This window comes from Salvia miltiorrhiza, chromosome 5 (assembly GCF_028751815.1).
Source record: "Salvia miltiorrhiza cultivar Shanhuang (shh) chromosome 5, IMPLAD_Smil_shh, whole genome shotgun sequence".
In the NCBI taxonomy this organism is placed as follows: Eukaryota; Viridiplantae; Streptophyta; class Magnoliopsida; order Lamiales; family Lamiaceae; genus Salvia; species Salvia miltiorrhiza.
In genome coordinates this window covers 12,820,619-12,890,222 of record NC_080391.1, presented here as the reverse complement: position 1 = coordinate 12,890,222, position 69,604 = coordinate 12,820,619, and the positions used below count along the sequence as shown (strand labels likewise).

The following is a 69,604-nucleotide window of genomic DNA, read 5'->3' as shown; positions in this document are numbered from 1 at the left end:
TCAAAGTCTCTAATGAATTGAAGCTAAACGCTGCATCTAATCTTTCTTGTTCTGCAAAAGATGTGCCACGTACTCCGACTTCGCCTCTTCCGGTAGGCCTATAAAGATCTCAAGGCGTTGAACTTTGTCCGCCAAGATTTCGCATATGTTGAACTTGTCAGTCATGGAGAGTCCAGCGATCGTGCCCAACCTCTCAAACACGGACTGTCTAGCTTTGCCAAGGTCAAACTCGTATCCAACGCGAGTAGCAAGATTGTCAATTCGTGCGCCAGTGTCATGACTGATCTTGCCAAGTACGGCACAGACACGATCAAGTTCGCTACTGCGTGCTTTTCGTTTCTTGTTAGAAACCTTTGCGACAGTCTCATCCCTCTCACTTTGACAAACATTGTCTTCAAGGTCGTTATTTGCCACTTCTTCATGGAGAGGAACCTGACTAGAACCACCAACACCATCCGAAGCAAGGTTGTCAGCTTGATACATTTCGTGCATAGCTTCCATTACATCTTCCGCATGATTTCCTATCGGCTGTCGCCCTATCCTTTCCGAAGATTTCTTTCCATGCTTCCAGCAAGTGCCAGCTCTTGAAGCGCATTGTGTGAGCACTATAGTCCTTCTACAAGCAAAATACAATCCTTGAGCATAATTCAATCCAAAACCATGTTATCATCACAATGTATAACTATTTACCTTCACGATTTGCTCCCACTGCTCGTTATTACATTCGATCATAAAGGTCCCCTTCGAATTGAATCCTATACCGCTATTTTCCAACATTGCCGATAGCAAATAGTAACTTTTCTTCCACGTGCTTATCTTGGAATTAATGTGTGGCATCCCCTTTAGGTCCGTATCAGGAAACTCTTCCAGCTTGGTTAAGTACCCTGCCCTGAAGCCATTGTCTGCTTTCCAGCCAAGAACGACTAGCTCCTTCAGTGAAGCTAGTCAAATTTCTTCTTTCCTTGTCGACCAGCTTCGTTGTGTCTTCTCCGACTTGCTGCCCTTGCCTCGACTAGGTACATTGTTGTCGCATGTAGTGAAACATTAAAATGAACAAACATTAGTGGATATTCAACCCCAAAAAGCATCAAAATCCTAAGCAACATTACATGGAAAAAAAATCGACAAGAAAAATGGAAGAAATATAGTCGGGAATTTATAGATGTATGTGAGTTGAGGTAACCTTGCGTCAAGTTCTTCTTGAGTGTGTTGCTGTCTTTTGTTTGAGATTTTCTGTAACAAGGAAAAGATCGCTTGGTTGTTCATATGAAAAAGACAAAAGAGAGAGTGAATGAAGTTACTGAATTTGGTAGGAGTCTTGAGCTTTTGTAAGCAACAATGAAGTATTGACAGATGTTGTTGGTATTCATTTCATCCGGTAAAATCAAGCTCATAAAATTTCTGCAATTGAAAAGTAATTGAATGGGAGAGAAGAAATTACCTTCAGAAATTAGAGTGTGTGAATGGGGAATGTTTGTGGGTGTGGCGAATCTTAAAGAAACAAGAAGGTGATGTGGCTGAAAGAAAGCCAAAGCTTTTGGGGGGGGGGAAAAATCGACACTGTAGAATTCTTGGGGAAAAAGGAAAATGTATCAATTCTCACTCGACTCAGCTTCTCACACTGACATCTTAATTTTGGGCCACTATTGATCTGACAATTCTTGGGCTGAAAGCCCATAAGAATTATTCTCTTAAATAGAGATTGTTGGGCTTGAGGTCCATCAAAACAAATAAATAAATAAACAAATACGAATGAAAAATACTAGTAAGAACCTTTCTCATGTATTTTAGTATTGGGCTCAAGACCTTTGATTGATAAAAATTAATAGTAATGAACTTTAATTTTTTTTTTAAAATCTCGTTGAAATAATATGACTTATTGATGTGTGTGTTTTAGTCGTTTAGATTCGTGTCGTTTGCCGTTGATTTTAGTTGATGTTGTCCGAGTTTGTTGGCGTTTTGGCGCAGGAATTTCATGGATGGAAAGTAGAAGCTCGTGGATGCCAGGAGATGATGGAAGTCGAGAATTTTAGATGAAGTTGGCGTTGAATTGAAGAGATTAGATGATTGGAGATTTGGGCATGGAGTTATTTGTTCTAGATTTAATTAGGCATAAAACTCTTATTTTTATTTAGTTTTTTGGGCTTTATTATTCTGTAAGGGCCGATTAGTAGGGGTGAGCAAAATATCCGAAATCCGAATATCCGATCCGAACCAAATCGAAATTTAAAATTTGGTTCGGATTTTTCGGATTTTTGGATCGGATCGGATTGAATTTGAAGCAAATTTTGGATTTTCGGATCGGATCGGATTGGCACCTTAAAAATCCAAAAAAAATCCGAAATCCGAATTATATTTATAATATAATTAATATTATAATATTATAAATAAATATATATAATTATTAGTTTTTAAATAGTTAAATATTTCTAAATTCTAACCCTATACTCTCATTTTGGTTGATTATAATTAATGGCTTGTTAATTATGACCTTAATTTGATTGTAATTATCTAATATGTAAGGTTGACATCTATTTCGGATTTTTTGGATTTTTTCGGTTTTCGAATTTTTTTTTACGTTTCGAATTTTTTTTCACATTTCGGGTTTTTCGGTTCGGATCGGATTTTATCCGAAATTTTTTGGATTTTCGGATAATACGGTTCGGATCGGATTGAATTTTAGAAAAATTTCGGATTTCCGGATCGGATCGGATCAGGCAAAAATCCGATCCGGAATCCGAATGCTCACCCCTACCGATTAGCCATGTTTTGGGCTAAGACACGATATTTCGGGATTTAATCTCTTGGTCCTTAGGTTTGGAGGAGCCGCATATATAGGATATGATTTGAGTTTTGTTAATAATCACTTTTTTTCCTTGCACTACACGTTTTAGCTTAGGATTACTTTTGGTTTATTTTGACTTTTGCTCTTGGAAACCTTGCGGTTCGATTATCAAGAATTGGCAGAAGACTTGTTTTGATTTGTGGTTACATTTATTTTAATTTCAATTTAATTGCTTCGTATAATTTCCGTTAGTTCTTTAATTGCAATTTATTCGTTTAATTTGTGTTTGATTATTTCATGTTTACTTTTATTTATTTGATTGTTCTTAGTTTAATTATGAGTAGCTAAATCTTTCATTCGGCGAGAATAATGAAGTACTGATTTAATATATTTGAGACCTAATTGAGCATATAATTGATTCCTGTGATTTCGATTTGTTCCTTGTGTTTACAGATAGTTCTGATTTAATTTAAGACTGATCAACTTAGGTTAAATTGGATTACAGTCAATTGGTTCCCCCAATCCGTAATTGTTGAAATATGGCTGATTAGTGTTAAAGCTACCATGTTCGTAGTAGGAATAAATTGGTGCATGAATTATTACTAGCGTCTCTAGGATAATTTATCTAAACTGGGTTCCTTCATCTTAATGCTATTAGAATATTAAATCTAGGTCTGGCGTCTACAGCTAGGTTATATTTTAATAAGGGAAATAAGCAGGTCTGGCGTCTCCAGCTGTTTATCGACACAGTAAGTAGGAATTGGGGTGGTACGTCCGTTGCGTTCACGGTATCCTATAACCAGTTGGTTGATAGAGATTAATTTATCTTTGCGTCGACGAACAAAGTTATTAAATTGGTATGGATTTATTCGAGCCGAGTTACCTTTTATTGATTATTTTCTAGAGTTATTTTATTTGATTTAATTTGCTTTCTCAGGTTAATTAATTATTTTCTCAAAATTAAGGCGTGGTGGCTACACCAAATTAGGTCTTTAGGGAATTTGATGATTTTACCTGCTCTCTGTGGTTCGACCCTGCTTATCATTATACTCAATTCTTGATAGTATTGCAGGACTTATTTGGTGGATACGACGTCCACCACTTATTAAAAATTGGGCGTGTATCAATTTTGACTGAAGAAGACTTCCGGCTTTAGTTCAGTTAGTTCGTCTGATCCTCCAGCTTTCTTAGTTTCTCGATTTCTCTGGATATCAAATTCATTTGCTACGAGATCTGAGAAAAGTTTGTTGGTTGGAAACATGTTGAATCCAAGTTTGTTCTGATGAGCAACTGCATAAATTTACCATTCGCCTCGCGGAAGTGCTCGTAGAATCTTTAGGTTGATTTCTCGTTGGGTGTACTTGTCCTTAGAGATGGATTGAACCTCGTTCAATATTTGGTTGAATCTGTACTCCATCTCTTCGACTAATTCATTTTTTAGCATCAGGAATGTGTCGAACTTTTGACAAGCTATAGATAGCTTATTCTTTTTTATTTTCTCTGATCCGATGCACATTCTTTTAAGAATATTCCACGTCTCCATTGTTGTCTTGCACTTGATGATCTTGGTGACATGTTTGTCTGGAACAGTTCCGGAGATGATACTCTTGGCAAGATTATCTAGCTCATCTTGCTTTCTTTCTTCGGTGGTGAAGTCGGCCTTCGGTTTAATCTGTACTTCATCAGATGGGTTCGTGTGGTGTCCAGTGGTATCTTCTTGACCACTTCTGTGATGACGATTGGTCCTTTGGTGATGACTTCCCACATTCGACAGTGATGAGCCGTGAGGAAGCTTTCCAGTCGAAACTTCCATATATCATATCTTTAAATACTGAACGTCGAGAGTGATGAGGCTCTGCTGTAGTTAGTTTCCATTGAACACAGAAAAGAGATATAACAGATAAAGAACACAAGTAAGACAAGGAAAGAGAAAACGATTTAATTCTTTTAGAAAATGATCTAGTTTAGTAGAACCGGGTCAAAGCAAATTGTTCTTGCGAACAACCTGCTCTGATACCAATTGTTAGGTCCCGGAAGGTCAGGATAGGTGCATGGAGGGGGGAAAAATACACCTATAGGCTATTTTTCAAAAACAACAAACACAACCTTTTGACTGATGAAAGAGTTAAAGGAAACTTTAGTTGCAAAGGTTGAAGACTGATACTGAATCTCTCTTCAGTAAAGAGATATCAGTTAAGCGCAAAGCTTTAACTGATATGCGTGATGCTTCAGTCTTGTTGTAAAACACTGGAGTGTTATGAATCTTACTAACTATCCGAAGATTGATTAGTTAGACTAATAACATTGGCAGCGGAAAATTTTTCTTTTGAAATTAGCCTTTGTGATTAACACGTTGTCAAGATTTTAGTTTCACTTTGTAATTAATCAGTTTCAGTTAACTAAAAGTTTGTGCACAGATAAGAAAGTAAAGACTGAAAGCAATAAACGACAAAAGGATTTTTACGTGGTTCGGAATCCAATTCCTACGTCCACGGTCAGTTGATCACACTAACAAACACTATGGGCTTGTGCTTACGGGTGCACAGCAAACCTTACAACTGAAAATCAAATTTTCAGTACCAACACACTGGGTTGGATTTCTCAAACACTCTTAGCACGCTAAGACACCACAATGCCTTGGCTAGCGCTGGCTAAGATCTCTTGGAGTCAGAACACTGGTCTAAACTCCTCTCGGCTAAAACTATCTTTTCGGTTAGTTAAATGGAGGTTCGAAAACTACCAACTAGATCACAGAGAACAAGCTCTCTGTAATCGGTAACTTTGGCTTAGGATAAACAAGTATTTGACTAAGGTTATAAAAGAATGTATGTAATCAGCAATGCACTGATTTTGGCTTTAGGATTCTCTTCTTCGATTCAAACTTGGGAAGACTTTGATTGGCTGAGTTGCGATTTCGGCAGCGTTTCAGCTTGTGTATTTGAATCAGTTTTGATTGAAGTCATCCTCGAGCTCTATTTATAGGAAAGGTCTTGAATAGATCCGTTGGCGGAGATGGTCATCAAGAATTCATCCGTTGGAGAGTAATTCGAATTTGGCTGGGGCTTCAATCTTCGAGGTTCCTTGTTTGGTGAGAAACGGCTACTCAGGTACAGGAGGTAAGACGCCTCTGAAAAGGTAATCACCAAAAAGAAATGCTCTGCAGAGAAAGGACGATCCTTAAAATCTCTGCATTTAATGCGGTTGTACTTGACGTGCGTGGCTTTCCTTTAAGCTTCTGGAGTATCAGTCCGAGGAAGAATGTTAACTGATACTTGACTTTAATATCAGTCCGCTAAATCCACGTGGCCTGCATTAATGAATCAGTCATAACTGATTCTTAGTTGAGAAACTCGTTTAGTCAAACATCAGTATTTTACTCTGCCTTTAATCGCGAACATCAGTCGAGTTCTTCAGTCTTCAGAACACTAGCTAAACTAGAAAAAGAACTCCAACACTTGAGTTCGAAAAGTTCTAGTCTATTACAAATAAAACTATAGGATTTTGGTATCATCAAAACTAGGGTTAGCATATTTCGTTAAGTTCCCAACAAAAGAAAAATGATAAAAAAAGATGTATAGCTTATAAATAAACCTTCAATTTTATTATAATTATAAAATTGCCACTCAATTTTGAAATTGATTTGAAATCAATTTGAAATTGATTTGAAATCAATTTGAAATTGAAAACTCCCTTTTTAATATAGTATAGATATTATTAAGTTTCGATCCCATTAATATTTGAGAATATGCACTCATATAGCCATATTGGGGATTGAAACTCAATATTTGGTCCTCCATCTTAAAAACACAAAATTTGACAATTGTTTTACAATTTCGGACTGTATTGCCCTCAATTTGGAGGGCGCGGGGTATGGATGGTACTTTTAACACTAATCTTATAATCTGTGCCAAAAGTACCAAATTACTTTAAACAAAAAAAATACCAAGTGATTTGGTACTTTTGGCACTAATGTTGTCATTTGTGCCAAAAGTATCAAATTACTTGTTTTTTTTTAAAAATTGTGTTGATACATTTGGCACTAATATTCTCATTTGTTTTAAGTAATTTGATACTTTTAGCACAAATTATAACATTAGTGCCAAAGGTACTGAATTACTTGTTGCCACTTGCCAACCAAAAAGTTGATCACTAATTTATTAGCAAAAAAAAAAAAAATACCACAACTAACACAGTGTAATTGTAGCAACTAATCAGTAACCTAGTATCGTATCCACATGGACTGATAAACGAAAGTACTCTAAGTAATCATATCAAGACTCTATCAATATCCAGGCAAAACACTGATATGAATGAATGAATATTAAAACAGAATAAATAAAAATCAAATATAAAATCAGATAATAAAACGACTGATCCTAGGGATGTAAATTCATTAATTAAATTCACATAATCAATCTATTAATCCTAATTACCAGTTTAATCCAGCTATGATGATAGATCACACATATAATCAATTACTTTCGCTAGAGCAACAATAACAATAGATTAATAAATTATCTATCTCCGTTAGGTCTCATGAAAAAATCTACTAACTCTCTATAGCTCCTAAGAATAGCTCCTTCTGATCCATCTATCACCGTTAGGTCTCAAGGTTAAAATCATATCATACATTTCTGAATCCGCTAAACAGTTATCTCTGATAGGTCTCAAATCGAATAGCTACATAAGCAAATTATTGGCCAGATAATCCACAAGAATTCAAGCACCAGAAATTATGAATTATAAATTGGAAGGCAAAATGTATTAACAAGTTAATCACATGAATCTAATTGACTATTTACAAACCCTATAATCAGATAAAAAATTTAGCCAGACATAACAAAAGAAATCATAAACATAATAAAAAAGACAGCAATTGTAAAAACTGAATTATATAAAATCCTAAATGAATGTTAAAGGACAACTGAAATCTTGCAGGAAAAATAAAGCTAATCTAAAACTTAGAAAGCAATGAAAATTTAAAGTTATGAAACTGAATAATAATGTTTGGACCCCTAAATAGGTCAAGAATGAGCCCTATTTATAATCTCAGGGAAAAACCCAGCTTAAAACTTGAAAATACAAGAAAAAACTAAAAAACGCGGACGAAACGACAACCCGAACAACACACACCGTTTCAGTCATCGTTTTCCTTCATAAAAAAAGTCCAAAAATGGCGGGCGTCGTATTTCAGCTTCCAAGCACAAAATCCGGACAACAGGATCAGCGATCTAAACGGTGGACACCGTTTTTCCTCATCAAAAAGCCCGAAATCAGTGACCTCTTCCGATGGTCGCCGTTTTGCCTCTGAACTCGGTTCTTCCTTTTTTTCTTCATCTTTTCTCGATAACTTGGATTGTTTCTCATCCATCTCCTCCCTTAGACACATATTCTCATCATCAATGCTCCAATAACACTCATTCCTGCAACAAATTGGCCAAAATTATACCCAAACGTGAAATCATGAAATGATATGAAATAAACTCAAAATGATAACACAACGGGCACAACGTTGACACAATTCACATAATATAAGTCATAAAAACCATGCAAAATGAGTGTTTATCAACTTAGTGCTTTTTTTGTTTTACTTTTTGTTGGTACTTTTGGCACAAATTATAATATTAGTGCCAAAAATATCATCCGAACCCGCACACTCAAATTAAGGACAATACAGTTTAAAATTATAAAAACAGCTAAAAATTGTGTTTTTAAGATGGATGACCAAATATTGATTTCCATTCATCAACATGGCTATCTCAAAAATTAACTCTTAATATTCTATAAATCAAGCTCGTGGCACTAAATTTTGTTGGTGCAATTTATCTTTTTAGCACAATTTGCATATTGCATATGAATAAAGTTTATCTAGTAAACATTTTTGAATAAATCTTGAGGGTTATCATGACATACAAAATACTCTCAATTCCCGAATAACTTTCTAACTTTCGTTTTTGATCAATCTCAGAAAAAGTTATTTTTCTAGTTTTGGACATTATGATCATAATTAATTTCCCATCTACTCATACTTTTCACTTTTTCACCACTTTACAATATATTTTCACTATTTATAATACAATCAACAATTTTATCTTAAAATTTGTATCTCTCCCTTCTCGATAATATAATTCCAATTTTCCAATTTTTTAACATATACCACTTCACATTTCCTTTTCACAATGCACATCATTATTTCATGCTAATAACTATTTCTTGATTAAATGCAAATTCTTTTTTGACTTATATTGAAACAAACAAAAAAGTTCATCATTATTTATAGCAATCAATATGACAAAGTATTGATGGTAAAATGAAAGGGTGGAATCCCTAATGCAAATGAAGACAAGGTTCGTATCTCACTAATTTTCAAATATACCAGCATATATATATATATATATATGTTACTAGTTCATTATGAAAAAATAGACCCATAAATATATAAGTAGCAGTAGTAATTATTAAACCCTAGCATGAGGCCTAGTCATAAATTCAAAATTCCAATCATTCAAAGGACCAAAGTAACATGACCCGAAAACGCAAGGGCTTTACCGGGAAATAGGTACATTTGATGACGCCATGAATTTATTTTCTTTTCCGATCAAATCAAAGTGTCGAGTGAAAAAACAATAATATTTGTGAATCCATCTTCTTAATTTGGTCGCTAAAAAGTCTCTCCTCACTACCACTCCACCCCACCCCACCCCCATACCCCTCCCTCGCGCATCGGCGCTGCTCCCAATTCCTTCATCGGATCTCTCCCGATTTCTCACTATTTTAATCCACTCCTCAATCAATCTATACGTACACGATAGATATAGATGAACGCTGCTCTCAATCGACCGGAAAATCGTTTAGATCGTTCCCCCTCAGATTCCGGCTGCAGCAGTAGACGCACGCTGATTGCTTTGCTTGGTTGATTGATAGATACATACGTACAGATGGCTTCCCCTGGCAATCCCAACGCACCAGGCGGAGGTCCCTTCGATATGCACAAATTGTTCAAGCCCTCTACACCGCCGCCGCAGCAGCAGCCCACCTCCATCCCCACTTCCAACCCTAATCCTCAGAGCTTCCCCAATAACGTTAGCAATACTAATACTAACCCTAATTTGGTTTCCGCCCCTTTCCCGGTCCCGTCGGCCTCGTATCCGCCGCCCACCGGCACCGGAAGTGGGCCCTACTCCTATTCCCCCCAGACGTCGCCGTACCATTACCACCCGGTCTACACCCCCTACTCCAACCCCCCTCCGCCGCCGCATCAGGAGTTTGCTAATGTGCACCCTCAGAGGTCGATGTCTTATCCCACCCCGCCGCTCCAACCCCAACTGCAGGCACCTAATTCGCCGCACCATAATAATTTTCAAAACCCCCCAAATCCCCAAAACCCTAATAACCCAGGTGCTCGTTTGATGGCGTTGCTGAGTGCGCCGCCTTCTACCCTGGAGGTTCCGCAGCAGCTCACAATGCCAATGGCTCAAATCCACCCCACTTCCTCCACAGGCTCCGATTTTTCTATGCCACAGAATGTGAACGTCTTGCCCTCTGGCCAGGGTATTGCTGTTTCACATCAGGGCCCTGTAATGCGGATGCCGAGTAGTAAGCTGCCCAAAGGGCGTCATTTGATCGGGAATCATCTGGTTTACGACATAGATGTTAGATTGCCTGGAGAAGTGCAACCTCAACTTGAGGTTACACCCATCACAAAATATGGGTCAGATCCTGGACTTGTTTTAGGAAGGCAAATCGCAGTTAATAAGACTTATATCTGTTATGGGCTGAAGTTGGGGGCCATCCGGGTGCTCAATATTAACACTGCTTTGAGATCCTTGCTTAAGGGTCTAGCGCAGGTTGCTACCACTATGCTTATTAGATTCTGTTCTTTTCACTTAATTGTAATATTATATCGAAGTTGTTATTTTTGTTTCCATTACCTGATGTATTTGATTATCAGTCTAACTGTTGGTCAAACCTAATGTAGTTTCTAACTGCTTATGGTTGTGTTTTATATTGCTTGCTTCTTTAAATTTGTTTTTGGTTGGTTGGTGGTGTGATGCAATTAAAAGTATTCTTTGTCTTGAAAGTTCTAATCAAAATGTGAGTGTTTCTGCTGTGGAAATATACTTTTACTAACTGCACAATCTTTCGGGATGCCGGGGTTTGTGATCCTGGTGGAATTTGATAGTTACCATGACTACTGTATGTTAAGGCTGGTCATTAGGTCCTTGCAGATATTACTATATGTTCATTGCCTTGTTAGCTAGATTTAGTGCATTAATTTGTATGATATCCCATGGCATGATCTGTTGTAAAATCACCCTATTGAAATTTTATGTGGTAATTTTGAAGTGACATGTTTCATTTTCTTAGCATGGCTCTTCATTTCCATAACCTGTCTTGATTTATGTCTTGAACGGTGAGCTTTCTTGCAGAGGGTCACAGACATGGCTTTCTTTGCTGAGGATGTTCACCTTTTGGCTAGGTATACTCTTTGCCTGCTTTTTTGTAATTTGCAGCATCTAATATCTCGTTAACAAGCTCATTTGCTCCCACACAGTGCAAGTGTGGATGGACGGGTTTACGTGTGGAAAATAACTGAAGGTTCAGACGAAGAAGATAAGCCTCAAATTACTGGAAAGATAGTTATTGCCTTGCAAATTACTGGAGAGGGGGAATCTCTCCATCCTAGAGTTTGTTGGCACTGTCATAAACAAGTACGCAACACTTTTATTATATTCTGTAGTTGTGTTTTTTCACCTCCCTGTCACAATAATAGTTAACCAAGTAAATTTGTCCTATTCAGGAAGTTCTTGTAGTGGGAATTGGTAGACGTGTTCTGAAGATTGATACTACAAAAGTTGGAAAAGGTGAAAAGTATTCGGCGGAGGAACCCCTTAAATGTCCCATTGAAAAGTTGGTTGATGGCGTCCAACTTGTTGGCTGCCATGATGGAGAAGTGACTGATTTGTCTATGTGCCAGTGGATGACCACCCGCTTAGTATCGGCTTCAGTGGATGGAACGGTTTGTATTTAAACTCCCCTCTTTCCTTCAGGCATTTTATTTAGTGCCTTCTTTGAGTACCAGCCTGGAGTGAAATGAATAATAACATCTCAATCTTAGCTACTATTACTTTTCATGCTATAACACGGATAGAGTGGATATTCTCCTATGGATCAAATATATTAGTATTATCCGATTCATCTCTTTTTCTCTTTTACAACTACGCTCCATTTTCTTTATAATGTGATTATGTTATCAAGAAAGCAAAATAGGTTAAGGTCAGCACTGGAAGTTACTTAGAGTTTGTGAGTAATGACTGCTGTTATGGATTTATAAACATTACGTATGAATTTAATGAGTATAAGTCAGTCGACCCCAAAAATAAATGTCATATGCAAAAAGCTATCTGAACAGTATGAAATGAATGTAATGTTCCAAAAAGGAAAGATGATGGAATATCAGGGATTCAGCTATCTGTACCACTCATGTGGACTATGGATAATAATACTTGGTTGAAGACTTATTATCATTCTTTGCAAGCTTAAGAGTAATCATGGGATAGAGTAGCACGCTCATTTTCTAAATGAAAACAATGCAGATGGACATAATTTTGGGGAAATAAAGAAGTTAGTCAAACCACGACTTTTGCGCGTTTGACAATAATCTTTACCTATTTTATTAATGAAGTAATCTGCGCAAATGCCTGAAACTTGAACACTAATTTATATAACTTCAATAGATAATATAGGGGTGAAATGTAACACCTATGTAAGATATTCCAAGAAGCAAGAAAACTAAAATTTGAGATAAAACCAAGGAAGATTTGAACAGATGGCGAACAAAAAAAGGAGCTGAAAATGTGAGGAAAGAAGGTAAGACATATAGATGATTGAAGGGAAAAGTGAAAAAGGAACATACCTGAATGACAGAGAACTTTTAAGATTGAATGCTAACTGCTGAAGCTTGAACTTGGAAATTCTTTGAAGAAACCCAACCTACAATGGAATAATTTGCAGAGGGCTGGTGCATTGAGGTTCATGCACCTTATTATGATAATCACTGACTGAAAAATACAACTGGGAGTGCTCCTGCTGTTTTGCCCCACAGATGATTGCGCCTGTGGCCTTCTCATACCCAGTCAACACACATTTCATATCTTATTTGAAGTTCTTGCATTTGGCTGCTGCTTGTAGATTGCTTGATCAGCTGGATATCTTTATCCTGCATATATGTTAGTAGACAAGGAATTGTGATTCACTGCCTTCTATCATTTGCATACTTATTGCAACTTAAGTCTTAACGAGCCTCCTTGGATTTGTGTATAGTTTACTCATACTATCAAAATATCAGTTTATGATTGATTTTCAGTACATCGAGACATGGAATCCACTTTATTTGGTAACTTGGTACTTGTTCAATCAAGCAACATCTTTAATTAATTGTATTGAAGTCTTACACTAAAATTCTTTAATACTTTAAGCTACTATACAAACAGGATAAAAATTTATGCACATTTACTTGGAGTTTGTGATGATGTGAGACACATACTCTGTATCTGTAATTTCCTATTTCTGATGATGAGGTTTGCTACAAATATTTGAATCACTCGATAACTAAGTGGTACTTGCACAGTTAGGTTGTCCTGCTTCTGGTAGTTCTGGTGATTCTTACACCTGATCTGTTTGTAACTGCAGATAAAGATTTGGGAGGATCGGAAGTCGTCTCCAATTGCAGTTCTCAGGCCACATGACGGACAACCTGTCAATTCTGTGACCTTTGTGGCTGCTCCTCATCGCCCAGATCATATCATCCTTATCACTGGGGTACATGCACGGGGAAATTTTCTATAATTCATGTTCCGTATTTATTAATTTCTTTAGATTACACATCTTTATTTTGACTTTTTTCTTGAATTTTTTTGATATGGCACTGAACTGTCAAAGTGTTCATGCAGGGCCCCCTGAATCGGGAATTGAAGATATGGGTCTCAGCAAGTGAAGAAGGGTGGTTACTTCCTAGTGACGCAGAATCATGGCATTGTACCCAGACGTTGGAATTAAGAAGTTCAGAGGCTCGACTAGAAGAAGGTTTCTTCAATCAAGTTGCAGCCTTGTCACAAGCTGGCCTTCTTTTATTGGCAAATGCTAAGAGAAATGCTATTTATGCTGTGCACATGGAATACGGTCCTAACCCAGCAGCAAGCCGTTTTGATTATATTGCAGAATTTACGGTCACTATGCCAATACTTAGTTTTACAGGGACAAGCGAAGTACTACCTCATGGTGAACAAATTGTTCAAGTATATTGTGTCCAGACACAGGCTATTCAGCAGTATGCTTTGGACTTGTCACAGTGTCTGCCACCCCCTACAGAGAATGTAGTCTATGAGAAGACAGAATCTAGCGTCTCACGGGATGCTGCAAGTATTGAAGGGATCGCTAGTGTGGAGCCTTCTGGTAGTAAACCAGCAGATATTTCTATATCCAGCACAGCTCCCAAGGCAACCATGCATGAAAGTGGCTTGGATAATGCATCAACCATTAGGTATGCTGTTGGTGCTGCTTCTGGTGAGTCACCAGCCATACAGGAGTTTGCTACCTCAAGTATCGAGTCCAAACAAGTTAATTTGTCCAAAGCTGCTAATGATACTGATATTTCTCTTGCCACTTCAACTCCACTTCCTCTGAGTCCCAGGGTTTCTAGAACTCTGTCTGGTTTTAGTCGATCAAGCAGCATTGAGCATGGTCCGCCTGTTTCAGAGCAGAAAGTTATTGAATATTCAGTAGATAGACCAATAGATGGTGTTCATGGAAACTTGCCTGATGTTGCTTCATTGGATGATGATTCTCAAGATGATATTTCTACTGCTCTCAATCATCCAATCAAGTTCAAACACCCCACTCATTTGGTAACTCCTGCTGAAATATTGATGGCCAGTTCGTCCTCTGATGTTAACCACACAATTGATCCCCAAAATGAGGGTGAGCGTAATATTCAAGATGTAGTAGTTAGCAATGATACAAGGAATGTTGAGGTAGAGGTCAAAGTTGTTGGTGAAACAAGATTTAGTCAAAGTAATGATATTGGGCCGCGAGAAGAACTTGAGACTTTTGTGTCAGAGAATAAGGAGAAAACCTTTTGCTCTCAAGCTTCTGATCTTGGAATGGGGATAGCTCGGGAATGCCGTGCCTTATCGCCTGAAAGTTACATTGTGGAGGAAGCTAGGCAGGTTAGTGGGACAGGTGGAATTGAAGCAGATACCCGACCCTCTACCATAATGGAAGAAGAAGGTCATGATTCTGTAAAGGATATTGCTCAGAAGGATGGTGATTCTTCAACTCCTCTGCCTGCTCAACAAACTGTACCAACTACGAAAGGGAAGAAGCAGAAGGGAAAAAGTGCTCAAGGACCAGGTCTATCTTCACAATCACCTAGTGAGTTCAATTCAACTGATTCTACTGTTGAACCAGGTATTAGCTCTAGTACGCCTCAGGCAGAAACTGGAGTGTCACAAATGATTTCCATGCAAGAGATGCTGAATCAGGTGATTTTACTTTCACTTTTTTTAGTATTTATGATAGATCTTGCAACTGTAATTGTTTTTTGGCACCATAGTGATTGTAGTTGTCCTTCCATGATTTATGCCAGCTCTTTTTCCTTGGTGAAAATTTGTGTCCATTTGAGTATTACAAGTTAGTAACTGGGCTTTTGAGAATTCTTGGCTTAAGACTTGTATTTCCAAGTGGTGGGATGAGTCTTGGTGTTGCCACCTTAACACTAACTGAATTTTCTGTATTTTCCGACATTAATCACTATGTTATACTAAAATGTTCGCATAAGTTTTGACTTATCCTGAATTGCACTGTGAAATTATTGCTCGTCATTTCTGAATTTGAATACTTTTACTTCCCAACTTGAGTAACTTTAGGGGAAACTATTATTAAATTAACATCTACATTTTCGATTTGGATACCTAATAATGGGAACATATGATTTGGAGCTAATGCTGAACATATATTTTAATCTTATGAATTTTTATTGCTTTGATTTTATAAATCTACAGTCTTATATGTATTGACATTCAGGTACTATCATTGTATGAATTTTTTTCTCTTTTCTTGCAGATTGTGAGCATGCAAAATGAAATGCAGAAGCAGATGGCAATGATGGTTGCTGTTCCAGTTAACAAAGAGGGAAAAAGACTTGAGGCAGCCTTGGGAAGGAGCATGGAGAAAGCTGTCAAAGCCAATTCTGATGCTTTGTGGGCTCGACTTCAAGAAGAAAATGCAAAACAGGAAAAAGCAGCAAAGGAGCGTATGCAACAACTAACAAATACAATTAGCAATTGCTTAAACAAAGACTTACCTGCTATTATAGAGAAAACTGTCAAGAGAGAACTGACCACAATTGGGCAATCTGTGGCACGGACCATTACTCCGGCCATTGAGAAAACAATTTCCACTTCCATTGTAGAGAGCTTCCAGGTTAAGATCTTAGTTCGTTTGCTTCTCTTTTGTTCAACCATGTAGTGGAACTTACATGATTTTTATGAACAGAAAGGAGTAGGTGATAAAGCTGTAAATCTATTGGAGAAATCAGTCAGCTCCAAACTTGAAGCTGTAGTTGCCAGGCAAATCCAAGCTCAATTTCAAACTTCTGGCAAGCAAGCTCTTCAGGTAAGTTAGGCTTTCTACTTCTGGTGGTTGTGATACTTTTTTTCTTTTTTTGTGGATTTGGGGGGAGTTTAGTTGACTCCAAAGAATTTCAAAAACAAACTCTGTTCTTATAATATTTTAGGAGAATCTAAGTGAAAGGAAATAAGTTCTGATTCATGCATAATCACACTTAATTGCATGTTATACCCTCCATCTTTGTTTTGCTTTCATTTGAGGGTTGTAGATAGAATGGAAATGTAGATTGTCTTGCTGAAAGCTTTCTACTGATGTAATGAGAAACCCTCAATAGTATTATTAGTTTTGCAATGAAGCCAGTTTTTGGAACTAGCCAACTGGGAGCCTTGTTATGCCATGTGCTGGGAGATGTAATTAACTGGATTTTCCTTTATTGAAAAGATCATGTGTTTGGCAGCATGTCTCTATAGGAATGATTTGGAATTCCTTTGCTTCACCACAACCTAAGTACTTTCATAGATCCTACTCTTGTATATTGACATTTTTTGGGGAGATCTAATATACCCTCTGCAGTTGTTTACTTGCCTTGTCTATCCTGAATTCATTTGTATGATCTAGTCTAACTTTGTAATGCAGGAAACCCTGAAATCGAGTCTGGAAGTTTCTGTGATCCCTGCATTTGAGATGTCGTGTAGGACCATGTTTGAGCAGGTCGATACAGCATTTCAAAAAGGAATGGTTGAACATACGTCAGCGGCTCAACAACAATTTGAGGCATCACATTCTCCATTAGCACTTGCACTAAGGGTACTAAAAGTTAATTTTGTATATTACTGATGTTTTAATATCATCATCGTGTTTATCTCTTTGTACTTCGTATTCACCAGACAGTAATTCTATCTTACTCTTCAGGATGCTATAAATTCAGCATCATCAATGACTCAAACTTTGAGCAACGAGTTGCTTGATGGGCAAAGAAAACTGTTAGCTATTGCTGTATCCGGAGCCAATTCTAAAGCTCCAAATCTATTGAGTCAACTAAGTAATGGTCCTTTGGGTGCGCTCCATGAGAAGGTTTGATGTTTTTTTTTTTTTTTTGGGGGGGGGGGGGGGGGGGGGGTTTCTTTCTTGGTTGTGTAGTGTTATCTGTAAAATAAAAAAAAATTCTGTGTAGTGTTATCTGTAAAATAAAAAAAAAATCTGTTCTTTAGCTATTTTATCTGATAAAAAAGGTTTTTCTGTTATAGCTTGAGGTTCCTCCTGACCCAACCAAAGAGCTATCTAGATTGATGGCTGAGCGCAAGTATGAGGAAGCTTTCACTGCTGCCCTACAGATGAGTGATGTTAATATCGTATCATGGTTGTGCTCTCAGGTATTGTCCGTGCTGATGTTTATCATATGCCTTAATACTCTGAATTCCTGCAGTTTGGATTTCTATGTTACAATGAAGATTCTGGTTTAATGAAGTAGCTTGGCACATGGTCGAAGCATGATGAAGCGATGAAGCTAATTGCTAGATCTATACTCTGTACTAATATAGGAATATCGCTAGGAATGTTTAAGATGGATTTGGTCAAACTCGAGATAAGATGTGTTATGGACCTAGGGCTCACTTCGTGTCTCATTCAAGGTTTCACTTGAGAATTGAAAATGGAGAAGACAGAATAATTTAAACATATGACAAAACATTAGTTCTCAGATGGAAAACTGGAAAAATTGTCATTAGTTCAGATGATAAAAAAGACAATTTACGGAAGATGTATATTTCTCTTTTCTACATGAGAAATTTCTGTGGCATGTTGAACTTGGTGAAATTGGATTACTAGCAACAATGATATTTTTACTGAAGTAACTCTATAATGAATTTTATAATATAGTGGATCTAATGAAATATGTTGTGTAGGTCTAATATGACTAAAACCTAAAAAGTAAAAACCTTATTGAAACTTGAATCAACTTAGCTTGAACCTGCCCTATATTCTATTTATCTGCATTAAACTGCGGACGGTTTTTTTTTATTCTAATGTATTTCTCTGGTTTGGACCAGGTTGACTTACCTGGGATTTTGTCAGTGAATCCCCTCCCTTTGAGCCAAGGTGTACTTCTCTCCCTTCTACAGCAATTGGCTTGTGATATCAGCAAAGAGACACCTCGGAAGTTAACATGGATGAGGGAGGTTTTGACTGCAATAAATCCAACTGACCCGATGATTGCAATGCATGTACGCCCAATCTTTGAGCAAGTGTATCAAATATTGAATCACCAGCGCAACCTTCCAACGATGGGCGGTGCTGAACTTGCCAACATTCGCTTGATCATGCATGTCATCAATTCCATGCTCATGGGCTCTAAATGATTGATGTGGTTCGCTGGAGCCATTCGGATTTCGGAGCTGAAATCTTTTGCCTTTTTTCCGAATGGTAGGACATGGTTAGCGGCAGTTTGTGTGAATTTCAGTTTATGCAGTTTTAGTGAGTTTTTCCATATGCAATTTTGTAATGTGTACACTTTCCTGGTGCAATTCTGTGTCTGGATGTGACTCCCTTTCATTTGTCTGTTATATTTAATTTCCCAGCTTTATTTGATTTGAATATATATAAATATATATGTGCAATTAAGGTATATGAAATATGATGTTAGAGTGGGGGTGGCCTGCTTGGTCAAAATTTAGTACTTGATTCACATGCAAAATAGTCATTGGAGTAAAATATACTACTCTGCTTCCTAATGAAAAGTAGCACATCTGTTTGGAACAATGGGAAGTGGGAACTAGCATTCTCTTTCTACCTAATTGTAAACCTTTTTGGTGTCTTCGTTTAACCTTCTTCCATCTCAGCTACTGCCTTCTAAGAAGCATCTTATTCAGGTGTTGTTTACCATTTGGTTTTCTCATTTTCATTTCAACTAAGCACTCAACAAAACACAATTTGCATGATCAAACTTTTGAACTGCAAACCTTTGTAATTGATTCAAATTCCGCTTTTAAAAGTTCTAGACACTGCATTTCCCACTATTCAATGGTTGTCAACTGCCCATATCAAGCAAATAATAGAGAATTTAGTGATTGAGTTTTCATACAAAAATAAGAATTCAAAACAGTTGGTCACACAATCTTTAAAAATAATTGAAACGCCATATAGGCTTCTTCAAGATAAAAGAAATCTCCAACTGTATATGCATACTCTTCTCAAACAAAAAATTCAACAAAATAAAATTCTTCCACAAACAAGAAAAGAGAGCAAAATCTAGTAAATCCAACTAAGTGTTCTTCAGGTCTAGAAATGTATTACTAGAAAAAAGAGGCTGAGAGAAGAAAAGCCCTACTTTTGGGGTCAGGGGAAAAAGATAGGAGACTTTGGCTTCTGCGGACATTATTGTTTCTAATTATTTATTTCCGCGTCGTAGTCGTGTGCATCATGTTCTATTTCTGAGAAAAGATCTTCAAGGTAGAATCAATAACGTAAAATTTTGCTTCAATCACAACAATTCTCATTCTGAAGCTCTCTTCATTAATATTATAATTCTCTACATCGGGGAATTACACTAAGAATTCCAAACCAGAAAAAGGAAAAAAAAAAAAAAAAGTATTCTAATAATTTCCCCCTCTAAAATCGGAAAATCAAAAGGATCGCGAAGAATATACACAAGACTTGGTGAATTTCCTGAAGCAATTGCGGTGTGATACAAAAACCAACAAGGCATCACCAGCACTGGTCCGTTTCCCATCGGCGCGTCTGGTAAAATCTCGCCCGGCCAGGGCTCCGGTAACCGGATACGCCGGCGGGATTCCAGCGGCCCCGCGAATCAACGGTCAAATTCAGATCGTACTCGGCTCTGGCGTTGGGATCGGAGAGTGTGGCATAGGCGTTGTGGATCTCGATGAAGTCTCCGCCGTCCGCGGACGATGCGATCGAGGAATCCATAAATCGCGCCCTGGCGTCGGGATGGTGCAGCTTGGCGAGCGTGCGGTAGGCCGTCTTGATCTCCACCTGCGATGCGTTCCGCTTGACGCGGAGGACCTCGTAGAGGCTCCGGCGATCAGGCGCCGCCACGGCCAGCTGCGCCAGCTCGGCTCGCACGGACATGTTCCGGCTGCGGAATTGGTGGAAAGGAAGGGATTGTTTGAAGGCGAGCGTAGGGTTTCGAAGCATCGAATGAAGGAGAGAATTGAGATGTGTGGCGAGAAACAATGAGAGATGAAGGGTTTATATGGAAGTCAGAATGTGTGTGACTTTACTGTGTGCTGACTTGGCACATTGGATTGGTTTTGGTTGGAGTAATTGGCTGGATTACCTTTTTCACTAACTTCTTTTCATTACTCCATTATGCCATTGCCCATTTCCTCAATAGGCCATATTATTTTTATATTTTAAAATAAATTTACATGAATAATAATAATAATAATAAATATTCGAACCATCGTCTCGGTGTACCTCCACCCCTAAATATGGCTAATACACCACAATGTGTGTACACTTAATCTATTTTAATAAGTATATTGTTGATAATTTTTTTGACGATCAAGAGTACCAAAAATCTGTTGATGATGATGTAGAAATTTTTGAAAAAATGAAAAGATATGTAGCAAAATTTTGCCGTATTGATGTTGAGTTAACAGACAAAACCGTACTCCCATTTATTTCAATTTCTATTTTTTTTTTGATCAAGTAAAAAATCAATAGAAAACGGTACCAGGGGTACCAGCACTTTTAATGTAAGTCTATTTCCTGAATTTATTTCTTCATCATTTGCTTTCACTTTTATTTTTGTAGACTTCTTGTCGATTAATGTCTTGTGAGTTGTTTCTCCTTTTATCTGAATTATTGATCTTTGCTTCAAAGTCTAGCAATAGTGGTTTGATTCCTTTTTTTTTTTTTGTCTAGATGAATACACACAAATATCAAACACACAAATCAAAGAATGATAAACTAATAAATGAGGGTCTCACTTTAACTCCCGTATTCTGTAAGTAACAAGTTAAATCAATTAGGTATAAAAGTAATTCATTTACATAAATTGCAAATGTAAATACATACTTTGATTATGTTTGAAATTTACCCAAATTTAAGATTATAGCCAAGTTGAAACTGATGTGACATAAAAAAAATTTAGGAACTGAAGCCCTTAATTTTAAAATTCTAGCCCCGTGTCTATAAATTTTGATGTCACGTAACTAATTAACATTTACTCCATGTATTTATTTATCAAAATTCAGTCGTGATGAAAAAATTAATGGAAGGGTAGAAATGTCACAAAATTGTTGTCACTTTGATGACATTATTTTTATATTATTATAGATAGATAATTATTTCACACTTTCTAATGGAGTATTTAAAAATTTAGAAATAGTAATTTACTGGACAACTGACGACTGACACACATCGCACATAAAGTATGGGAGAATGAAACAAACTTGTAAGCTTAATCAATACTCCCTCCGTCCCAAAGGAAATGTCCTCCTTCTTTTGGGCACGGTTATTAAGGATGCATTATCTACCTAATCTAGTAGAAACTGAAATAATGCCGTGAAATGTCATTGAATCTTATATGCTGCCTAATCTAGTAGAAATTGAAATTTCCTTAATATTCTACTAGATTAGGTAGATAATGCATCCTTAATAAGCGTGCCCAAAAGAAGGAGGACATTTCCTTTGGGACAGAGAGAGTAGTATTTTAAAATTTGAAGAGTATACTATACACCGCTTGAGCTTGACTCAAATCATAACCGTTTTTGTATTATGATTATTACCTCCCAAACCTATCCTGTGGCATAGCGTATTAACATTAATCCATCCACGTAAGTCCACTATGTCTATCTGTTTCACACAATTGTTCATATCCATTAGGCGTCAAAGCTGACAATTAAAAAAAATTACAAATCATCTTCACGAAACATTATTTTCGACTTGACTAGCAAGTTACTTATTCAAATCGACTCCCCGTCATTCCAAACCCATTAACAACCCAAATTTGAAACTGCTTATAATAAAATTGATTAACATTAGTAATATAGGTCAGATTTATGAAATTAAAAGATTTTTTTATTTAAGATATATTTAAATGGCCAATAAAATTTTCAAGAGTAACCGAACTCAATCATCTGCAACTTGGGCTAATATATGCTAGCTTACATACTATTCTAGATTAACATATACATGGGGTGAAAAATATACACCCATCAACTTTTACTTATTCTTATATAATTTGTTGGTAATTGGTTTGCTTACAATTAATGAATTAATTGATGTTACTATAATTTATATATATTGCCATTTTTTTTCAAAAATAAACATTCCCTCTTCAGGAACGGATCCAAAATTCAAAATTTCATTATATGAGTGTTGAACTCGTTGAATTATAGAGCCCATAAATACTTATATTGGGATTCAAGGACGGTAGCTCCCAAGCGGTGACGGAGGGATGGGGGTCCAGTCGGGGCATTGGCCCCATTGGAAATTTTAAAATAATTAGTATATACAGTACTCTATACTCCCTCCGTCCTACTCCAATAGGCCCACTTCTTTTGGGCACGGAGATTAAGAAAATTTATTTTGTGGTAGAAAATTGGTAGTAAAGTGGTGTGGTCCACACCAATTAAGTACAACTTTTTTACCCAAAAAGGAAAATGAACCTATTGGAGTGGTACATCCCAAAAAAGAAAATGAGCCTATTGGAGTGAGACGGATGGAGTAGTATTTTTAATATATATTCTTTAAATAAAAAATATTTTCAATTCTTTCTTTTTTCCTACAACAATCATATGAGTAATATGTTTATGTTATTTTATGTTGTTTTCTATTTTTTTATCAATTGGTTAAAATTGAATTTATTATTATCCATAGTGAACTGATACAAAAAAGTAATAAGGATTTAAGGTTTAAATGTAATATTATGTACAATCATATTTATCTTTTATTTTTAAAAAAATTATGTCATAAATTGTTTGTTTAGTTTCTTTCTCAAAAATATTATGATACATTGATTTTAATTATGTCAATTACTAAGATATACTCCATCCGTCCCACGAATCTTGACACGTTTGGATTCGGCACGAGAATTAAGGAGTTGTAGATTAGTGTTTTAAGTGTGTAGTTAATAAAATATAAAAGTGATAAAGTAGGAGAGAGAAAGTAATAAAAGTGATAAAGTATGAGAGAGATGATAATAAAAGTGATAAAATAGGATAGAGAAGGTAATAATTATTACCCAAAATGGAAACGTGTCAAGATTTGTGGGACGGAGGGAGTGAGTAACTGTTAACGTAATTTGAGTAAATAGTCTCATAGTTCATATTAGTTTTTTTTAGAATTCATAGTTCATATTAGTTGTTGCTAGTAGATTATATTTCATTTTTTTTTGTGGATATGTATTATTTATATGAACTTATTAATGAGCACTTAGTATTTTTTTTGGTTATGTGAATAATATTAGTTTGTGTCAGGAAAATATATCATTTTTTATTTTTTTATACCAAATTATTATTGATTTTTCTAAATTTTCATCATGTAAGTTATTAAAATGTTGATATTTGATTAATATTAGTACTTCACATTGAATGGATCTATATGTACATTATACTTTATGTGAATAGAAAAATATATACATAAAAGAGAAATATTATACAAGAGAAATATCATTATACAGTCATATCTTGCTATTACATCTTTAGTGATACTTTATACTTACAATAATATTGCAATTTTAATTTTAATTTTAAAATTATTGTAAATTGGCCTCTTCTGAAACAAAATCCTAGCTACGTCACTGCTCCCAAGCCAAAAAAATTTGGACAGTCCATATAGCTTTTCTTGTGTCCAAGTAAAATTTCAATGGCTTAAAATTGGAACTTAGGCACTTAATAAAATAAATAATTGTTCTATGTTTATTGATTCAACAACATGTATATTGAAAACACAAAAAGAGTTACTTTCATGCTATTTTTTTTTAATTATTTCATCTTCAATAAGATATATTATATATTATTAATAATTCATAGGCTTACTTTAACTAGAGGATTGACTTAAACTCAACCTTAAAAATTAACTAAGAAAATGAAACGAAATAAAAGTAGCACAAATTTAACAAACTAATGTAACAAACCACTATTAACCAATTAGCGTAGATTCTACCATCATTAAAACAATGTATTATATTATTTCTCTCATAGTATTTCTTATATACATATATTTAAAATATAAATATATAAAAATAATCAAACATAATTAAGTGTTGCTTTACATGATTGGACTAGTGATGGATAACTAGGCCCACACTCTAATAATGCAACTGAGTGATTGTTTATCACTCAAAAGTTGGGTGGATCATTTAATCATTCTTCAATCCTATCAATCGTACTGTCTCATCCACGAAACCAAACACTCCGTAAGAGTATCGTTAAGTTGATTATAAGTAAATAAGTATAAATTACTCCATCTGTCTAATTAGTAACGTCCCAAAAAAATGGGACACGCAAATTAAGAAATGATTATTTAGGCATGCAATGATCTTTTTAAACTCAATCAAAAAGAGTAAATGAGGAGAGAGAAATGAGAAAATGCTTTAACAATAAAGTGAGAGAGATCCACATCTTTTAAATTGCATTAAAAAATTATCAATCGAGGGAAACTGTCGAGTTGATGTAGACGTTGCTTTCTGTCCAAAGACTAATGCCTTCGGTGTTGGGATTATCATACGGGACTATTTGAGAAGAGTAGTGGTGGCACAGGCAAGATGCAGCCAACTAACGTCGAATGTCTTGATCGCAGAAGTCATGGCTGTGGTTAAGGAAATTGTACTCAATCTTGAATATGAGATCTCACCCAATGAAGTATTCACAGACTCGTTCGTTTGTATTAGCACAAACAATGGCGCGACTGGAAGACGGCGATGAACGGCTCCCAATCGAGATTCACGAGATTTTACAAGTTGTGCAATGACATCATCTTACTGGAGTTTATCATATGTATCGCACTGCAAATCGTGCTACGCACACACTTGCACACTATGCGTTGAGCACTTCTAAGTCTTGGGTATGGACTATTTCTCTGCCTTCATGGCGTGAGGAAATTCTAAGAAACGATTTAATTTTATCTTTTAATTGAATGTTTTTTTACTAAAAAAAATGCATTCAAGTGGGAGAAACACACACTTTAATTTATTTTATTGCTTGGGTTGAGAAATCATAAATTGGAAAATTCAAAAAACAAATTGAGACGCTATTAATTAAACGAAAGAAATATAAAGATACAATTATTCAAATTATATAAAAAATAGTGTCAAAAACTAGAAAATATATATATTTAAGAGACATACCCTAACAAAAATGCATAATTTAAGAACGGGGAAGTAACCTATACTTGATTTTCAACTGAAAAGTTCCCCAACTTATACGAGGAATCTAATTTAAAATTAAATTAATAAGATGCTTTTCTCCTTTCGAAAATTATCATGCCTTTACCCTTTGATCCATTGTCAAATCGTTGCTAAAAATCGTTGCTTATAGATAAGATTGTGAATGAATACTGAATAGAATTAGTGACAAGTTCTTCAAAATTAATTAGCTTGAAAAAATATTGTTTGGGCTCGACTAAAAAATAAATGAGCCGAGTTCGAGTCCAATTTCTAGTTCGATAATTTATCGAACCAAAATTTAAATTGAGAGTGCTTGGCTCGTTGAGCTCACAAATTAACATGTTTGAATTTTGGTCGCAAATTTATTTCCGAACCTTCAATCGAGTAAACTCATGAGCCTTAACCGAGCCAAATTTGAACAATAGAGTTGATCAATATCAAGAGCACATTTTGAATATTTTTCGAGCCTTTCACGAGTTTTTAATGAGCTTGAACACCATTTATATGAATATTAGATAATTAAGTCGAAACTCGAGTTCAAACTCGAATATGACATTATCGAATATTATATTAGTCGAGCTCAAATCAAACTCGACCTCTATAATTGAGTGATGAGTAGAGCTCAATCAACAAGACAAAAGCTTGAGTCGAGCTCAAACAACTGCAGTATTTAAACTAAGTGAGCTTGAGCTAGCTAGTAGGTTCGATTTTGCATCCATAATTATAGATTAATTAAAGTCTGCTCTATATGTATGAATATTCTTCTGGAAAACAATGCTCATTATTTTAATAGAATCAACTATGCTAAACAGGTTCCTCATGCGTAACCAACTATTTGTCACAATCGGATATACGTTTTCTTTGACTTGCAACGCAGAAATGTAGAGAAATATAACTGAAACAAATTAACTAGAAAGTGAATGGAGCAAAATATATGTTTGAAACTGGATACAGATTTGCTTTGGCAAAACACAAGCTAGCTAACACAGAAACGTAGAGGATTAATTATAATTCTAAAGAAATCAACAAGTAGCAGCGAAGAGCTTCAACTATGATATCTACTTATAGGCCTAAGACCAGCAACCAACATCCAATTCCTATGGAATATTATAATATTTTATATACAAGCATGTTGAATGTGTGTAAAACCAATGTGGATTTCCATTTAATACAAGTCCCATATCATTCAATACAATATCTTCCTTTAAATGATTAAATTTAATAAATTATTTCTCACTCATGAAATTTAATCTTGACTAATATCTTACTCTCATATATATATAATATATGTCATTTAACTCCTTCAATACTAATGGTGCAGTCACAAAAAAAAACAATCCAAGTGACACGCAACTCGCTTTATCAAAATGAAATCATACATATATACATCAATTTAGTTCTTGATAATTATTTTATGTTCACAATTGCAGAGCTCAAACAAAATAAAATAGATAAATAAGAAATACAAAAAACCAACAAGCGTGCGTGTGTATATAGTGGGCAACTAGGAAGAAATGAGCGAGCAAATCCGCAAAGATATGCAAAGCCAATAATGATTTACTATATTTTATGTTGAATAGGGGCCACTCACTAGTGGAGTAGCCAAGTCTTTTGGAATTCGGATTATCAATTTCGACTCACTTTTGTTTTGGCTAAACCAAAATATCTCAACCTATTACAACTTTTTAGCATTAGGGAACTCCTACTCATCAATCGAGTATTAATAAAACGGAAATGATTTTTGGACACTCAGGGAAAAACCGGGTTTTTGCATGGATATAGAATGGACCGGTTTATTCCTATGTTGTGATTTTACTAAATTATCCCCTCCTAAATATACTCAACCATTTGTTTTTGTACTTTTCGGTTTTGATAAGATACGAAATGTTGGAATTACAGCTTGCGGGCGTAGTACAATGAAACAGAAATGTAGGAGTTGAGAATACAAGGGAAAAACTGTATTGAAAATTACAATCTAATAACCAGTAAAGGCAGCCGAGTCGAGGAAGGTCCTCTGTCCGCAAGACGAGATACGCCCCGGTAGTGCTCTCGGTTTGGCGTGTCGTCCCCAAAGATGAAACGGCTTCGTCTCGTAGGTAGCAGCACCGCACACCAACGAGCTCCGGCGAACTGGAAAGAGGCGAGAACAGAACTCAACAGTGCAGTATGCAGAATGTCAGACCAAGGGAAGCTTCCTGGGAGACCAAGGGTCCACCCGGGCCAAGCCCTAGCGGGCTTCGTGTGCGTGCGCGTAGGCCCAACCGAGTTGGGCCTCGTCCCAAGATTTCGTTGGTCCAAAAGGATAATAATCGGAGTGGGCCTAGGGTAGGCCCAAAGACCACCCAAAGACCAATTGCCAAGATCCAAGATCCAAGTCCAAGTCCAAGTCCAAGTCCACGGCCGCGCGTCGGGTGACGGGGACGGGACGGGACGGGACCGGGACCGGGCGCCGGGGGCCGGGGCCGGGCGTCGGGCGACGGGCGACGGGGCCGGGGCCGGGCCGGCGGCGGCGCGCGCGTGTGGGCTGTGCAACCCGTCACGTGTGCACACAGTTTTATTACATCCTATGATGTAATAGCTTTTATACTGTAATAAATGTTATCCACATTCCGATGTGGGATAAGCATTAAATCTTATTTAATGCTTATCTTTTCCCACAGCTCAATGTTTCAAGTACCCAACTTTAAACAATTATTTCTCACTCACCGGAAATCGGTTTTGAGTAAATAAATATACTACGATTATCTACTCGGAACGTAGATCGATCATGTCCCATTTAATTATGCTAAATTAAATGTTTTCGGTACTCGAAAAATTATCAAACATTGGTTACTCACAACCAATTTCCAACACGAAATTTAAGTTCTTTGTTTCCTTATATATATTTTTTTTCCCGAAAATTATATAAATAATATAATTCGAAATTTATATGATTTTTTTTTTATTTGTTTAAAATTTGTATTATTGATTTGTTACCACTAATTTTGGGTTTTTTGTTAAAATAAACCTTGATTTGTTTCTAGATATTATTTTTTTTCGAATAATATATTATTTTATTTATGGAAAATTATATACTCCCTCCGTCCCAAACGAAATGTCCTGTTTTCCTTTTTGGGCTGTCCCAAACGAAATGTCCTGTTTCTTTTTTTGGCAATACACTCTCTCTCTATACTTAATATTTAAATAATTTCTACCAACCCACTTTATCTACTTTATACAATTTTTTAATCTCCGTGCCGAAAAGAAATAAGCCATTTCGTTTGGGACGAATGGAGTATTTTTTTTCAAAAATTATATTATTTTTTATCGAAAATTAGTTTATTTTTTTAGAAACTTATGTTATTTTTATTTGTTTCCACTAATTTGGATATTCTTCTAAAAATAATCCTAGATTTCTTTCCACTAATTTAGAGATTCTCATTCTCCAAAAAATAATCCTAGATTTGATTCCACTAATTTAGAGATTCTCCTAAAATAATCTTAGATTTGTTTTCACATATGTTTTATTTTTCGATTATTATTTTTTATTTTTTGAATTTTATGTTAATTGTTTCCACATATATTTTATTTTTTGAGTATTTTTTATTTTTTGAATTTTATGTTATTTTTATTTGTTTCAACTAATTTAGAGATTCCCCTCAAAATAATCCTAGATTTGTTTTCATATATATATTTTTTCTTTCAATAATTAAAAAAACATTTCGAAGATGATTTAAAAAAAACGAAATACAAGAAAAAGGTGCTTGGGGGATTTGAACCTGAGACCTCGGTAATATGTGAGTGATACTTTGTCACCTTGTTTGGTAGTGGCAACCGCAATAGTCAACCGTTAGAAATAAAAATAAAATGAATCATACGATGGGACATCGATTGAAAAATTAAATAACATATACTTGAATTAAATGTATTATAATAAAACAGTAAACGCGATATAATAATAAGAAAATTGAACTTGTGTGAGTAATGAAGTCGAAATAATTATAGTCAATGAAATAAACTCGAATGATATAATAGAAATAAATTAGTGAAGTTGAAAAAAAAATTGTGAATACGATGGGACATCGCTCGGAAAACTATATAACATATACTTGAAGACAATGTATTATAATGTAGTATTGAAGTCGATTTGATAATAAGAAAATGAACTACTATAGTTAAATATGAAGCCGAAATAATTATACTCATTGAAATAAATTAGTGAAGTTGAAAACAAAAATAAAGTATTAAAATAGAATTTTATTAAAAAAGAAAAAGAAAACCTAAAGAACCCTTGAAAGCACAGGAGAGCAGACTAAGGACCGAGCCTCGTTAAAACCTCTTGAAAACAAAAATAAAGTATACTCAATCATACGTAGGGATTTTGCTCGAAAGCTATTTAACATATACTTGAAGACAATGAATTATAATAAAGTATTGTAATCGATATGATAATAAGAAATAATTATACTCAATGAAATAAACTTTAATTAATTAGTTGAAATAAATTAGTGAATTTAAGAAAAAAAAACTAAATAACATATACTTGAAGTCAATATATCATAATAAATTAATGAACTCGGAATGATAATAAAAAATGAAATTAAGTTGAATTATAAAAGATATATATAATGAAGGAAAATTTATTAAAAATGAAGGAATATATATGTCGGCAAAATAAATGAAGACATATGCAAAATTAAATATATTATAAATGTTGTAATATATATGTGGGCAAAATAAATGATGACATAAACAAAATTAAACATATTATAAATGTTGTAATATATATGTGGCAAAATAAACGATGATATATACAAAATTAAATATATTATAAATGAAGGAATATTTATGTTGGAGAAACAAAAAAATGCATATAATATATTATAAATGAAGGAATATATATGTTGACAAAACAATTGAAGATGTTTTTCCCAAAAAACATAAAAGTGCATAGAATATATTATAAATGAAGAAATATATTACTCAGTGAAATTATTAATTAAAATTAGGTTTGTATAAAAGAAAAAGAAATAAGAACCTAGAAAACCCTTGAAAGCACAAAAAAATTATTACTCAATGAAATTATGTACAATAATAAATTTGTGAAATTGGGAAAGAAATTAAATTAGTATAAGTGTTAGTATAATATCATATGGTAGTTTAAATTTTCTTATTTTACGACAAAAGTATGTGGTAATTAAAAATAAATTATTGAATTTGAAAAAAATAAATAAAGTATACTCAATGAAATAAAGTTTAATTAATTAATTGAAGTAAATTAGTGAATTTGAAAAAAAAATGAATCATACGAAGGGATTTTGCTCGAAAAACTATATAACATATACTTGAAGACAATGTATTATAATAAAGTATTGTAATCGATATAATAATGAGAAAATGAACTACTATAGTATAAATAACAAAGTCGAAATAATTATACTCAATGAAATAAAGTTAAATATATAATTGACATAAATTAGTGAATTTGAGAATAAAATAAAATAAAATGAATACTACGCAGGGATTTTGCTCGGAAAACTATATAACAATATACTTGAAGACAATGTATTATAATAAAGTATTGTAATCGATATGATAATAAGAAAATGAACTACTCAGTGAAATAAAGTTGAATGATATAATATAAATAAATTAGTGAAGTTGAAAAAAAATTGGTGAATACGATGGGACATCGCTCGAAAAACTATATAACATATACTTGAAGACAATGTATTATAATATAGTATTGAAGTCGATTTGATAATAAGAAAATGAACTACTATAGTGTAAATAACGAAGTCGAAATAATCTCAATTAAATAAAATTTAATTAATTAATTGAAATAAATTAGTGAATTTGAAAATAAAAAATAAAATAAAATTAATCATACGATGAGATTTTGTTCGCAATACCAAACAACATATAATTGAAGACAATGTATTACTCCCTTCATCCCAACCAAAATGTCACATATTCCTTTTTGGGCCGTCCCAACTAGGGCTGTCTAATTGGTTATCGGGTTTTGGATAATCCGTTAACCGAACCGAAATTCACGGGTTTGGGTATCCAATAACTGAATTTTTTGGTTATCGGTTCGGTTTCGGGTATTATTTTTAAAAAAAATTCGGGTATCGGTTAACCCAATAACTAAAACGGGTTAATCGAAATAACCAAAAATTATTTAATATTATATTATATATATTTTAATTATTAATTAATTAATTAATTTATTTATTTATTTTAAAATCGATTTTTAGCTAAAATAAAATTATGATATATTTAAGGTATAAGAATGAGTTTTAGTCTAGTGGATAAGTTGCTTTGTGTATTCCTTAGAGACTAAGGTTCAAATCCTCTTTCTAGCAAATTATTTAAATTTTAATTTTTAGATGGGTATTTCGGATACCCAAATAACCGAAGCGGTTATTGGGTAACCGAACACCTAAAACGATTCGGGAACGGTTAGTGAAATATGACAATTTTCGGGTTTGGGTAACTGAAAATTCGGGTACGGATAACCGAACCCGAACCGATCAACAGCCCCAACCAAGATGACACATTTCTATATTTAGAAAAATAAGGGATTTTAATTGCATAATTATAACTAATTAATCACTTTTATACTACACACTTAAAACACTAATCTACAACTCCTTGAATCCCGTGCCGAAAAGAAATGTGTCATCTTACTTGGGATGAAGGGAGTATAATATAGTATTGAAGTCGAAATAATTAAACTCAACATTCATCAAGTTTAATTATATAATTGAAACAAACCAGTGAATTTGAAAAAGAAAATACAAATAAAATGAATCATACGATGAGTTCTTATTCGCAATACCAAACAACATATACTTGAAGACCATGTATTATAATAAAGTATTGAAGTCGAATTGATAATAAGAAAATGGACTACTATTTTGTGTGTAACGAAGTCGAAATAATTATACTGAATGAAATAAAGTTGAATTAATTAATTGAAATAAATTAGTGAATTTGAAAAAAAAAATGAATCATACATAGGGATTTTGCTCGGAAAACTATATAACATATACTTGAAGTCAATGTATTATAATAATTAAAGTATTGAAGTCAATTTGATAATAAGAAAATGAAATACTATTGTGTGTGCAACGAAGTCGAAATAATTATAGTGAATGAAATAAAGTTGAATTAATTAATTGAAATAAATTAGTAAATTTTTAAAAAATGAATCATACGAAAGGATTTTGCTCAGAAAACTATATAACATATACTTGAAGACAATGTATTATAATAAAGTATTGTAATTGATACAATAATAAGAAAATGAACTATTATAGTGTAAATAACGAAGTCGAAATAATTTTACTCAATGAAATAAAGTTGAAGGATATAATTGAAATAAATTAATAAAGTTGAAAAATAATAAAATAAAATGAATCGTATGTAGGGATTTTGCTCGGAAAACTATATAACATATACTTGAAGACAATGTATTATAATAAAGTATTGTAATCGATGCAATAATAAGAATATGAACTACTATAGTGTAAATAACGAAGTCGAAATAATTTTACTCAATGAAATAAAGTTTAATTAATTCATTGAAATAAATTAGTAAATTTGAAAAAAAAAATTAGAAAATTAAATATATTATAAATAAGCATGTTGAGCCTTTCATCATGATTAAGTTTTATCATTTTTATATGAAATTACCGAAATTAAATACCCTAGAAATTTATTTTTTTCATATGAAATTACCGAAAATTAACATTATATGAAATTTACCGAATAAACTGTTTTCTTTGGCCGAAATTAATCATTTTATTTTCGAAACTGCTATGTCAAAAATATTTTTATCCAAAAAATAAAGAAAAACAAATTACCGAAAATATAAACCTGAAAATTCGGATTTTATGGAAACCAAAATATACTAAAAAATAGATTGAGTATTTTCTGAACAGGATATTTTAGACAAAATACAAAATAATAAAAAATCGGTCAAATTAAATCTTAAGTAAAAAACCGATTTTTTGCTAGCTAGGTGTCTTACTGCATCTCCATCCGGGGAGGCGAAGGCCGGATCGATCCGGGTCGCTGGGAGGGTGGCTGCGCTGGAGATGCGGCCAGTTGCGAGGCCGTGTCTTGGTGGAGACCCGGGGTGGACGCGCCCCATTTAAAAAAAAAAATCAAAAATCTATTTTTTTTTTTAATTTAAGCGTTGATTTTTTTTTTTTTTTTAATTCGACCGTTGCATTGAACGACTATTTTTTATTTTATTTTCTTTTTTTCCTTTCTATAAATACCACTCTTTCACAATATAAAATTCACCACTTTCTCAACTACAAATCTCTCTTCAAAAATTTTCTCATCTCAACTACAATTCTCTCTTCTACATTTTTCTTGTAATGGATCGCGAATTCAATGAATACCTCGAGCAACAAGGCGGCGGTTCGAGGTTTCCTATGATGGGGTTTGCTCCATTTTCGCAAGCCTCCAATGTCTTGGCTACGGGAAATCTTCCCACGCCGGCGGCGCACGCCAATGTCCAAGAAGAGTCGGAGGCGGCGAGGCCGAAAGCCAAGGACACCCTCGCTTCATATTCTAACGAGGAGTCCGAGCTCGTGATAATCTTGTGGGCGGAGGCAACCCACAATCCTATTTTGGGGACCTCCCAAAGGTTGCTCCAATATTGGGGAGCAATCGCGGAGAAGTTCAACGCGCTCAATGAGTCGGGAGCGCCGACGCAAAAGCCGGAATATCTCAAGTCCCACTTCGCCCGTATCCAAAAGGAGACGAAATTCTTCGAGGGCTTCTACAACACTTGCAAGGAGAATTGGGGGAGTGGTATGAGCGACAATCAAATCACCCAACAAGCCCAGACGATGTTCGAGGCGAATTTGAAGAAGCAATTCTCCTACATCAAAGCTTGGAAAGTGCTTCGCGTGTGCGAAAGATTCATGTCGCAAGCCGGGGATGTCCAAGAGGGCTCCGATGGTGGAGCAACCACCACTTCTTCAGAGCCGAGTGTCACGACGAGGCCCCAAGGCCAAAAAGCGGCAAAGCGAGACAAGGGCAAGACGAAGAAGGGAGAAGGGTCTTCGGGAGGAGGTTCGACGTTCTCCGACGCCTTCGAGAAGGTGGCCGAAAGCATGAAGGAGCATGCTCTCAAAACGAGGAAAATCGCCGAGGTCAAAAAAATGCAAGCCGAGATGAAACGGGAGGAGATGGATATGAAGCTCTTGAACAAGGACACGACGGGTATGACGGAGGCACAATTGGCCTTGCACAACCACCTAGTCCAAGAAGTGCTCAAGCGTCGAGGGCTTATTTAAATTAGGAAATTATTGTTATTTTTTTATTTTATTATCGTATTTTAATTATGTTTTTAATTTTATTTTAATTATTGTAGTGTTTAATTTTATTTTTAATGAAATTGAGAATTTAAAAATAAAAGTGTAGAAATATGAATTTTGTGGAAATAGAAATCTAAGACACTCTCTAAGCACCAATACATTGGAGAGAGGTGTGTCTTATGTGGGGATCACCATCTAAGACACCCCCTAAAACACCATGCATTGGAGATGCTCTTAGACACTAGGTGACTAAATATCACTACCTTTAATAAAATTATAATTACTGTATATAATTGGACACAAATTTGTTTTCAGATCTTGATCTATCTTACGAATTAATTAAAATTCGTGAAATAATCTTACAAAATCTTGTGTTTAGCATTTTACTTAAGGTTGATGGTATTTTGGCTGTATTTAATTAATTAATTTGTAGTCTTGTTAATTTGTGGATAATTAATTTTTTTTTCTTTGGCACGTGCAATAGTTTCTAGAAGAAAGAGCCGTTTATAACCGTGCGAAGTGGGCGAATTACCCGCCGTTTGCTATTGATGGAAATGGGTCGCACGTGCCAAGATTCTAGAAGGGTTTTCTCTCTCATCACACATCTTCCACTTGCATACTAAGTTAGAGTCCTACTCAATACACTAATTTTCTGGATAGACATTTCTCCCAATATTTGTCGTCTTTTTCAAATATCATGATCGACAAGTATGCTACCACAATCATTTTTCTTTATTTTTCTCCAGATATTGCTTTCCATTTTTCAATAATATATATCCCAAGGGTGAGTGGATTGTGAACGAAGGGACATTTTCATTCATTTTTTTTCCTTTCTCAATGGGGTGATCATAATGTTAGGCCGAAATAAATTATACTATGGTATGAAAATTACAATAACCCCCATTCAAAAAAAAATGTAATAACTTTTACAAGAACTTATCAGTTTTTGAGAAACAAACAATACTCTATGATAACTGTAATCAATATCTTTTTTTTGTGTGCATTATCTCAACGATAGAATGGGTATTAACTGAAGTTAAAGATCTCAAAGCTTAAATCTATTTGGCACAATCTTTAAATTTAATTATTAACTAGCATTTGCACTCGTGCAACGCACGAAAAATATTTTTATATTTTATTATATATAAAATTGATTATCATTTGATTATTATATAAAAATTTTAAATATAATTTAAAATACTACTCCATAATTTAAGATAAATATATTTTAGTTTAATATAAAAATAATAAATAATAATTCATATTAATAAAAAAATGATATTGTGTAAAAAGAAAACAATATAAGTTAAAAGATAATTGAAAAAATAGATTTATTCAAAAAAAAAGAGGAGAGAGGAGAGAGAATTTTCTTAAGTTTTAATCTTTAAATAAATATAATTTTTATATTTTAAATCCAATATTTACATAACATATATCAAATTAAAGCACTTGTCATTATCTTTAACTTGATATGCATATCAAATATTTTATAATTAGTCTAATTTTATAATTTTAAAAAAGAAATAAAATAGAAAAATAAGAAGTTAAAGAAAAAGAAAAAAAGATGTATAGCTTATAAATAAACCTTCAATTTTATTCTAACTACAAAATTGCCACTCAATTTTGAAATTGATTTGAAATCAATTTGAAATTGAAAACTCCCTTTTTAATATAGTATAGATTTATAAAAAAAAAAAGTTATATTTTTTTCCGAGAAACAAGTAATAGTCTTTGACAACTATAATCAACGAAATTAAAAATCACATGTGTGTGTGTTAGTTTAACGGTAAAAGGGTTAATGCTCGAGGATAAAGGTCTGGAGTTTGAATCCATCGTGTCATGATCTTTTAATTTAACTGTTAATTTAATTATGTATAAAGAATAAAAAATAATTAATATTAGCAATGTGCTCGTGTTGATCTAATAATAAAGTGGTTAATATCAAAAACTAAATGTTATGAATTCGAATCTCTCGTCACATAATCTATACAATTATTTGTTAAATAAAGTAAATTAAAAAACAATTTATCTTATGTAATCATAAAATCAACCCTTTCTATTTTAAGTACATAACCATTCGTGATCAAGTTTAATTTCATATTCCAATTGGAAGATTATACTTCATTTAAATCATCAATCAAATCAACCTCTAAATTTAAATTATTTCATGACACGATCACACACAACTGAATATAATAAGGATGCCGGCTGATATTATGTGAACAAAAAGTAAACATAATGCAAAAATAAAAAATAAAAAAAAATTACATCCACATTTTTTTCGAAGTATGGAATTCGACCATACAGATTTAAAGATAAGAACACAAATCTTTTTCAAACATTTCATTTTCAGCCTTCCAAAGCTATGCAATCAAAAAGGAAAAAATCAGTCCAATTGCCAAATGGTAAGATTTTCCTAATTCAAAATGAAATTTGAATTTCTTGGCACGTGCCAAAGCTTCTAGAAGCCTTTATCTTTCACCCTTGAAATGGCCACACATTTGGAGCTAACGTATTGCCCCCTTTTCTTTTTCATAATTTACCCACTGCAGTTGTACCATTCGCTCTAGTGGTTGGACCTGTTTATCTTTCTACATGTGATAGGTCCACTTTAATTTTGAGAAGATACCTCCAATTTGAATTGTTTTTAGTTAGGCTGTCAAAGTGTGTTTATGATTTTTTCTTATTTTTTTTAATTATGACTATGATTTGGTATTAATGAAGCCAACAACAGATTCATAGGTTATGTCGTCCTTGTATATTTATTATGTTTACTTGTTTAGTATGATAAATTTATAAATTTGAATAACGGGTATAAATTAAGACAAGGATTAGTAAAATGGTGATAGTTTGATAAGGATGTGAAACTTATGTCTCCGCCACTAACCTCAAGAAACCGATTTTCTTTTCTTTGCTATTAAATTATATAAATGCAATCTGATGTGTGCAACTATTTTAAAATATTTGATCGCTTCTTGTGTGTTATCGTGTATAGTTTTATTAACTATTATATATTTTGTTTCAACCTAATAATATAAAAATTATAGCCGGGGGTTTCAGGTGAAAATTAACTTCATATAGATCCGATCCGCTTGAGATTATCGTAAATAGACACATCATTTATTTAAAAGAGAGTACTGTTTTATTTATAATTACATCAAATAAGTCATTATATTGGACATAGGTGGAACCTATACATGACATAAAGATTAGAAATATACTATGATGCACGTAGTGGGATCACTTTACCACACAAATGTGATAAATATACTATCTTGCACATATATATGACCATTACACTACACAAAGATGAAAAAATACTACACTTTAAATTTAAGACATCTCACAAATAAGAATTTTTGAATGTTCCAATTTTGCCATTTGAACTAGGCTTTATTGGCAAAAAAAAAGAGTAGTATTAAACGTACATAATATGTACAAATCTAATTGGATATTTTAGTCATTTTGCATAATAGTCATTTAATAAGTAATAAATTAATTTTATATGAATTACTCCTTCCGTCCCATTACAAATGTCTCATTACTTTTGAGCACGTAGATTAAGAAATGTGTAGAAAATAGATAAAATGTATTGATGTAAATTATTTAAATATTAAGTATAAAGAGAGAATATATTGTCAAAAAAGGAACGAGACATTTGTAAAGGAACGTCCCATTATGAAAAATGAGACATTTGTAATGGAACGGACGAAGTATATTTTACATAATTACTCATGCACAATAATTAAGGAAGAGATTGTGATATTTCACATTCATATTTCAAACTTTTAATTCCACAAGTGACGGATATTTTTTTTCTTAAATTATAATGTGTTTTCAATTTATATTTCTGATCAAATTTATAATTTGAGTATGACATCATCATTAATATTTTTTTTGGGTAAACGAAAATCAGTGTTAATATTAAAAAATAAAGAAGTTACAAATCTATTTATAGTTATTACTATAAATTAATTTTCTCAATGGCCATCTCTAATAAATAGTTATAGATTAAAAGATTTATAATAATTCTTAATTAATAAATTTTTTGCTCCCTTCAGAATTTGAATCCAGATTCTGCATTCATCCACCGTAGATCTTGATGATCGAATATGGTTCTCCGTTCTTATTTTATTTAGTGGTTCTTATTTGAATCTCTCCCTATATATATATATATAATTATCAAATTGTGAAAAAAATTGAAGAACATAATATGGTGAATCATTGTCGGTTGTCGGCGCCCCATCTTAGATGTTGGGGGACAGGCACCTGAACTCACTAATTGATTAATGCAATGAACGTGAGACATTATTTTCATAATTATAGTCCTTTAAATTTTATAATTTTAATTTTACTTTCATTAATATCTTCTGACTTTTTGTGTAATAATATAATTTTATGAACTAATCGAATAAGGTGGCCAACATGTCACACAATTATATTAATTCCTTTCAATTTTTTAATTTCTTATTTCAATTTCACTAATATCTTTTACACCCTAAGGACAAATAAGATATTTATAAGTGATGTGGTATAGTCTAAAAATAGGTAGGAAAGTTATTTTGTGAACGTTCCAAAAATGAAAATTAGAAAGTTCTTTCGTGGACGGAGGGAGCAATATTTTGAACTATAGTATAATTTTATGAAATAATCGAATAATGTGGTCAACATGGTATATTAGTCTCACAATTATAGTGATTCATTTTAACTTTCTTGTTTGAGCATACTTAAAATCAGCGGACTCAAGCTGCTGAACTAACTGAATATTGACTAAGCTGAAAAAAAGATTTTGATTAACCGAGTAACTTAATCACCACATTCTGCATATACCAGTTATCAGTTCAATCGATGAGCTTACGAGTAGTTACTAAGATTTCTAACTAAACATTCAATTATACATGCTTACTTGGATCACCAGTCAACTTACCCTTTAATCAACTGAGCTGAATCACGATCCAACCGAATCAGTTAGACATTTGTCCTTTTATTTGAGACTAACTACTTTGGATCCGCCTGCATGCACTTTTTCGACAGACACCTTTGTTCGATCTATAGATTGTATTTGATATTAATAGACGCTGCGAGGTGCGACTAGGCGGAGAGGCTATGTGGAGGGGGTGAAGAGAGAGAGAGAGAAGAGGGCAATGCGGTTGAGTAGAGGAGAAGCTGAGGGAATAGGCAGAGGCTGGTCGGAGGAGAGACTGAGGTGGGAAACAGCGAAGCGTGGCGACAAGGTGCGGCTGGGCGAAGGATAGAGAGAGAAGAAGAAGAAGAAGAAGAAGAAGAAGAAGAAGGAAGAGGCTGCAGTTGATGAGGGAGCTTGCTTGGGATTTTTTTAAGGTATAAATATAAAGTTTAACAAAAGATGGGTATTATTTATATGTTTTAGTTTGTGTGGATATTTTTTTTATTTTTATCTTTGAGAATAGGTAAAACTTACTATTAACACCCTTGATAGATTGTCTACTTTAAATTGTAGCACAAATCGCGATTATTATGCATTTTAAATTTCTCAATCGATACCTTAGAGCATCCATATCGGTCGATTCATCGGGGGTGACTCAAGTCAATTTCCCAAAGTGTCGATCGATGGGTGACTCGAGACCGACTCATCCATTCAAAAAAGCATGCGCGTGTGTTCAAGCGCCGATTTAAGAAAAAAAATACATACCTGAATCTGGAGAAGGCGCACGCAGAGGCTGAGTGAAGAAAAGAGAGAAGATGAGCTACGTTTAGAGAGGGAGAGAGAGGGATTTGATGTTTTAATTTGAATTTGGGATTTTAAAAATATGTTTGGGCTTTTAATTTTTTAAATTATTCTAATTTTCAATTTTATTAACTACTTTAATTTTAATAATTTAAATTAATGTAATTTTAACTTAAGAAAATATATTAATTAAATTGATGTAATTTTAATTTAAATAGTTATATTATTTAAATTGATGTAATTTAAATTAAATAAAAAATATAAAAATCAAAATCAATGAAAATGAATCTGAGTCAGTTGGATGAATCTTCCCATTATAAAATATTGACTCATAAGTGATTTTGTCTGTAAATAAATTAGTAAGTGATTCAAAACGGTAATTATTTGATACGGGGTTTTGGTTGTTATCTAATAACCAATTACCGATAGAATAGAAGGAGTGGTCCTTGCGAATTCGGTAAGGACATTTGACTATTTATTTCATCTCCATATTTCGGCCAAAAGCCGCTGTTCATCTTTACTTATTTATCAAACTATCATTTCTGTCGGAGAAAATCCACACCAACTATTAGAAAATAGGTAAAAGGATAATAAACAATTATTTTCGTGTTTGCCTCAATAATAAATCACTCACCAATAGGGCTGTAAACGAACAGAGCTATTCGCGAGCTATTCGGAGCTCGGCTCGAAAAAAGCTCGTTCGAAGCTCGGTTCGATAATAAACGAGCCGAGCTCGAGCCTAAAATCGAGCTCGATAATTTTATCGAGCCGAGCCCGAGCTTTGTAGTGCTCGGCTCGTTAGGCTCGCGAACATGTTCGGATTAGTTGATAATCGAACATGTTCGCGAGCCCACAATCGAGCTGTGTCCGCGAGCCTACAATCGAGCCCATAATCGAGCCCATAATCGAGCTTATACTTCAAGAAAGACAAATAAAAATTTTTGTATGAGACAAGGTTCGAACCCTTGACTTCAAGGCATAATAGCACTAAATAAACTTCCATTGCCATTGAACTACATATAGCAATTGTTGTAAACTTTAAACTTAATAAATTCTTATATATTACAAAAAAAATGAATTTATGTATATTACGTAAGAAATAAATTAATATATATATATATACATATATTAATATACTCAATGTCTATGTCTATATTTATAATATGTAGCTAGCATTTGCAACCATGCTCCGTGACAATGCATTGAAACATCTTTAATTAAATATAACTTTCATAATTAGTCAAATTTCACAATTTTATAAAAAGAAATAAAAAGAAAAACATAATTTACTAATAAACCTTCAATTTTATTATAGTCACACAATTGATTTCAAATATATTATAGATGTATGTGTCATGTGTGTATAAGGATAAATGTTATGCCGTATACTTTGAATGAGCACCGCTTACATTTAGTCGATATTATAATTATTCTTTTTATTTTATACATATATTTTTTAATTCTAATACATCAAAAATCATTATTGAAATTACTAATTTATCAAATTGCAAAAATAAAAAATCAATTTGTTCATTTTTACCTTAACTCCAAATAAACGAATTAAAAGAACAATCGAGCTTTGTTACTTTGTTCATTGTTATATCGTTTAATAATATAATATCATACATTGATATTATATAATATAATATATATATACTATATAATCAAATCATGCACTATAATTTATGTGTTGTAGTCCATATCTATATATATCATGCATGTTATATATGTTGTATACTTTGAATGAGCGTCACTTATATTTAGTCGATATTATCATTATTCTTTCTTATTTAATACATATTTTTAAATTTTTAATACATAAAAAATTATTATTGAAATCACTAATTTATCAAATTGAAGAAATCAAAACTCAATTTGTTCATTTTTATTTTAACTCGAAATAAATGAATAAAATGAACAATCAAGCATTGTTACTTTGTTCATTTTTATATCATTTAATAATTCCATGCATTGACATTATACAATACAATATATATACTATATAATCAAATCATCTACTATAATTTATGTGTTATAGTCTATATCTATATCTATATATATCATACATGTTATGTTGTATACTTTGAATGAGCGTCGCTTAGTCGATATTATTATTATTCTTTTTTATTTTATACATATTTTTTAAATTCTAATACATCAAAAATTATTATATAATACAATACAACATATATATAATATATAATCAAATTATTAATATACAGTAATAAATTAATATAAATATATTATATCATTCTATCATTGTATTTATAATGCATGCAATATAGTCTATATTTTAATATAGACTATATTGTATATATAATGCATGTTATATAATCTATATTTTAATAATTTATGTTAACAAACGTATAAATATATTCTATGTCTATCCTTATTTTGATCAATAACAAAGATATGGAAATTATTATTCAGCGCGTCTTTCCGTTTTCCATGCGTCTTTCCGTTTTCCATTTTTCCATCAGTAATCAATTCACGATCAGTAATTAGGATTCACGCGTCTTTCCATTTTCCATCATTCCATATTTTCAAACCCTTCTTGCCGCCATTCACCATACCCACGATCTTTCAGCTTATCAAGGTTCTCAAACCATCACCGCCGCCGTTCGCTGCTCACGGTCGGTCGACGCTCGCTGCTCACCGTCGGTCGACGCTCGCTGCTGCTGAACTTTGAGAGCAAGTACGTAATAGTTTAACTGTGATGAACTTTCTGTTTTACTATTATATTGTGACTTCAGATTTTCCAAAATTTATGAAACTTTGTACGAAAGTACTAGGGAGTAATATGAAGGTTTCTGTAAATTTTCAGACCAATCCAATATGTTTTGCTATTTTTCCTTGAATTTAATAAGATGCTCGCAGAAATAGTTTAACTATGATGAACTTTCTGTTTTTCTATTATATTGTGACTTCGGATTTTCCAAAATTTATGAAACTTTTTACGAAAGTACTAGGGAGTAATATGAAGGTTTCTGTAAATTTTCAGACCAATCCAATATGTTTTGCTATTTTTCCTTGAATTTAATAAGATGCTCGCAGAAATAGTTTAACTATGATGAACTTTCTGTTTTTCTATTATATTGTGACTTCAGATTTTCCAAAATTTATGAAACTTTGTACGAAAGTACTAGGGAGTAATATGAAGATTTCTGTAAATTTTCAGACCAATCCAATATGTTTTGCTATTTTTCCTTGAATTTAATAAGATGCTCGCAGAAATAGTTTAACTATGATGAACTTTCGGTTTTTCTATTATATTGTGACTTCAGATTTTCCAAAATTTATGAAACTTTGTACGAAAGTACTAGGGAGTAATATGAAGATTTCTGTAAATTTTCAGACCGATCCAATATGTTTTGCTGTTTTTCCTTGAATTTAATAAGATGCTTGCAGAAATAGTTTAACTGTGATGAACTTACTATTTTGCTGTTATACAGTGACTTTGGCTTTTCCAGAATTTATGAAACTTTGTGATAGAGAACTAGAGTGCCTTACGAAGGTTTCTGTAAATTTTCAGACCAATCCAATATGGTTTACTAGTTAGCATATTTTATGTTTCTTTTGCAGGTCTTTATTTTCAAATGTCGTTTCAAGAATCAACCCTAATTCCAGCGCCACTTCAGAATCTCAATGATGGACAAGCAGCTGATATCCATGTAAATCAACTAGATCCGAACCATGAGGTTGGGACAGAGATTAGAGAGGAGAATCAAGACAATCCCTACATGACAAAGAAAAGAAAACGCACGTCCAAAGTGTGGGATGACTTCAAAGAGATCACTGATGTAAAAGGAAATGTGAAAGCCGAATGCATTCATTGCAAGACACGGCTATCAGTCAACAAGACTGGTTGTACAACTCACTTGGCTAGACATAGTGCCAAATGCACGGCTAAACAAATTCACAGCACGAAAGGCCAACAAAATATCAGCATCACAATGTCTATGGCTCAGAAGGAAGCGGTGAGAATCTACAAAATCAATGCTTCTCTTATATAGTAGTTTTTGGTGTGTATGTTTGGACTTTTTAATGTTCTTCTAGTTACACAAGACATTTTAATTGTTTGGATTGTTGTTTAAATTATGTTATTTTGGCATGCATGTACATTTGTTAGAATGATTTTTATTCGTATTGATGCTTGTTTTGGACGATTGATTAGAATATATAGAAAATAATTTTTCTTTGAGGTCGAGCTCGAGCTCGAGCTCGAGCAACAGGTTGATTAAAAGTACATGATTTCGAGCTTGACACGAGCTCGACCTCGAATATTCGAGCCGAGCACATTTCAAGCCTACACGAACCTTTAAACGAACATAAAACGAGCCGAGCTCGAGCATAAGCTCGAGTTCGACATTAACGAATAAAACACGAGCCGAACTCGAATCGAGCTCGAGCTTGATATTTTGATGTCGAGCCGAACTCGATCATGAACATAAAAGCTCGAATCGAGCTCGAGCCGAGCTCGAACACCCGAATATTTAAACGAGCCGAGCTCGAGCAGCCTAGTATTCGGCTCGGCTCGGCTCGTTTACAGCCCTACTCACCAATGATCGATGCAACGCAAGTAACAATCAACTTGTTTAGCCATAATAATGAATGCATGTTCCATAATAGACTTTTTTGGATTATTTGGATTAATTAAAAGAATTCGTAACAAACATTCAAGAAACTAAGTCGACATACTTCGAATTTAATATTAGACATAAGGTCAGGATGCAATCCAATAAGTTGAGGTTGTATTTGTTTTGGAGTTTCGAGGCCTTTGACATAAAACTCAACATCCCAAATGTTAGGATCTCGATTATTCTACGCTGCTTCATATACATAATCATAACATTATTTTTAGATTGTCAAATGAGACAACTAGTTTGATCCGTTGTAAAAAAAAGTGTTATTATTATTATTATTTACAAAAAAAATCGTTTTTATTTACTTCCATGTGTGTAAATCAAAATGGAATTTTGTAATATGATATAGTAAAATGTCATGAGATTATCTACATCTAGAATATAAATAATATATTTCCTCCGCCTCATAAAAATTTTAGAGGGAGAATTAGTTAGTACTACTACTAGATAAGTACCGACTGCTTTTGCCGACTTGCTTATTTGTCTCGTCTCATGATTCATGAATCACATATTGTTGTGACAAATTAACCTACCTTTAATTCTTTTCTTTTTGTTTCTCATCACATGCATATGCATTCACACATGCACTATAACAAATTACCATCACATCAAATGGAGAGATAAATGTGTGGATCTTATATTAGTCTCACACAGTTATTTTATTTTGTATTAATAGGCAAAAATGCCCACATCCTTAAATTTGATAGTAAAAATGTTCTAAATTCTAAAACAAAATATTTTATGCCCTAATTATGTGAAGTATCTTTTTTATCCTTTGATGTTGATGAGTTTGTTTGGTTTTTTGTAAAAGTCTTACACATTTGACCAATTTGACAGCCATCATTCATAAAAATCAACGATTTGACAGCTATCAGTTAAGAGTACATATGATCAGTGGGTGGCTAGATCATGTGTTCGTCCGGGCGGACACATGATCTAGCCACCGACTGGTTATATGTACTCTTGACTGATAGCTGTCAAATTGTCGACTTTTATGACTTATGACTGTCAAATCGGTCAAATGTGTAAGACTTTCACAAAAAACCAAGCAAACCCATCAAATCAAAGAGTATTTAAAGAATAAGATATATAATATTTATGTCTATAAAAAAGGACATTTTTACTATAGAACTTAAGGAATACGACATTTTAAATTTTCACTCTTTTATTTTTAGTTTCGCGCAACAAATATTTATCAGCTTGATTGGGACCTTGCAACGTGGCATATTGCTATTGTAGTGTAGCAACCAAAAAGTCCAAATTAATTTGTTCTAATTTACTATTGCATGATTGCTGTGTAAAGTTACTGTCAATTGGTATATATGAGGTGAAAAGGACAAGTAAATAAATACAAATACCACAATAATATAGTTTATGTACTTAATTATTAATTTATCGCAACAACTTAAAGACACTGTTTTACGAAGCAAACTTAAAAATAAAAAATCAGATTCAATTAGCTTATATATTTATAAATAAATCTAAAAGGTTATGTATGGCTATCCTGTGGACATCATAGTTATTTATTACATTTGGTATTTAAGTTTTCTACTTTTTAGTGTTTTTGATAATTGGATCCTCGTATTTTCAGTTTTGTTCGATAAGATTTTTGAATTCAGTGTTATTCTATAAATGAGTGCATATCAATTGTTTTATTTCAATTACGTTTACTTTGAGTGATAGGGTGAATAGATATGAAAAACTAATCTATCATTTATTTTAATAAATTGATAATTTTAAAATTTGTTTGATCTCTAATTCTTGAATATTCAATCATGTGTACAATATATAACACCTATATAGAGAGAAAGAGAAAGAATCGAGTAAGAATGGCGAAATGTGATGAAAAATAAGAATGAATTTGTAACTTGAGATATCAAATCCTATGGCTGATAGTATTTATTTAGAGGAGAGGAGATTTCACCTGAATTCGATCTTGGAGAAGCGAAAATTTTACCACATTATTTAAATATGACTATTTGTATATTATAAACAACTTATTTATATATTTACATTAATTTTATTTATTATTATCTTTTTATTATTTTGATTTAATGTAAAGTACATGAACTATATCAGGAAAAAAAAATTATTGGGGCCCAAAGCCGTACAATTCTCTATGAAAATTCCTTAAAATTATTAATTTGGCATTTGGGTGAACCAAATATTGACTTCTCCGCATCAACATAAGGTCCGCTAACGGCTAATTATGAAATTGGGTTGGGTCAGCAGCCCCTTGTAATTGAGTACAAACAAGGAGAAGATTATATAAAGTATAAAGAAAGTAATTTATTTTTAGACTTCACCTTTGTTTTTTTCTCCATAACACCAAAAATATATTGAAATGAGTATATTTTAAGTGTTAATAGGAGAAAATCTCCTATTTTTAATGTTGTACTTCCTCCATGAAAAAGAGTCCTATTTATCCATTTTTTTGTCCATGAAAAAAAGTTTCATTTAATTTTTTGAACCATCACATCATACATTCTCTTTTACATTTAACTATAATTTGTACTTTTATTTCACTTTTTAACTAAAAATGTACTTTTATTCTACTTTTTTGTACTAATAATACCCCTACAAATTATACATTTATCTCATTTACACTTACTTTAACAATTTTCTTAAAACCAGAGCTGAACTCCAAATGAGACTATTTTTCATGGACGGAGGGAGTATATGAAAAATGCCCTACTTTACAAATTTAAGCATTTTATGCCCTAATTATGTGAAGTACCTATTTTACCATTTGATGTCGATGAGTTTGCTTGGTTTTTTGTGAAAGTCCATTTGATCGATTTGACAGCCATCAATCATAAAAGTCAACTATTTGACACCTACTAGTTAAGAGTACATATGATTGGTGGGTGACTAGATCATGTGTTCGGCCAGGCGTACACATGATGTTCACCGACCGGACACATGATTTTACCTGCCGGACACATGATCTAACCACCCACCGGTCATATGTACTCTTGACTGATAGCTGTCAAATCGTTGACTTTTATGACTGATGGCTGTCAAATCGGTCAAATATTTAAGACTTTCACAAAAAACACGCAAACCCATCAAATCAAAGGGTATTTAAAGAAGGGTTAATTGCATCAAAATACCTGACCTTTTCCCAAAATTTGGTTTTTTGACAAACTTTTTAATTGTAGCAAAATTTTTAGCTACGTTTCAATTTATTGCAGTGTCCGTCTCGCGTATATTTCCGGCCAAATCCATTCATTTCCGGCCAATTTATTTTAGCTACGTTTCAATTTATTGCAATGGATTTGAGACGACAATGTTTCATTACCCGACACGACATGTCACCTAAGCTTTACGGAGGTCCACCTCAGCATGGATTTGGCCGAAAATATACGCGGGACGGACATTGCAATAAATTGAAACGTAGCTAAAATTTTTGCTACAATTAAAAAGTTTGTCAAAAAACCAAATTTTGGGAAAATGTCAGGTATTTTGATGCAATTAACCCTTTAAAGAATAAGGCATAGAATGCCCATGTTTATAAAAGAGTCAATTTTTCACATATAACTTGAGGAATATGGCATTTTAAATTGGGGGATTTGTAAAAATGCCCACATCCTTATAAAAATTTGTAAAACTGCCCACTTTTATAAACAAAAGTGGGCAGTTTTACAAGTTTTTATAAGAAGTGGGCATTTTTATATATTAACACTTTTAAATTTTCACTCATATTTTAATTTAATACCCTAAAAAATATAGTATGTATTTTTATTTAAATATTTGTGTCTTTATATCCCCAATACCTGAAATTCCTAACAAACAAAATGAAGCACCAATCTTGGAGCCCATTGTGCCTCAGTTTCTCATTACTTAACTAATTAAGGCCGAGAGGCATAAAGCCCACTTCACATTTCGCTCTTTGTTGTTGTCCATCTCTTGCATTCGCAGCTTCAGATTTACACGAGCCTCTTTGCTTCTTCCTCAAAATCAACATCAACTAAGCTAAGCTTCTCTCTTCTCCGTCTCTCTCCACACACTCAAATCTGCAATGTTTTTTTGTGCTAATTCTGGGGATTCACATGCATGTTGAGAATCTGAATCTCGATTACTTTCTGATGTCACTCTCAAACTACATGGATTTTGAAATTTTGAAGGCCTTGGCTTCTGTTTCGTTTCAAAATTTGGGGGAAAATCGAATTGAATATTAAGTTTTGTCTTTCCGAATGATAAACGAATGTGGTTAAGATATAATTTGGACTGAAAATATAGCCATATTAATTCTTGCAATTTGAAGCTAGGACTATGAGAAGTTGCTTTTGGTGGTAGAATAGTCTATTTTCAATTTTGTTGTAGAATTACCAGCAGCCATTGGTGGGAAAATATCACATCTTGGGAATTTTATTTACTCATTCGTTCATATACAATCAATTTTTATTCTGTTATTCAAGAATTAAAAAGGCAGGGGCTTTGGAGTAAACCATCTTTTCAAAAAAAAAAAAAAAAAAAAAAACAATTGTGCAGGTTGGGTTTTGATAGTATGATTCACTCTTATGTTGCTCTCCTGTTTAGTTTTTGATCAACTAAAAATGGGAGCTGCAATTACCAAAAGTTCATCTCCCAAGTGTACACCATCATTCCCAAAATCGATCAAAGCTTAAGAATTTTGGTGAGCAGCATGCTTTGTATTTCTGTGGTGATGAATCTTGAGTATCGATCATGTCCTTGGAAATAGATACTTGATGAAGAAACGAATAGAATAGAGCCGAGTGTTTCCTCGTATCATCCATTTGAATGTGGCTAGCTTAGAACCCTGATGATGGAAATGGTGTGAAGTATTTATTGTGTTGTCCTTGTAGACGAGGATGGAACGAGGAGATTAATGATCTGTTTGAGGCGTGTGATTTGCCTCAAGGAAGATGTATCCAAATCAAAATAACATCATTGCTAAATCAGTTGACAAGTATGCAAGTTGATGAATCCTCCTTCATACAAGCCTCCATCTACCAAATTGATGTCCAAACGGACCTATAACATCACCTTCATTGGCATACTTGTCTCTCAAAGCCTTACTCGCACGATCTTCCTTCGTGCCTTTTCTTTTTTTTGGATAAGCAGCTAAAATATTAACGGCTAGATAATCAGAATTTAATTAAACTATAATCATATTTTTTTCCTTCAAAAACATTTAATTAGTTTTAATTATGATTTATTAAATTTAATAAATATATTAATAAATTAAATCTAATTTGCAGATATCAGCACACAAATTTTAGTCGAAAAAATTTAACTATTAAAGAACAATTTTTGGAGGCTAGTGTGTTAAAATTGTCGAGTTTAAACCCGGCTTAATTTATACTTTATGAAAATACATTTTAATTTGCTCAGTGATTTTTAAGGATGTTAATAGAGCCAGTCTGTTCGATTTCAAGCGAATTAGTTTTGACTTTAATCCTAAAAAACCTTCAATTTTTGGGTTAGCCCATCAAACTAAAAAGTTTATAAAAAATTATTAAGATACTCCTCAATCCACGTTCATGATCAATGTTTCCCATTTTTCTCGGTGCGAGTTTTAAAAATTAAATAGGTGTGTTATGAGGTTGTGTTTTAAAATAAAAACATAATTTTTTTGTGGATGTGTTAAAACATTAAAAAAAAAAAAAGCATTGATTGTGGACGGGGAAGTATATAATTATTTTTTAAAGATATTATTGTAATAAAAAAAATAGAACACATTTTCTCATTTAAGACAATTAACCTTATATTAGATATATAATTTAATGTCATTTTAACATCAACTCACATTATAATTAATAAAAAAATTATGAGAGATAAGGATTTGACTACGCACATTTTAATCTAGATGGTTATATATCTTTAATCTACACGTAATTAAGTTTTCAATTAAGCATTTGAGAAAATAAAAACACATTTCATAAGTATTAAAATCTTATTATCAAATTCAAAAGCAAATTAATAAAGTTTGAAGTAATAAGAGAATTTTCGGTTAATTGAGCTAACCCATTAAGTTTTCTAGCTAATATATCGAACTCGGGTTATTTTCGATTCAGACCATTCGACTTAAAAATGTTCGACTCTAACCCTTTTTTCTCTATTTGTTTGGGTCTGTCGATTTCAATGTTTTAGTCTACAAGGCTTTACTTTATTTTTTATCATGCTCTAAAACTACCATTATCAGCAATCACCCTAATCACTAAACCACTCAACCTCTTCAATCTTTAATTCATTTCTCTCACTTCAATATCATAATATCACTCTCAACCAGCCACATCTATTTTGAACAGTTATCCATGACCATTCAAACTACTCAACCACAATATTTTATACAATTATTTTATCACTCCATCTGTTTCATTACAAATGTCTCAATTTTCATAATATGTTGTTCTATTACAAATATCTTTTTTTTTATAAATAATTAAAAAAATTAAGAGGCACACAAAAAACAAAGCGGTTAACTTTAATTATACATTTCTCTCTCTTTAACTTTATAACGCAAAAAACAAAGCGGATAACTTTATTTCTTTCAACAAAAAATTGGTCACAGTAATTCGTCAGTTTTCCATAAGAGTGATGTTAAAAATTTACAAAGTGGCTGCCATAAACTAGTTAAATTGGAAAAAAAAAATTATTTTATTTTTTTAAATAAAAAAAGAATTTAGTTATATTATTGTATAGTTCACATTGTAGCTATTATGTTATTTTTTTTATAATTATTTATTTAAAAAAACAAAAAATTACCAAAAAAAAGCTACAATATAGACAATACAGTAAAATAATTAAATATTTACTTTTATTTAAAAAAAGTTAACTAAATCAATTTTTTTCTATTTCATTAGTTCGTGGGCAACCACATTGCGGCCGCGTAGATTTGTTGTTTTCATAATTTAAAGATTGATTTTGAGAATCAAACTCACCTATTTATTACTTCATCCGTCCGCGATATCGTTTTCACATTTGTCATTTCGATCCGTCCGTGATATCGTTTCCACTTTCATTGATAGTTGTAGAGTTCACATAACAATTTATTCTCTTAACCTTAAGGTGCCTCCAATGGCACAAAAAGCTAGTTTCAAGTTTGAGAACCACCGTTGGGGAGAGCAGAAACTGGTTCTAAGAAATTGGCAAGAAACTGGTTTCGAACTAGGAACCAGTTTCACACCTGACGCCATGGAATTTATGTTTCTCCCTCTTGCTTTTTTCGGTTGAAATGGGCTTCCTTTCTTGTCCTTTTCTTTTTTCCCCTTTTTTTTTTATTATAGTGGGGTCTCAAATACTCCCTCCGTCCCACGAATCTTGACACGTTTGATTTCGGCACGAGAATTAAGGAGTTGTAGATTAGTGTTTCAAGTGTGTAGTTAATAAAGTATAAAAGTGATAAAGTAGGAGATAGAAGATAATTAAAGTGATAAAGTAGAATAGACAATGTAATAATTACTCCCTCCGTCCCTGAAATAAGTTCCTCTTCGGGGACAACTAGGGATGTCAAAAAAGCCCGAAACCGACGGGTCGACCCGAATAGACCGATAAAAAAGGTGGGTTAGGGTTGAATATTTTTAGCCCGAAAAAAATTTAGCCCGAATAGCCCGAACCGAAAATAGCCCGAGCCCGATAGGGTTGGCCCGAAAACCGAGTGGGTTGGCCCGATTAACCGAACACTTTCTTAATAATTGATTTTTAAACTTTAATACTTTACTTCTTAGTTTGATAATAACATTTTGATGCTTGTATAATATGTTTTGATTTTTTCTAACGATTAATAATAAATATTTATGATATAAAAGTCAAAGAAAGATAGTAATTTATGTTATATCTATATACAACTTTTATCGGAAACAAAGTTAAAATTAGATATTATGTAAATTTATATTAAAATGACACTAATTTTTGTATCTAAAATAAGGCGAAATGTTTTGATTTAAAAAACACGACATATTTTTATTACAATAATATGATTATCCATATAAAAAAATTATACATATAAAAAATCATAAATTCGTGGGCCCGAACGGGCTAGCCCGAAACCGAATGGGTTAGGGTTAGGGTCAAAAAAATTTAGCCCGAAAAATAAAAAAACCGACTAGCCCGAACCGAAAATAACCCGAAACCGAATGGGTTGGCCCGAAACCGAGTGGGTTGGCCCGATTGACATCTCTAGGGACAACACAAGTTTTAAGAAAAAGTGGAAAAGTATATTGATAGTGGAGAAAAATGTATTATAATTAGTATTGGGAGTGGTGAAAAAGTGAAAAGTAAGAATAAATAAAGTATTATTAGTGGTGGGGTAGTTGTCCAATAATAGAAAGAAAGAAAGAGGAACTTATTTGGGGGACGTCCCAAAAAGGAAAAAGAGGAACTTATTTCAGGGACGAAGGGAGTATTACTTTATTTAGAAATATGTCAAGATTCGTGAGACGGAAAGAGTATTTAAGAACTAGTTTATCATTGGAGAATGTATTTAAAAAAAATGGATCAGTTTTTAAAACTGACATGACACTTTGGAAGCTGAAAATTTTAGTTTATTGTTGTAGGCACTCTTATATTTTCATCAAAAAGTGGGACCCAAACTCCACTCACTACAATATCCACTATTATCTACTACTATCCATCACTTTTCTTAAAACCCGCGTCGTTCACAATGTGGAAACGATATCGCGGATGGAGGGAGTATATATATGAAAGCATAGTTCTAATGTACACTTTTTAGCGCCAAATCTTCTCTCTCTTATTGACTTTTTCTTTCACACGGTATTATCTTCATTTTCTATCCTATAACTTTCTCCCACCATATTTATGCATTCCATAACTACCATGTTTCATGAATGAACAACCCACTACACCAATTAGCGAATAAACTGCAGCAACCCACTACTAAAAAGCAATAACAAACTGCTACAAAAAAAAAAAAACGTTCAGATTTACAATTTATAAATACCAAATCATTTTCATTTATCATTTCCCACTTCTCTCTGCACTCATTTCCTGAAAAAATTACACAATTCAAAGCAACCCATTATTTTATTTCTCAATGTATCAAAGATTGCTGCACTAAATCGGTGTTCTCAAGGAATTGTAGCCGAAGAAACTCAAAGATTCGCGAACCCACAGGATCACAACTTCTAAGTATTCAAAATTCGTGGATGGAGAAGGAGAATGAGAAGAAAAAAGGGATGCTTGAATGCATAAATGAGTTACGTGTTGGCTGCTATTTTTAAAGCCATATGGGGGAACCAAGGCCGGATGGGCAGACTTATGTGTGCCTGAGTGGTGCTGCGGCTGCTATTGTTGAAGACGGGATGATTCGTACGACGATGAGTGATAGGCGAGAGAGATGTGAGGCTACGGGAAACACAGAGTGAAAGGGAGGCGGAGATGGCAAGTAAAAAGGGCACGTGGCGTGTTGCGGCTGCTGCCAGAGAAGGCGGGGCAGATCTGTCCGTGCGACTACGAGATGGCCTGAGCGGTTTTGAGAAATGGACGTGAAGAAAAAAAGAGCAAAGAAATGGAAGGAGAAATGGAAGGAGAAATGGGTGTGCATGTAGAGTGAAGAAGAAGAGCACCGCCTGAAATTTGGGCATGAACATTGGGTTTGAAGTGGAATTATATATATATATGTGTACGTGTGTTATTAGGTTTAATTCATGCTTAAATAAAAAAACACAATGAATTGTGTGTATGTGTGTTGGCCAAGTGGTAAGGGGTTAATGCTTAAGTTCAAAGGTCTTAGGTTCAAGTCCTCTAGACTTGGAATGAATAAATTATGATTATTTAAAAAATTGTTTAATTTCGATGATCGCCTTTTTTATTTAATATTGTTAATTAAAAAAAAAATACAATGAAGTTATAATTAATGTTTAAATTTTTAATTGTTGTATGCTTTAATTTGAATATACTATAAAATAGATAAAAATAGACTTGGAATGAATAAATTATAATTATTTAAAAAATCGTTTAATTTCGATGATCGCCGTGCATTACATGGGAGGACGTACTAGTTCAATAATAAAAAATGCAGAGTAGTAAACTATATATCCTCACAGTGCATTTTCACAATTACAATTCATTTAAATGATTGATCAAGTTTTGGGCAACTAATTTAAACAAAAATGAAGTCGCAATCGATTCAATCTTGGCCACAAAATATAAATTGTCTATTATATTTTTATTACATATTTATTTTAAGGATAATTTTACAAATAAAATATTATGTACTTATAAGAACATATTAATTCATTAGATATTACACGAATTCTATTTGATATATATGTGTAGCTATTTGGTAAGAATTATAATTTAATATTTATATCTACTAAAATATATTTAGAAGAATTATATATATATATATATATATTAATCTATTATATATACAATGAAATTATATTATACTATATATTTAAGAGAATATACTAATTTATAATTTTTAAAAAAATTATATATGAGTTTCTAAATTATTAGCTTTACATAAAAATTATATTGGTTTCATCTTCGATGCTACATTAAAAAAAATATTTGTGATTTCGGTTTATTTTTCTACTAAAATAAGAAGAATTAGATACCAGAAATACTAGTAATATATTAATTCATTAAATATATATTAAGAATTTATATCTTTCATCCCTAAATTAATTAAAAACTATCTTCAATTTTATATTAATCGTGGGAAGAATAATTTTTCAAATTTTGGATATTACTTAGGTGTAAAAAAGAGTTGTACCAACAGATTTAAAAATCTAAATAATTGGAAGCTCATACCACTTTCCTTTTGGTGTATGATTTTTTTTTTTTTGACAAACTGCCAAAATCCATCACACTCTTGCTCTAGGCGCCATAGAAATACGTTCCGTTTATCCCATTGCACAAATCGCAATCCTCCTTCCCAATTGCGAAATCAAATTCTCTGCTTCACCGCTATAATATTAATGGCAGGCTTATCTCTTGCTGACGGAAAGCTGAGCGTCAGCGGATATTGCATTCTCAGCGACGTTGCTGAAAATATTTTCCTAACTCCCGCAGAAAATGAGCAGACCACTTTCCTTGGTGTCAACTCCGAACACCGCGGCAGCCGCCTCGTCTTTCCGGTCGGCAAAATCAAGTAAACATGGATTTCCTCTCTGCTGTTTTGTGATTGAGAGTAGATGCCTGATGGTTCTAAAGTTCTCAGGGGATTGAGAATTCTATGCCTCTACCGCTTCAAGTTGTGGTGGATGACTCAGTGGATGGGGACACGTGGCCAGGATATACCGTGTGAGACTCAGTTTTTGCTGGTGGAGCTACCTCAAGAGCAATCGAATTCAGTTTATTACGCTGTTTTTCTGCCGATTATCGAAGGGGATTTCAGAGCTGTGCTTCAGGGAAATGCGCATGATGAGCTGGAGATCTGCTTGGAAAGTGGTACTTAGATTTTCTGATGCATTTGTGAATACCTGTTTTCCGTGCATCCATGTCGCATTGGGATTTGAATTTGTGAAAACTGTGAAGAATTGCCGTTTGCAGGTGATCCTTCTGTGCGACAATTTGAAGGGAGGCATTTGGTTTATGTGGCGGCTGGGACCGACCCATATAGCGTAATCGAAAATTCAGTCAAGTATGTTAACTTTAGTCTCTTTCTGGAATACACGCTGAGTTCAGTTTTTGAATGGATAAATGCTACAGCAGTTCATATTGTCGCGCTTGCATATTTTGTTACGGGGTTTCGATGGCATTGCTAGTAGATTAATCTCTTGTACATATACTCGATTACATAATATAACCTCAGTCTTTTACTTATTACTATAACCTGCATCAAACTGAAAGTGCTTTTGTAATCTGTCATTGATGCTTTCTTCTGTTTTCCAAGATTACTGGGACCATCTCTTATCTTGCATCACTTTTTTTTGCAAATATATACAATAAACCAGAAGCTAGTTGATGCGGCTCTTTTGATTTTCCACTATTATATATGATTCAAACTTCCTCCTTTTCTAAATAGAAATACTTAACAGGTCCTTGCAAACTAAGCTCCAGACATTCCGCCATCGTAGTGAAAAAGAGGTAATTCTAATATTAAAAATGTTACTTTGATCAATATGAGTGTGTTCTTCTCTGACGACTTTGGCTCTGCTTCCTTGTTAAGATGCCTGATTTTCTGAACTGGTTTGGATGGTGCACGTGGGATGCTTTTTATACTGATGTGACTGCTGAGGGAGTTAAGGAAGGAATAAGAAGGTCTTCTTTGAAGTGATTAAGTCCATTAAAGACTTAGGATAGCATCAGGTCAGAATTATAACTTCCGTTTCGTTTGTAGCTTGATTAAAGGTGGAACACCACCAAAGTTTGTCATCATTGATGATGGATGGCAATCAGTTGGCATGGACCCCAGTAGTACAGAAGCCAAATTTGACGACACTGCCAAGTAAGCAAATGTACCTAAACGCTCGCGAAAGGCCTCTCTGAAATACCACTACAACGAAGCTGATGTTGCATTTTAATTTTTGGCATCCAGTTTTTCAAATCGGTTAACTAGTATCAAAGAGAACCACAAGTTCCAAAGGGGCAGTGAGGGGGATGACACTGCAGATACAAGCACTGGATTTAGTCAATTTGTTGCTCAGATGAAAGACCAATTCGCTCTCAAGTACTTGTGTTCATACTTCTCTTCTCTTTGTCTGGCCAAGAGAACATTATGCATATAACCCAGTTTTCCAGGTATGTTTACATCTGGCATGCGATAGTAGGTTACTGGGGTGGAGTAAGCCCTGATGTTGCTGGAATGGCTCAGTATGACCCGAAAATAGTAGCTGCTATTCCATCACCTGGTGTGGAGTCCAATGGCATTTGTTTCGTGTTGAAGAGTATCATGATGAACAGTGTTGGCCTTGTGAACCCGGATAGAATCTATTCCTTGTACAATGATCTGCATGCTTATCTTGCATCTATTGGCATTGATGGGGTTAAGGTAGATAATCAAAGCATACTTGAGACTCTTGGACTGGGGTATGGTGGAAGAGTGAGGCTTGCAAGAAAATACCATGAAGCATTGGAGGCATCCGTGTCTAAAAACTTTAAGAATAATGGAATCATTTCTTGCATGAGCCACAGCACTGATGCATTATACAAGTACGTAATCTTACATTTGGGCCAAACCTTGGATTTGTCTATTTAGATCAACATGCCTCATTAGCTTCTGCGGTGTTAAATTGTAGCTCTCTTTATTACTGCAGTGCCAAGAAAGCTGCCACAGTCAGAGCATCAGATGATTTCTTTCCAAGAGATCCAGCATCCCACACAATTCATATAGCATCAGTTGCATACAACAGTGTTTTCCTTGGAGAGTTTATGCAGCCTGATTGGGATATGTTTCATGTGAGCATACCATTTCTTAGAACTCTCTTTTTGACGCACCAACAACACTTAATCAGCCGAGGTTCATCTGGGATATTTTACACTAGTGTTGAATCACTTCAATTGTTCTTTATCTTAGAGCTTGCATCCTATGGCCGAATACCATGGAGCTGCTCGTGCTGTAGGAGGCTGCACTGTCTATGTCAGGTGCTGTTTTTCATGCCTCTGCTTGTATATTTGGAACTCACGCTTTATCCCTTCATTTTTCATATTCTTTGCATCTTAATTTCAGTGATAAACCTGGAAACCATGACTTTGATGTTTTAAAGAAGCTTGTACTTCCTGATGGCTCCACTTTGCGAGCCAAACTTCCAGGTAGACCAACAAGAGACTGCTTGTTTTCCGATCCTACTAGAGATGGAAAAAGGTATGTCTCTAAAGATTGAAATATGATACAAGATAGATTAATTGACTTATTCATTCATCAACTTTGTGGCAGTCTTCTTAAAATCTGGAATATGAATGATTTCAATGGAGTACTTGGGGTTTTCAATTGTCAAGGAGCTTCGTGGTGTCGTACTAGTATAAAAAATCTGATCCACGATCAACAGCCTCAAACAATTTTTAGCACCATCCAACCAACAGATGTTGAATATCTGCAGAGCACTGCTCAGAGCGGATGGAATGGAGATTGCATTATGTATTCCCACAGAGGTGGTAAGTATCTCAGCCAAAGAAAACGATCTTTTAGCTGATATATATCGTCTAACTATACATTGTAAGAGAGTTTGATCAATGATATCATAATATGAATTAACATCTAAGTTTGCATCTAAATTTGATAATTCCTTGTCAAAGGTGGTAAAGGGGCTCGACCAGGATGCCGGGTCACGGGGAAAAACTGGGCTGGGCTGAGCTAAAATTTCATTGTGTCAGAAATTTTGGAGCTCAGCCCAACCCATAAGAATTTAAAAAATTAATAATGAATAAGTGAAAATGACAAGAAAAGACTGTGCCGGTTATAGTCGGGCCAAGTAGGTCTGTTGGGTTTACTCGTGCGGGGCCAAAACTGCCAACTGTATTCCTTGTTCATTATATTTGATAGGTCTAACTATCTAATGTAAAACTTCCAAGCTTGTATCTAATGTTATTATTATTCCTTGTCCATTGTTGTTTTTTAGTTTAAAGGTAAAAGTATAGAAGTGAAATCATGTTTAAACTCAGTCCCAAAATTCTATTCAATCTGTTAGTTTGGTAAGCCTAAAACATAATGAAGTGGACTCCTGCAAGAACGTTCGATCTGACATTGTCACTTTCTAGTTAGAGGGTAAAAGAATAAATGTCCCTTTTCTTAATGATAATTGTCACTTTTATCTGGACGTAGTCACAAAAGTCTTTGGCAAACATAATTAACCATTAACCATAAAGAGGCTATTTTGTACCACAAAACTGAAGTAAGAAAGAGGAAACAAATTGATTAGTTACAAAATTATTGTTTTATGAATCCTGGCTTACTGACTTTAATCTTTTTCACAGGAAAACTCATCAATGTTGGGGCCAATACATCTCATCCAATTGAACTGAAAGCTCGTGAGTTTGAAGTATACACAGTTGCTGCAGTGAGGCAACTGTCAAATGGTGCTGCATTTGCTCCAATAGGTCTCATCAAAATGTTCAATTCAGGTGGAGCAATAAAACAAGTCGACTACGAGTCCAAGGAAGCTGGACGCGTGGAGCTTAGCGTTCGTGGATGTGGCACGTTGGGAGCCTATTCGTCCGTTAGGCCGAAAATGATTATAAGGGATAGCGTGGAGGAGCAGGAATTTGATTATGATCACAAGTCGGGACTCCTCACTCTCAATTTACCACTTCCAGATACAGAGTTATACGAGTGGAACGTAGCACTTCATCTTTGAATATTTGGTAATGTTGTTGTTGCTTCAAATAATATTTTGATTGTTTAGGATTCTGCCTCTTCCCTTCCTCCAAAGACCGTACACTATACTGTATTTTACGGATTTGAAAAATGGATCTGTCGTGATTCTGAATCCACTGTGGGATTTGGTGCGGACCACCCCATAAAAATAGGTCTGAAGTTGCAGATCTCATTTTCTGATAAAGTGTGAGAAACACTGCGATCTGATTGATAATTGGAGGAAGCGGTCGAAAACGGTTTGTCTCGAGCGATGACGGTTTTGGGGGCCCAATGTAAAAGTAGTGAAATGTGAAAGTGTCAGTTGGTTTTATGTTTTGGTATGGGGACAGAAAACAAGTCACGAGAGAGCATGTTATACGATGTGGCCATGCATGTGTGCGTGTCTCTTGTCGTTTATACCTTACCATAAAAAATAGCCTAAGTCGTACGAGTCCAGTTATTCACCGTTGCTCTAATTGAAATATATACTTTTTTTTTTAATAAAGTGTGTACAATGAATTTCATATAAATAAATTATTAGAATTAAATATTTGTATTATATTTCACAATATATAATAATTAATTAATATCAAAAACATTTAAAATTTCTTTTCATGGTAAATATAAAATTGAAGATAAATTTTTAATATATATTTAATAACATAATATATTGTTATGCACCTTCCGTTCCACTAAACACGACTCGTTTCTTTTTTACACGAAGATTAAGGAGAAAATATAAATTGAATAATTTTAAGAGTTAATTATTGTCTTTTATGAAAATGAATCATATGTAATGAGACGATCCAAAATGAAAGTTGAATTATCTTTAGTGGAAAAATGAATTGAAACCACAAGTATATTTTTTAACAACGTAGCAATAAGAGATAGTTATAGTTAATGAATTCAAGTTTCTTATTAAATAGTTATAAATAGATTTGATTTAAATAATGAAAAATTAAGATAATGATAGCATGAGATCTAAATATATAGTATCAAACAGATCTAGTGTAATATCTAATGAATTAATATATTCTTATATATATATATATATAATTTACAAAATCCTCAAAATAAAATACTACCTCCGTCTCCCAAACATCTTCCTAAGGGAGGGTGACACGGATTTTAATAAAAGTTAGTTGTGTATTTGATAAGTAAATAATGAGTCCCACAAAAAGTGAAGATTGTAAGAGTAATAGTGAATGCAATTATTTTTAAAAGTAGATTTTGAAGACGGACCAAAATAGAAAGAGATGAAGATGTTTGAGAGACAAATGCAGTATATAATAGAGATATCAATGCAATATGTGTTTTGTGTCTAATTCACTTTTTATATTAGGATAGATTTCACCAACCTTGTGTTTCAGTATCACCCATTTCTTATATTAAATTCATTCTTACATTGTTTTCATTTAATCCAAATCTATATTTCATCGTCACTTTCTCATTATTATTTTCATAATATTTATTATAAAATAAAAATTTATTACTCACTTCGTTCACAAAATAATTTTCTAATTTTCTTTTATCGTATGTCAACAAAACATTTTTCCAATCATTTTTGGATATAATATAACTAACTATCAACTTTAATTTTTTTACATATTTATGCATATTGTCAATAATGGACCCACATAAATCTATTAATCATCATCATTTTTTTTAATGGAGTCATTTCTCCATTCACTAAATACAAAATTATTTTTTCTTAACATTTGTGTCTACTATTCTGAATAAAATATTTCAAAAGAATATTATATAACGAACCTTAATTAATACTCTCCTTACGTCCCCCAATTTAGAGCACCTCCAGTGGGGTGGGAGCGAGGCGGCTCGAGCCGTGCGCTTTGCACCCCACCGCCCCCTAGGCTCGAGGCTTAACTCAAATTTTGGCCCCGGGTTCGAAGGAGTATATATGGTACGCGCTCCTCTTAAAAATCAACAGTGGTCGTCGGTTGTCAGTAGGTGGTGTCAAAGCTTCTCTTTTTATTTTTATATTTTAATGATTTTTATAATCTTAGTGGAATAAATGGTACATAAAGATAAAAATGTTCTAAATGGAGTATAATTTATATGTTTTGTAAAGGATGGTTATTTCTTAAATTTTACTATTATTTTGCCCCTATTTATATTTGCACATAAAAGCTAAAAACATGCATGAAAAGCATCAATTTAGAATGGCTATTTAAAGTACGCATCGAATGAATTCTATTTATGTGTAATAATAATAATAATAATAATAATAATAATAATAATAATAATAATAATAATAATAATAATAATAATAATAATAACAATAGCAATAACAATAGCAATAATAATAATAATAATAATAATAATAATAATAATACTAATAATAATACCCGTTTAAAAAATAAAGTTGACATAACCATACCTATAAATGATAAAATTCACTTGAAATACATGATACGATAATAAAATTGGGCGAGATTGATTAATTAAAGTGTTGAAATGTATTGTCATGCAAATTTGTACGCATCGCGAAAGTTGGTTGAGTATATAGCTCCAATCTCTACGGATGAGTTGCTATTTGCTAATTTTTGGTGTCTTACTATGTTCTACTACTATTTAAGCTCACTATTTTATAAAATGTTATAATAATATAAAAAAATACTAGTATTCTAAATAAGTTTTAAATATTTTTATCACTACAAATTTTAAATTTAAAAACATTACATATCCTGATTATGAATTAATTAATTATAATAATAAATTATTAATTAAGAATTACAAAATAATAAATAAAATATATTATAAACTCTATTTACATTTGTTTACAAAGGTTTCAAGTCTTTTGTCAAGAAAAATGAATCAAAAGGCATAAAATTGTGCTTGAAAATCCACAACAAAATAGGTCAATGAGATAATGATAGGATCATTCTTAAATGGGTTACACGTAGGGATGGTAATGGGTCAGATTTGGACCGGATCCTGCTTGGTCCAGATCCAGATCCAAATTTTCTTACTTAGGTCCGAGTGCGATCTAGATCCAAAATTTTTAATAATACTCCAGATCCGTCGGGTCCAATTTTTACAAGGTCCAAATCCAAAAATGTTAGGTCCGGGGGGGTCTCGAATAGGTGTATGGGGGGGGGGGAATACACCTATAGGCTATTTTTAATCTATCTACCAACCTCAATCAGAGGGATCTCAGTCAGAGATAGAAAAGAAACTTTTCATGCAAACCAGACACCTGTTTAACCGAAATTACTTTTGACCAACAGGGTTGACGACTGATACTGAAAGCTCTTCAGTAAAGAGTTATCAGTTAAGTCACTAGAACTTAACTGATCCACGTAAGGGCTTCAGTCGTGTTTGCAAAGAAGAAGGTGATATCTCTCTTCCTTACTATCAGAGGATAGTGAGTCAGAGTGATATCATACGCAGCGGAAATTAAACTTAGTTTCGAATAGCCTCGGTGGAGCAGATAGTTGGATTAGGGTTTCTCTAGCTGTTAGTCAGTGTTCAGTTTTATCAATTGAAATAGCACAGTTATGAAAGTAAAACTGAAAGCTGTAAATAACACAGAGACTTTTACGTGGTTCGGAAAAACTCTTTCCTACATCCACGGCTGGTTGATCAGACCAACAATCCACTCCGCAAGTGCTTGCCTGGTGCACTGCAAACCGTAAACTGAAGATAAACTCTCTTCAGCACCTACACACCTCGCGTAGGGTTTCCCCACCTACACACCTCGTATAGGATTTCAGCACCTACACAACTCGCGTAGGGTTTCCCTGCTAAGCACACCTCGTGCTCAGACTTCCCTTTCAGAGTTCAGAGTACCTTCCTGAATCTCCGAGTCACTCAAACACTCTTATGGGGGAGAGGTTTAAACGAGTGCCAACTATACTTACAAAGAACAAGTTCTTTGAAGCAAGTTTGACCTTTGGCTTCTGGGTACACAGAATATATGCCTAGGGTCTAAGAGAATATATGTAATCAGCAGTGACTGATTTTGGCTTTGGAATTCTCTTCTTTGATTCAAGCTTTGAGCGGTTAAGCTTTAGGCTGAGTAACTATTTCGGCAGAGCTTCAGCTTATGTCGTTGAATCGGTGAAGATTGAAGTGATCCTCGAGCGCTATTTGTAGGAGAACTCTTGAATAGATCCGTTGGCGTAAATCGTCTTCAAGATTTCTTCCGTTGGAGAACAATTCGAATTTGGGCTGAGGCTTCAATCTTCGAGGTTCCTTGTCTGTGTGGAAACGACTCTCTTTGAAGGACAGGAGATGTGACATCTCTGAAAAGTAGCCACCAGATAGGAATGACCTCTGCAGAGATAAGATATTGAGATATCTCTGCATTTAATGCGGCTGTACTTGAACGTACGTGGCTTCCTCTGAACATTGGAAGATCAGTCCTAGGAGGAATGTTCAACTGATACTTGACTTTAGTATCAGTCTATGGCGCGCATTAAATAATCAGTCTTCAACTGATACTTCAGTTGGTAACTCCAGTCTTCAGTCTTCATTCTTCAGTCTTCAGTCTTCGACACCGCAACTAAACTAGAAACGAACTCTAACACTTGAGTTCAAAACGATTCTAGTCTATTACATTTAAGTCCTATGAATTTTGGTATCATCAAAACAAGGGTTAGGATATTCCACAAGGTTCCCAACAAAAAAAATGATCTAAATTCGCAAATTTGGATGCGGGATCCACTGTTATCCCTAATTATATGCATGTTATTTGAATCTGGCATGCCTATAAAGTTTTGGGTGATATACTACATCGACTTACCTAATCAACTGAGCACCATCATCTGTAGTTGAATTAAAAACTCTCGAGGAGTTATGGACTAGAGTAATACAAGATTACTCTCATCTATAGTTATTTGGTATTAGTTGGAGCTAAGGGCACTGAAATGGGTGATATTAGGGTATTCAAATGGTGTAAAAGGATACAAATTGTAGTGTACAAAATATAATATGTGAAGGGTTATGATAAGTAGAGATGTAATTTGCAGAGAAGACCACATGCCATATATTGTGAACAATTCATCAGCAAGAAAACAAAATATCAGAATTAAGGTGAAGCAGGTTGATGAAACAGAACAAGAAATTCCAAAAGAGTCATCAGCTGATGATGGTGAAGACAAAAGTATTATAAGAAATTAGCCATTGATAGGCAAAGAAGAGATATTACTCCACCTCAGAGTTATGGACATGCAAATTTGGTGTATTATGCACTCAATGTAGTAGAAGAATTGATGATACAAGAGCCTCTAACCTATGATAAAGTAATGAAAAGTCTAGAAAGAGAATAATGACTATTATTATTTATTAAAGAAGAAATTCAATTATTGGAGAGACTTGGATATTTGTTACTAAACCTATTGGTAAGAACTGATAAGCGAAAATACTGATGAATAATTTTAACACGGTGCAATTGTAGCATATATAATACTGATGTATTGTATCTATAAGAATTGATAAGCGAAAACACTATGAATAAACCTAATAAATACTAATGCAATATCCATGCAAATAGAATCAAGAATAATGAACTAAAACTAGACTCACACAATGCAAATAAAAATAAATAAATTAATTGAATAATAAAGACACTGATTCTAGGGAATGTAGTATCGTTAATCAAACACATGCATTCAACATATTGATTCAATTACCAATTTTAATCCAGCCCTGATGAAAGATCACAATCCTATTCATAATCTTCTCTAACGAACAACTATGAAAGTAGACTAATAAATTCCCTATCACATTCAAGTCTCAAGAGATTAAATTAATTTCTAATAGCACAAAAAGAATAGCTTCCTATAGTCCACCTATCATATTCAAGTCTCAAGGTAAATCTATATCATGCACTCCTAAATCGACTGAACAATTATCATATTCAAGTCTCAAATCGATCGAAGAGCTAGACATACAAATTATTGATCAGGTAATTCACAATAAATAAAGCACCAAGAATCATGAATCACAAGTTAGAGGGCAAATTGAAACCAATAAATCAAATACACATATTCAATCAACTATGTACAAACCCTAGAATCAGAAAGAAACTAGCTAGACATAATTAAATAAATCAAATACAAAATAGAAAAGAAAGCAATTAAAATAAATAAATTTGATAAAACCCAGAAAGAATTCAGGTTGTTCTCCAGTCTTGCAGAAAATAAAACCAATCTATAAAAGCAATAAAGTTCTAAGTCTAAAAACTGAAAAATATGAAAAGAGAAAGAAAAGAGGTGTCTAATAGATCAAGAAAATGATCTATATATAGGATGTGTATTGGGTCTTGGTGGGGTGACAAAGATGATAAGAGGTGAATTCATTGGGCGAAGTGGCTACACGTCAGGGAGTATGCAGTTCCAAAACTTGAAAAGTTTCAACGGTCCATTGTTAGCAAAACAAGTTTGGCGAATGCTAGATAGGCTAAAGTCTTTGGTTGCCCAAGTTTTTAAAGCAAAGTATTTTTGAAATGGCATGATTCTTTCGATTCGTATCACACCAAAATATTCTTTTATTTGGAGATCTTTTATGTGGGGCAGAGGTGTTGTGGAACAAGGAATGAGATGAACCGTGGGGGATGAAAGAAATATATCAGTTTTCAAAGATAGATGGGTGGTGACAAGTCATGATTGCTTCTTGGTAAACCGAGGGTTTATGGAGTGGACATATATAAAGGTTGATGAACTCATTGCCGAGACCGGAGAATGTAATGAAATCTTTATATCACATGAAAGTCATAAAATTCTGAACATATCGATCAGTGAAAGAGGAAATTGTGACAACATGGTCGAAATAGAATGAGAAGTTTACTGTGACAACATATTTGTTGGAAGAAGGTTACTATGATAGTGATCCTAATCGGAGTGAACAAGAGAAAAAGACCTAGAGTGGACTTCGTATGGTCCATGTTGATTCCCCCAAAGGCTAAGGTTATGGCGTGGAAAGCAATGCGAAATTTTATCCCGACCGCGACAAATCTAAAAGCTCATTACACCTCAGCCGATGGTATTTGTGTGTCGTGTGTGAACTGATGGGCATTGACAAGCCCTATACTAGTTTTTTGTCCAGCAATTCGAGACACTTGGAAATGTAGCAAGTTTTGGGAAACTTTGTAAAAGGAGAAATATGCTGATTTTATTGAGATTGTTGTGTACATTCAACAAAGTTTTGAGAGAAATGCTTGCGTAATATGGTTGATGATGGTTTAGCAAATATGGTTGATGTGGAAATGACATAAAGTATGTGTGAAGCCCTCTGAAAATCTTATCAGTCGGCTAAGCCGACGCTCATGACGAATTGCAGACTTGGTTTTAAGTGTAGGGAGCGAACTTGGAAAAGGCCATCTTTCTCGTCGACGTCGATGCAGATGCTCTCTTTAACCCTGACTCAACCCAAAACACCCAAGTCGTCTCACAAGGAAGAGCAGGACGACTAATCATGCTATGCACAAAAAGCAGTAAATCCTAAACACTCTAAACAAAGGTTTGGGTATGCCGTTACTCGCTCACTTCCTAGAGATAAGATAACCAACACAAATACCCAAACTCAAAAGAAACACACGATCAAGCAATAGGACACATATAAATCACCATCGGATTTACGAATGCAATGAAGTAAAAGCAATCTAACACAAAGAAATACGAGCATTGATAAATGTAACAATAATAACTAGACACTCCTCATAAAATCACCAACTAGGATCAACTACAAATTCAACAAGCACCGATAGCTAATTCAACATCCAATGTGAAATTCACTAAGCATCATCCACCATTAGCAACCAACAAGCAATAACAAGACACCCAACGAAAGGATAAGCTAGGGCAAAAAATTCAATCACAAGTTGACATTAACCTAAACGGATCGATGGATAAAAGACAAAGAATAAATCAACAATAATTATAAGCAATAAGGACATGAATTGCAACAATAATCATTAGCTAAACCATTTAAATCATCTAAGCAAGAACAATCAAGAAAACTTATACCAATATTCAAATGAGAGTTCTTACAAGTAAACCAATCGAAACTTCAATCCACATAATCCAAGACACGTTTTTGTCTCTCAAAACTAAGGGAAAACAATAAAAATCGTCTATGGGGGCTGTGAGAACCGAGAATACTCAATGAAACCCTAAAAAAGGATTTTTATATGGCAATTCCGTAACTACCAAAAACGCGAGGGCGGCGGCCGCCACCTATGCCCTTCGCGTTTTCTTGCAAACTGCACATGGCGAGCGGCGCCTAGGCGGCGGTGGCTGTGATTCTGCTTCAAAAAGCATCCAAAACTTCGTGAAATGCCAAATATATCTCGACATCCTACAAAACAACAAGAACATACACAAAGCCATCGAGCAAGTATAAAATGACATAATTATACGCAAAATATGCTCAAACATGTATCCAAAAACCCGCAACCCACACCCAAATTTCGAGATTTCAGGGGAGTTATTGTTGCAGCAACAGCTAGGAAATCAAAGTCATATTCAAATGTTTTAATGGCGGAAATAATTGCAGTAGTTTTTTTTTATCAGGCAAGAGAAAAACTTTTATAAACGCAAAACCAGGTACCAGGGGTACCCACATCGAAGTCTCAAAAGAGAACGACAAGCAAAACAAAGAAACAGAAGTCAAAACAAAAATAGGAAAAGAACAGAGAGAAGAAGAGCAAATTATCCACTGAGCTCCAACCCCGAGATCCAGTGCCTAAAAACAGTCGGCTTCGTTTGCACATTGAAAGCCATCGACCACCCCCAAAATCTCGATTTGATTTCTGCCAAAACCTTCTCTACTCTCCACATGCCTTGGTTGAACTTGCAACCATTTCTCACTTTCCAAATACACCAAATCGTGCAAAGCCACACTCCAACAAGGATAGAGATATCCTTCTTGTCTCCCAAATTAATGAAAGCAGTAAGGTGGTCAGACGCCTTGTGGTGGAGGGA

General features: G+C 33.8%; 3 protein-coding genes across 5 annotated transcripts; 2 read left to right on the top strand and 1 right to left on the bottom strand.

The window, feature by feature from the left end:
• Positions 1–9,400: 9,400 nt before the first annotated feature.
• On the top strand, positions 9,401–19,000 carry LOC130986111 (enhancer of mRNA-decapping protein 4-like). The gene is made up of 12 exons (XM_057909402.1): positions 9,401–10,632; positions 11,215–11,264; positions 11,340–11,496; positions 11,586–11,804; positions 13,478–13,606; positions 13,738–15,327; positions 15,908–16,267; positions 16,340–16,459; positions 17,051–17,221; positions 17,327–17,488; positions 17,662–17,787; positions 18,463–19,000. Exons 1-12 carry the CDS (start codon positions 9,724–9,726, stop codon positions 18,769–18,771), a joined length of 4,302 nt encoding a protein of 1,433 aa, XP_057765385.1. The 5' UTR covers positions 9,401–9,723; the 3' UTR covers positions 18,772–19,000.
• A 904-nt stretch (positions 19,001–19,904) lies between these two features.
• LOC130986112 (chaperone protein dnaJ 11, chloroplastic) lies at positions 19,905–20,847 on the bottom strand. Its single transcript, XM_057909403.1, has one exon. It carries the CDS (start codon positions 20,564–20,566, stop codon positions 20,117–20,119), a length of 450 nt encoding a protein of 149 aa, XP_057765386.1. The 5' UTR covers positions 20,567–20,847; the 3' UTR covers positions 19,905–20,116.
• A 35,331-nt stretch (positions 20,848–56,178) lies between these two features.
• Positions 56,179–60,796, top strand: LOC130986109 (probable galactinol--sucrose galactosyltransferase 1). 3 transcript variants are annotated; one of them, XM_057909399.1, is made up of 13 exons: positions 56,179–56,516; positions 56,586–56,815; positions 56,918–57,008; positions 57,406–57,454; positions 57,537–57,628; positions 57,708–57,815; positions 57,906–58,037; positions 58,109–58,519; positions 58,624–58,765; positions 58,884–58,951; positions 59,037–59,171; positions 59,244–59,461; positions 60,281–60,796. In XM_057909399.1, the coding sequence occupies exons 1-13, from the start codon at positions 56,194–56,196 to the stop codon at positions 60,658–60,660; spliced, it is 2,379 nt and encodes a 792-aa protein (XP_057765382.1). In that variant the 5' UTR covers positions 56,179–56,193; the 3' UTR covers positions 60,661–60,796. The 3 variants fall into 3 exon arrangements, with proteins under 3 accessions (XP_057765382.1, XP_057765383.1, XP_057765384.1); XM_057909400.1 differs by having other exon boundaries at positions 56,184–56,516; positions 56,903–57,008; XM_057909401.1 differs by lacking the exon at positions 56,179–56,516 and having other exon boundaries at positions 56,523–56,815; positions 56,903–57,008.
• The last annotated feature ends 8,808 nt before the right edge of the window (positions 60,797–69,604 follow it).

What these genes read in the sequence shown, in the direction of transcription:
- LOC130986109 (XM_057909400.1), top strand. Translation starts at nt 56,194, where the DNA reads ATGATTTTTTTTTTTTTGACAAACTGCCAAAATCCATCACACTCTTGC. An exon ending in AGCACTGATGCATTATACAA is followed by an intron (nt 58,520 to 58,623) that starts GTACGTAATCTT and finishes TTATTACTGCAG; the next exon opens with TGCCAAGAAAGCTGCCACAG. An exon ending in GGCTGCACTGTCTATGTCAG is followed by an intron (nt 58,952 to 59,036) that starts GTGCTGTTTTTC and finishes TCTTAATTTCAG; the next exon opens with TGATAAACCTGGAAACCATG.
- LOC130986111 (XM_057909402.1), top strand. Translation starts at nt 9,724, where the DNA reads ATGGCTTCCCCTGGCAATCCCAACGCACCAGGCGGAGGTCCCTTCGAT. An exon ending in TGCTTAAGGGTCTAGCGCAG is followed by an intron (nt 10,633 to 11,214) that starts GTTGCTACCACT and finishes GCTTTCTTGCAG; the next exon opens with AGGGTCACAGACATGGCTTT. An exon ending in ATATCATCCTTATCACTGGG is followed by an intron (nt 13,607 to 13,737) that starts GTACATGCACGG and finishes GTGTTCATGCAG; the next exon opens with GGCCCCCTGAATCGGGAATT.
- LOC130986112 (XM_057909403.1), bottom strand. Translation starts at nt 20,566, where the DNA reads ATGCTTCGAAACCCTACGCTCGCCTTCAAACAATCCCTTCCTTTCCAC.